Here is a 72,089-nt window from a genome sequence, read left to right as displayed (position 1 = left end):
AGATAGATAGATAGGAGATAGATAGATAGATAAATAGATAGGAGATAGATAGATGGATAGATAGGAGATAGATAGATGGATAGATAGGAGATAGATAGATAGATAGATAGATAGGAGATGGATGGATGGATAGATAGATCGATAGATATGGGATTTTGAATATGAGATTTAAAACACACTTAGAGTACTTTTACACACATCGATTTTTTTTGACGATCAACAATTAATGATACACGAACGCTATGGTGAACAACCTGAAATCGTTTACCCAATTACATGGAATGATGATCATTACTTATTCATTACTTATGATCGTTATTGTGTTTGTCCTGTCGTCGGCACTGCGTTACCCGCTACTGCGAACGACCGAACAGCATCTTATTACATGCGAATGATTTGCGAATAGAGATGAGCGAACCTGGAGCATGCTCGAGTCGATCCGAACCCAATCGTTCAGCATTTGATTAGTGGGGGCTGATGAACTTGGATAAAGCCCTAAGGCTATGTGGAAAACATGGATATAGTCATTGGCTGCATCCATGTTTTCCAGACAACCTTAGAGCTTTATCCAAGTTCAGCACCCGGTTCGCTCATCTCTATTTGCGAACGATCAATGATAAGAATAGTTCCAAATTCTATTAAACAGCCAACGATTTCTCTTTAATTATTGTCTGCTATTACACTAAACGATCATTGTGCAAATCCGAACGATTTAATGATTTTTCGAACGATAATCGTTCTGTGTAATACCACCCTTAGCAAAAATTATGGCAAATAGACATGTCAAAGCAAGTGCCAAAACAAGACAAAACAAAATCAGGGGCAAATGGGAAGGGGGAAAGGGAGGGAGGGAAGCAACAGGATAAAGTACACCTCAGTCAAAGAGGGGGCATTCAGGGAAATTATTAACAACCCCCTACAACAGAGTGCAACCAGAAGAATACCAGATGTGAAGCACCACACGTTGACACCTTCTCTGTTATAGGAAAGACGGACCAATAGAAGCAGTTGTTGGATCCATCTTGCGGATCCACAGCAATCATGGGGAAAGTGAAAACTGGGATGAAGGAGAGGTAATACACGGAGACAAGACCCGAGAAGGGGAAGGGGAGGAAGAAGAGGGGAACTCCAGATGGATGGGAGGACTTCGCTTGCACTCAGCTGAGTCTTTGAAATCCAGCCAAGGCTGTGAACAGCAAGAGTATCTATTTCCAACATGGTGGGAATCTGAAAGGAGTTCCTCCATGCGTTGAATGTAATTGATTTCCCTAAGCCATTCTGCTAGCGTGGGGGAAGAACTGGATTTCCACTTCCTTGGGAATACAGTGCATGCAGATAACAATAGAAAGCATGTTAAGGAGGGTTTGACCGTCTCGAGGAGCCCAGGAATCGCTCATAAAAGGGTGACGGGTATAGAGTGCTTTCTCCTTTTATATTTCTTATTATAATTTTCCATGCTGGGTGTTTATGGTGCACGTTGGAACTTAGCATTTATATTGGTGTCTTTTTAATCTGTCGGACCATGAATAAGGGTGAATTAGCCTGAAACGCGTCGGATTTACTTATAATATGATAAAGAAATCATTGCTTATCGTCAGGAGAGATTCTGAAGTCTGAGACATAACTCGTATCCGGGATTCAACACTGTATAACACTGACAGCTTCTTAGGTGGTAAAAGGACTTTTAGGCCCCCTCAGGCACTAAAGAACAGGAATGTTCCCTCTGGACATATCCATTGCTGTAGGCCTCTATTTTGCTCTGTGTATCTTGCTCCAGCAGGTACAGTTATATTTACAACGCGTTTCACGCCATTGTGTATCTGATGGCTGATCTTACCCTCTGGATCTCTTCCATGTCTCTCTGACGGTGCGCAGTGTAGACCATCTCTTTCCTTCGCTGATCATTTCCTTCTCTAGATTCCATCTTCATTTACCAGGTCTTATATTATAAGATGGTGAAACCCTTACTCTGAACATGTTTAATTACCTGGAAATCTATTTCCAAAGAGTAAAATCATTACTTGCCTTCTATGCATACTATAATTTACTGGGATCCGCCACACCTAATAATTACTGCGCGGTGCAACATTGCAGCGTAAGCTGATCTATTTACCAGGACTATCAGAGTGCGACGCTCGCCTCCCATGGTTCCCGCAGCACTTGATACTAAATTACAGCAATGCTTATCAATCTTATGGTACTTATGCCTGGATTATCCTTCACATTACACTCTACAAACAAGAGCAATTGCCAAAAAGGATCAGATTATTACTCTATAATACTCTCTATACACAGTATACATATGGGTGCAATTATGATATCACATTATTGGTGGGACATTTGGTAAATCCAACATGGACTTTAAACTTTTAGGACTGAACCTATTCTGGCAACTCTTTTCTTAAAGGGAATCTGTCAGCAGGTTTAGACTGTCCTATCTAAGAGTAGCAAAAACTAGTGACAGAGAAGCTGAACAGAATGATGTATCACTTATATTGTTATGTGCAGCTGATCCAGAGATATCCTCCTAAATAACAAGGACAATAAGTAGTCCTCTCCATTATGTGCATGAGCCCAATAGTCCTGGATATTCATGAGAAGCAGAAAACTCCACCCATCAGCTGCTTATTGGCAGTTATCTATCCATGCTGTGTATAGACAGACACCTCTCAATCAGCAGCTGGAGGGCGGGGGGAGGGGTGTGGCAAGAATTCTATTCTCCTGAGTATTAGGAGAACGGCTGCACAGAATGATGTAAGTAATACACCAAACTATTCAGCATTTATGTCACTAGTTGATGCTGCCCTCATTTAAGGCGGCATAAACCTAGTACCAAATTCCCTTTAAATATCAGGATTAGGAAACTTCACATCCTTACTCCATAGTGGAGTTTCATAGCTGGATCCTCAAGCCTTCACCTACATATAATAATGACTCAGTGGTCATATCAGGTATATATCCATAGGGGATGGGGTATAATGTATGGGATTGAAAGGAACATTTTAACATGTGCACCCATGTTGCCCACAATCAAAGCAACCAGGGCCAATTCTATTCCCCCTGTAGGGTAGATGGGGGCAATTGTGACCCAATGGCCCTGTAAGAACAGTCACACTATGGAATCTTTCCTGAAAGACCCATCACACTATGTAATCTGTACTGTAAGAGCAGTTACACTATGGAGTCTATACCGTAAGAGCAGTCACACTATGGAGTCTATACTGTAAGAGCAGTCACACTATGGAGTATATACTGTAAGAGTGGTCACATTATGGAGTCTATACTGGTAAGAGCGGTCGCACTATGGAGTCTATACTGTAAGAGCGGTCACACTATGGAGTCTATACTGTAAGAGCGGTCACACTATGGTGTATATACTGTAAGAGCAGTCACACTATGGAGTCTATACTGTAAGAGCAGTCACACTATGGAGTCTATACTGTAAGAGCGGTCACACTATGGTGTATATACTGTAAGAGCAGTCACACTATGGAGTCTATACTGTAAGAGCAGTCACACTATGGAGTCTATACTGTAAGAGCGGTCACACTATGGAGTCTATACTGTAAGAGCGGTCACACTATGGTGTCTATACTGTAAGAACAGTCACACTATGGAGTCTATACCGTAAGAGCAGTCACACTATGGGGTATATACTGTAAGAGCAGTCACACTATGGAGTCTATACTGTAAGAGCGGTCACATTATGGAGTCTATACTGTAAGAGCGGTCACACTATGGAGTCTATACTGTAAGAGCGGTCACATTATGGTGTCTATACTGTAAGAACAGTCACACTATGGAGTCTTTCCTGAAAGACCCATCACACTATGTAGTCTGTAGGTATGAGTGGTCACACTATGGAGTCTATACCGTAAGAGCAGTCACACTATGGGGTATATACTGTAAGAGCAGTCACACTATGGAGTCTATACTGGTAAGAGCGGTCGCACTATGGAGTCTATACTGTAAGAACAGTCACACAATGGAGTCTTTCCTGAAAGACCCATCACACTATGTAGTCTGTACTGTATGAGTGGTCACACTATGGAGTCTATACTGTAAGAACAGTCACACTGTGGAATCTTTCCTGAAAGACCCATCACACTATGTAATCTGTACTGTAAGAGCAGTCACACTATGGAGTCTATACCGTAAGAGCAGTCACACTATGGAGTCTATACTGTAAGAGCAGTCACACTATGGAGTCTATACTGTAAGAGCGGTCACACTATGGGGTCTATACTGTAAGAGCGGTCACACTATGGAGTCTATACTGTAAGAGCGGTCACACTATGAAGTCTATACTGTAAGAGCAGTCACACTATGGAGTCTATACTGTAAGAGCGGTCACACTATGGAGTCTATACTGTAAGAACAGTCACACTGTGGAATCTTTCCTGAAAGACCCATCACACTATGTAATCTGTACTGTAAGAGCAGTCACACTATGGAGTCTATACTGTAAGAGCGGTCACACTATGGAGTCTATACTGTAAGAGCAGTCACACTATGGAGTCTATACTGTAAGAGCAGTCACACTATGGGGTCTATACTATAAGAGCGGTCACACTATGGAGTCTATACTGTAAGAGCGGTCACACTATGAAGTCTATACTGTAAGAGCAGTCACACTATGGAGTCTATACTGTAAGAGCGGTCACACTATGGAGTCTATACTGTAAGAACAGTCACACTATGGAGTCTTTCCTGAAAGTCCCATCACACTATGTAGTCTGTACTGTATGAGTGGTCACACTATGGAGTCTATACTGTAAGAACAGTCACACTATGGAATCTTTCCTGAAAGACCCATCACACTATGTAATCTGTACTGTAAGAGCAGTCACACTATGGAGTCTATATTGTAAGAGCGTTCACATTATGGAGTCTATACTGGTAAGAGCGGTCGCACTATGGAGTCTATACTGTAAGAGCGGTCGCACTATGGAGTCTATACTGTAAGAACAGTCACACTATGGAGTCTTTCCTGAAAGACCCATCACACTATGGAGTCTGTACTGTAAGAGCGGTCACACTATGGAGTCTGTACTGTAAGAGCGGTCACACTATGGAGTCTGTACTGTAAGAGGAGTCACACAATGCAGTTTGTACTATAAGAACAGTAACACTTAGGAGCTTTCTAAAGTCAGGGTGTTACAAGAAGCAGAGGTTCGCCTGCAACAAAGCAAAGAGCAGATAAAGCCAAAGTATTCCGTTGATCTTCGCTTGGCCAATCTGGGGGAACCTTGTGCGGCTAGCTACACCTACTACTACAAGCCTGGAGCTCCTCCTCCTGGTCCTCAGTGATCTTTCTGGTAGGAGGTGGTATCTTTTCTAAACCGTGAGAATGAGTATCTTCTATTAACCTACAAACCCAAGTCACCCTGACAGAGTTCTGCTTCTCTTTAGGTAAAATCCCTTGATAGCACCCTAACCTTTCAAAAGTCAAGTCTAACCAAGCCTTAACCTAACCTAAGCCCAGCTCAAGTACACAGAAACACCTATATATATATTTAAAGGAGAACTATCAGCAGGTTAGACAAATCCAACCTGCTGATAGCCCTCTATGGCACAAAAAACACCCAGAATGAAGGTATGTCTCTTACCTTCCTCCTCGACGCCATTTTGACGCAGCTAGTTATTTACTCCACAGTCCTGTAAGATCATTAGGAGAACTGGGACACCCGTTAGGAGCACTACCCGCCCCCGTAGTGCCGATCCACCCTCAGCTCCAGGCTAAGAAAGGGAGCGGGCCAGCTGAAGTCAGGCCGGATCAGCACTTTGGGAGTGGTCAATGCTCCTAACGGATGCCCCAGTGCTCCTAACGTTCTGAACAGACTGTGGAGTAAAAAAGTAACTGCACGGGAACAGTGCCGAGGAGGAAGGTGAGAGACATACCTTCCTCCTTGGCATCTCCTGTGCAATAGGGGGGTAACTTGATGATAGTTCCCCTTTAAATTCTCCATGTACTCACAAGGAGAAGGACTATTTTTGATTTATTACACTTTATTGCCAAGTATTGAAGTTCCCAGGAAACTAATCAAGTTGTTTAAGAACTGGATTCTCTAGTTACTCCATCCTCACACCTACACCTGTACACCTGTGTGTCAATATACCCAGGGTGGGCATTTTACTCCTGGCCACCATGACAAATGCCTAGTCGGTACACCCAACACCTAGCCCACCGCTAATTCCAACACCTAGCAATCCCAGGTTACAGCACTTTACCTAAAAAATGGTCATGGTCAATTCATTAAAAAAGTCTAAAAGGGTCCCAGGTGCCTCTTGTGAGTATAATAATATTACAATGTATGCTTTCTTGTTTTTTGGAAATGGTTTGTTGATCATTGGATTTATTCTGATTGCTAAGTTTAGAGCCATGTAGGAATTGTTTCCCCTAAGAAGAGAGTGATTTTATTTTTTTATATATTTTTTTGGAGTTGGCTTATATGATTGATATAGTTATTTAGCTGTTGTTTTTATTATATATTTTTTATTTTTTTATATCTTATTCAGAAAAGTGTTTTCCAGTGCGATGTAATATTTCTGCTTGTTTCTGTGTATTCTCCATCACAAAATCTGAGGAAATATTCCCCTGCAGAGAATCAGTGGGCTGTGACTTCAGCACCCAGCCGATGGACAGCTCTAATGTATGAATAATAGGTGGCGACAGCTGCACTCTTTGTTACACCATGGAACTGTTTGACAGCTGTAATTGTAAAGTATTCTTGCATGGAATATTTGTTAAACACTTAACACACACGCTTCACTTAACCTTGGCCTATTATTAGATTAAACATGATACCAGGCTCCCGGGGATAACAATACAGGAGGGGGAAATACCTGCACTGGCTTGGTGGGGTCAGACACTAACACCAAAGCTGATAAAAGTATATAGAAATGAGTCCATAGTCTACAGCAATGTTTGGCTACCTGGGGCTCTCCAACTGGTGCAAAACTGGAGTGATATTTTCACAACCTCTTGAGAGCCATATGTTGGGGAACATTAGTTTGCAACCTGTTTTGCCATCTTAAAGGGTTGCTCCAAAGAGAAAAAAATATTGTTAACATGAAGTTATGTAGATGTATAATTTACTTCTATTTAAAAATCTCCAGTCTTCCAGTACTTATCAGCTGTTGTATGTCCTGCGAGAAGTGGTGTATTCTTTCCAGTCTGACACTGCGCTCTCTGCTGCCACCTCTGTCCATGTCAGGAACTGTCTATAGCAGTAGTTAATCCCAATAGAACTTTTTCTGCTCACTAACTGATTTGGAGTAGTCCTTTAACATTCTTGGTGCAAAAAACATATGTGGCAGACTTAAAGGGCCTATATATTTAAATAATTTGGCCACAATTATCTCACCCAGCTTTCTTGTACATATTAAGGGAAACTAATAGCAGGTTGGGTGCATCAAACCTGCTGTTATGTCCATATAGCTCACAGGGTATTAAGGATGAAGATAATTTTTCTATTCCCTATGGTGTACTTGGTGGCTTGGTGTACAGGGGGTGGAGCTTCCTGAGTGTGTGAGGGGTGGAGCTACCTTGGTGGCTTGGTTCTGCGGGGGTGGAGCTGCCACTCTGAGTGCGCCGATCTGCCCGGGCTGGCCCACCCTTCTAATGAATATTTACAATGTCAGTGACATTATACTGACTGAATTGTTACATAACAAAGAGTTTTGTGTCCTGGTAAGCTATATAGTTGCTAATATAATTAGTAAAAGTTAATAATATAATTAGCCTAAGGTAAACGTCCTCAGCTATTATACAACCTGCATGATGAACAGGTGTCTTTCCTTGTATAAGCGCACAAAGAACTAGAACTTGCTATGTTTGGTCTGGTATATTGCAAAACTGCTTACGATCACAACCCCTGTTGATTTCCTTAAAAAAAACTATACTTGACCAGTACACTTTAACCCCTGCAAGGAGATATGAATCATAGTCACATAGGGAATATGTCATTTCCTCCAGAGTAGTCTCCATTAGGTTCTTTAATGAATTGGAGTCTAAGATGAGATACCAGGCAGAAGGTGAAAAGCTGAAGTAAGAGCAGGCAAATTTATGGTAAGCCAAGAACCAGCGTGTGAAGCATTACTGTAATTTTTAGTAACTATTGACATGTCCTTAGACATAACCAATGGAAAAGGCCCAACAACACAGGAATAGGATCCATATCACAAAGTACTGTGTGAATGCATACTGGATGGCTGAAAATACCAGGTGAAGACCAAATAACATAAAGATCTCCAGGATCCATAACATTTATTAGGCATCCAAACACGTCAGCTATGTATCAACCACACAAGTGACTTTATTAAGCATTAATAAAGACGCTTTCTGGGTCAAAACATATCTTACATGTCACGGCTGTGGATCCCCTTCTCCCCACTGTGCTCTGACAGCGGACACCAGTGGCCATGTGCAGGGATCCGGCACTACTGCCTCTTCGGCTCCACAGAGCGTCAGACCGCTCTACGCTCATGCTGTTCCGGCTGGCGTGCATGTCCCCACCTCCTAGGATGCATGTGGGACGACTGTCATGTATTTAAAGTGACTATGCATCCCTAATCACCAATTAGACACCTGTACTGACCTTTTCTGTTGAAGCCTTTGCTTGAGTCCCTGTCATGAATGGAACTTTGGCGCAGTCCTCGGTGCGTAAGGTACGACCGAGACTGCGATTTTGGCCATAATCTTCCATTTATTCTGTGTTTTGTTTGCCTTGTTTTTGCCCTGTCTGAACTGTGTCTTATTTCTTCTGGTCTGCTAATTGTTTTCCCTGCCCCAACCGTGTCTGTGCTGCTAGTTTCCTCTGGTCATGTAACAGTTAACCTGCCTTGCCTCAGTGATTGACAGCTGGTCCCTCCTATCATCTTCTGTATTTGGTTCCTGGTCTCCTATTTAAGTTAGCTGTTTCTGCCTGTGCCTTGCCGGTTATTGACTTAGTCTCTGCCTGCTTGTGTGTTCTGTTTTCTGGTTTCTCCTGATTCCTGCTTTGTATCTCTGACCTCGCTTGCTTGCTGCCTGCCCCTGATCATATTGCCTGTTTTCTGACTACTCTTTTGGATCCTGATTTTGTACCTTTGCTGCCAGACCGTTGTGACCCTGATTGTTGACTATTCTTATTGTGTTTGTTCATTTTGTCTTGTCTATTGTATCACGTATCCACGCCAGGGATCGCCGCCAAGTTGTCCGCTGCCATTTTAGGGCAGATTGCGGCAATTAGGTAGGGACAGTGGGAGGGGCTGAGCTCAGGGCTCACTGTCTCTTTGTGTTTGGTGTGACTGGTCCTGACAGTCCCATATTGTTTGTTTCCAGCTTTCCGTGATTCTTGCCCATGATTCCTGCCTGTGACTCCTACAGTCTGGGGTTTCAGCCATGAGTCCTGCTGTGTCCCAGTTGCCTGTGGTTCCTGACGTGAGTCCTGTGTACCTTCCTACCTACGTGTCTCCTGCTGCACCTTGCCCACCACAGTTAGCAAGCCTAGCCAGGAGTAGGGGGTTGTCTGGTGCAGCAAGTCCGTTCCGCCTTGCGGTGGGCACTGGTGAAATCCAGCGGCCCTTTGCTCCCTGGTGGTACAGCGGATCCACGACTCCAGTCATTACATTACATATGTTTGGATGTCTAATAAATAAATTTGCACTTTCCAGGATGCTTTTGGAATTTTCCATTTGTGATGTCATCAGCCATGTGATTTACTGATCTTACCACTAGTGTTGAGTGGAGAGAGCACAAACTCTTCGGGTTTGGCAATGTTCCCCAAACCAGGCCAGCTTAAGAGGTTGGATGCCGCCCTAGTCATAGGTTGTTTCCATGTTTTCTAGGACTCCCTAGGGCTGCAACAAACTTTTGCAGCCATGAGGGGTCAAATGGTAAACACTTGGGTTTGAAGAACGTTGCAGAACCTGAATAGTTCGGCCTCTCTTCTCAACATACTCTCTGGGTATCACTCTTGAGACCCTCTGAGATCCCGAAATACAACCAGGGTGAATGAGTGGCACTTTGTGTCCCTTCCCAGCTCTTAATCAAATCTGACTCCTTCGCTTCATTACGCTCTATGAGCCAACGTTCAAACCATGACAACATAGACCGTCTATAGAAAACGACAATAAAAACCCTCTTCCCATTATGAATCCAGACATGATCGCGGAGAATCGGCTCAAAATATATTAATTACATTCTAACGCTTTATGGCAACAATAATTCATCAGAACCCATCGTATTCATTGATCCGTTTTACTGATCTTCATGAACATAAATAAGTAGTTTTTAAATGCGCGGCAGCTGCCAAGAGCGGCTCAGCGCCAGAGTTCAATCTGTCCCTGCTCCCTCAAACAGATGTTAATCTCAAAGTGGATTTGGTGAGTCCTGAAATTCATTGTAACTACTTTTTAATGAAATCCAGTCATTTTACGCTTTGTTAAGTGTCATTTTATTTAAGACATATAAGAAATGTGTAAAAAAAAGAAGAAAAAAAAAGCTTTTATAGTAAATCGGGTAGGACATGACTAAGCAAAGGCAACATCCTGATCCTTGATCCCTTTAACAACAAAGACCTAGAAAGATGAAAGAGAGCTGCGATGTCAAAGAACTTATTCTGTTTTGGGTTAATTGAGTTTCCATATACCCGACCCCAAAAGTTCAAATATTATAATTATCAGTTTGTATTGTAAATTTAAAATAAAATTTTAAAAAAGGAGAGAAAATCTAAATTTAAAGTGATTTTGACAATAATCATTTACAGTGACAGACTGACTGAGACAAGAGTGACAGCCCATTCAGCCAGTCACTGGCCATAAGGAATATGAAATATAAAATTGAATTAACAAAACAATAAAATATTTAAAGGGGTAAAAACACTTCTACCCTTTTTAAAGTGCTTTCACACTTTAAGTATTTTTATATTTTGATAATAACATTTTATATTCCAGATTATCCGGCCCTACTCACCTGTGTTTGGAACGAGTGGATTGGAGGTGTGGGTGCTGTTTTTCCCCATCATAGGGTTCACAGGGGGGCTGCAGTCCTATAGTCCCACATACTGTCCGAGAGATATGCCTCAAATCTGCACAACCCCACCGGGTGAGGGAGTCCACCATTACTTCTGTATGTATTCCTCCACTTTGATACATTGAACATTGTCTTTGCTTATTCCTGTAGTGTCCTCTCTGTTGTCTCAGGCAGTCAATGATTGTCTGAAAAGACTGTAACTGTCATCTTGAGCATGGCAGGTGGCTTAGCCAATCACTGTCCATGGTGCTGTTCCATCTCAGCCAGTGATTGGCTAAGCAGACTGGAGGCAGCTGTGATCTGCGGGGAACGCCAGAAAACAGGTAAGGATACCTTTTTTTTTTTTTGTCTGTTTGTTTTCTATGTGTATTAAATTGTGCGGCTGTCATCTTGGACTGGGTTTATTATGAACTTTAAAAAGGGTTTCTTACCGAACCGGGTTCATTACTGAACCAAACTTTTTGTAAAGTTTGTAACTTATCTCGGTTCATGAAGTTCTATTAGCTCATCTCTACTAACGACATTTATTAAGAAGTAAAGATGCAGAACTCATGAAGTCCAATTCTAAAAAATGTATTCCATCAACTCATTTGCGGGATGGAGACTCGAAAGTGTCAGAGCGTTTTGCCCACCAAAACACATGTGCTTCCTTTTGGAACTGAGCTTGAGTTGATTAATTTTTTGGGGAATTGGTGTCGGTGAATGTCGCATCTTTACTTGTGTTGAGTGAACAATGTTCGGCAACGTTCTCCAAACCCAAAAACTCCGCATTTCACTCCCGGTAGCCAGAGAAATTAGATGCGAGAGAGTCCTGGAAAACATGGATACAGTCAGAGGCCATAGGCTGCATCAATGTTTTCCTGGCAGCTCTAGGGAGTAAAATGCAGAGCGTCGTCGAACCCAAATAGTTTGACAAGTTTGTTTCACACTACTCTTTGCTATATGGGGTTTGCCAACCTGATATGCTGAGCACCACTGGGGTGGAATAGATGGAACTGCGATTGAGCAGCCAGAGCTCCCTGCTGTTTGACAGACGGGATAGAGTTTGCATTGTGCCATAAGTGAGTAGTGTCAAGGTTGTTGCGGGAAGCAAGTGTTTCATTTCTCTGCAGTGCCCCCACAGGAGAAATTTAGCATGACATGGTTCCTATTGAAATCAATGGACCATTTTTGGAATTTACATAGATGCTATGTGTTTATAGCTACCTTCTGATTCCCAAATTGGATAAAGTATATAGTGAGTTTAGGGTTCATTACATCACTATATATTACAAATAAAAAAAAATCTCCATATCCTGGTGGGTTGTGTTGGACACGTCTTTAGAACTTCTGTTCGGAGGTGGCTTGAGGTTAACTTTCTGCGCTCAATAAAACAGGTTTATATGCTTTAATTTTACACTCCATTCTTCCAATATACCACTGACCAAACTCATAAAACTCTTTGTAAATTGAATCAATGGGAACTTATAGGCAATATTTTATGCTTTTTGTGTTTCAAATTTTTATGACTTTATTTGACAAGATCTATTACAGGATGAACTTTCCACAATTTTAAGACCCTTAAAGGCTGGTGAGATCCTGAGTAGGAAGAAAATGCCAAGAAAATGCCATCTAGGATATAGCTATAGGGTTTTTGCTGTATTATTCCTAATTCAATGTCTAACATTTTTATAGGGATAGTACTGGGATTGGCATATTTTTGGAAAGGTTTGTAATTGTTACTTATTATACATGGTAAATTATATAAAGTAATCACAGTCTATGGATCATTTTTTATTTTTGGCTCTATTTAAACTTCGGTTCCATTCTCTCAGGTTTCAAAAGTCTTAAAGGGGTACACATTAAATATTTTTCCCCAAATCAACTGGTGTCAATTCTTTCCAGTCATGGTGCTCACTGCTGCCACCTCTGCCCATGTCAGGAACTGTTCAGAGTGGTAGAAAATCCCCATAGAAAACCTCTCCTGCTCTGGACAGTTCCTGACATGGACAGAGGTGGCAGCAGAGAGCACTGTGTAAGACTGGAGAGAATACACCACATCCTGCAGGACATACAGCAGCTGATAAGTACTGGACGATTGAAGGGTTTTTAAATAGAAATAAATGACAAATCTGTATAAATTTCTTACACCAATTGATTTGAAAATTTTATTTATTTATTCATTTATTTTGCTGGAGTATGTCATTTCCACGTTAAGGTAATGTTCACACTGAGGAACAAAGGTGAATTGTGAAGGAATAAGTAGAATTGTCTTAGTTGGAATCTGGTTGGTTGCTAGGGGTAACTAAGACAATTCTTTACACTGGTTTGATAGATCTCCCCCATAGAGTTATAGTACATAGTAAAATTTCTGACTTCTTGCTGCCACCACTAGGGGGAGTGTATGAGCTTAATGCATACTGTGTTATTATTGAGTCCAATGCATAAACAGTATGATCCTAAGCTTCCCCTAGAAGTGGCCGTAGGAGAACAGAATCAGATGTTATTACGTTTGGTAACTGTATGTCTATTCCGGGCATCAGGACCTCTGTACTGGAGCTGAAGATCAACAAAGACTGAAATAACAAAAATTGGTCTGATAATAGTCATTGACTGTACAGTTATCATTTGTAATTTCCTATCTTGTAAATCTACATTGGAGAGGACTGCACATAGAAGAATTACTACTAAACACAGTATAAATCCAGTTCTGACATATAAAAGTATAAAACCGTAATTCTCGGCTCTAGTTTTCGCTTTAAATGAGGCTGAGTTCTGTCATTGGATTGTGCAAAGGACACATTGTGCTGGACTCTAATGCGGACGCACAATCTTTATAGGCAATTTTCGTTTCAGTGATGTTCACGTCAAGTTTTCAATCTCAAATCTCCCAGATTTCAACTTGTCAAATTGATCTCTATAAACTTAGCAGAGCAAATTGTAGGTCAAATCTGTCACCGCAGCAGAAAATGTTATACCGAAAAAAGAGTCATTTTGTGGAAAACAGAAGGGGATGGTATAAAATGTTTTTTGTGTTTAAAGTGGATTGATGTCCTTATAAAAATGTTTATTGGGAGCCAACAAGATAAAGTTTTCCATTTATCTATTTTATTTATTTTTTTATATTTAAAATTACATTATTTATCCTGTGCTGATCCTGAGTTACATCCTGTATTATACTCCAGAGCTGCACTCACTATTCTGCTGGTGGGGTCACTGTGTACATACATTACATTACTGATCCTGTACTGGTCCTGAGTTACATCCTGTATTATACCCCAGAGCTGCACTCACTATTCTGCTGGTGGGGTCACTGTGTACATACATTACATTACTTATCCTGAGTTACATCCTGTATTATAGTCCAGAGCTGTACTCACTATTCTGCTGATGGGGTCACTGTGTACATACATTACTTATCCTATACTGATCCTGAGTTACATCCTGTATTATACCCCAGAGCTGCACTCACTATTCTGCTGGTGGGGTCACTGTGTATATACATACATTGCTTATCCTATACTGATCCTGAGTTGCATCCTGTATTATACTCCAGAGCTGTACTCACTATTCTGCTGGTGAGGTCACTGTGTACATACATTACATTACTTACCCTGTACTGATTCTGAATTGCATCCTGTATTATACTCCAGAGCTGTACTCACTATTCTGCTGGGGGGTCACTGTTAACATGTTTCAGTGTTTTGACCTTTTGGGATGTGGTTTCCTTTCTCTCTCTCTCTCTCTCTCTCTCTCTCTCTTTTTTTTTTTTTTTTTTTTTACTTCAGTATTTGTAACTAAATATTGATGACATATAGAAAATATTTTTATTCTAAACTAGTAAATATTAAAAAGTCATAATAATAATTACAATTAACATAACTACTTCTCTCCTCCTCTTCTATTCTACCTGCCCTATTTGTTGTCAATCACTTTCCCTAAACACCAAAGACCATGAAGCCTTCCTGTTATACTGTAATCCCCTGCACTCATATTGTTACATAGGCAACTTGGTCAAAAAAATTGGTAACATTTTTGGAAATTGTGATGTTGAACCAGATATTAAAAGTTTACTTGTATTGTTTCTATTGATGCATTGTGCAATGATAATCCCAACTTCTTAAGTTCATCTACGGTCTTATATAATCTTTTGGAGGAATGACTAAGCATGTTCCACTTCAGACAAAAATAATAAAAAACACAACTCAAACAGGAAGAGGAGGGGGGGGGGGAGCTGAAAGCAACAATTATATTAATTCAGAAAGACACAATAAGAAGAAAGAACGGCTATAGTGCTTGGCATTAGCCACCCACCAGCTTGTACAACTAACTGCTTGTGACGTTCCTTATGGTTTATTGTCAGCATTGTCACAGTATATCAGAATGGATCCTGACAACTCCAACCAGTGAGAGATAGAGACTGAGGCAGCCTCACAATTACTTCTGAGAACTAAAGAAGAAGAAATTCCTGACAGCTTTACAGTCCAGGCGTTTGCTTAGATGCTTCTTTACTCCGACAAAACAAAAGTCTCTGATTTAGGAACAACCTATAGAGAACTCAATAGAATTTAGAGCTATGACCATGATTTACTGGCTTGTAAATATCTATTGTATAACATGGAAATTCAGCCAGGAAGTTTAGGGCGTCTTTCAGAGACAATCTACAACCGAATGCATGGCAGTAAACTAAGCCGCCATTAAAGGGGTGGGTACCATTGTGCCCAAAGTCTTCTCATAAAACTGCAAAAGGGCCATGTAGCCAATATACTTTTCCAAGTGAACTATTTAAAGGGAACCTGTCACCATAAAAATGCTACCTAAGCTATCAGCATCATGTTATAGAGCAGAAGGAGCTGAGCGGATTGATATATATCTTTATGGGCAAAGATTTAGTATAACTTGTAATTTATTGATTGAAATCACTGATGTTTCCAGGCTAAAGAGTCCAGTCTATTGGGTGACACGCCCACTGGACTCCTTAACCCAGAATGATCAGGGATTTCAATCAATATGTTACAAGTTATACTGAATCTTTCCCCATAAAGTTATATATCAATCTGCTCAGTTTTTTCTGTTCTATAACTTGAGGACAATACAGTAGATTAGATAGCATTGTCGTTGTGACAGGTTCCCTTTAAGGACCCTTTAGTCTAACCTTTAGGGGTAAATAAGTGGGAAACGACTGCTAACCTACCAGTATTAAAGGAGTTGTCCCAGTCAAATTGATAATTAGAAATCCTGCCGTGACGTGATGGATACTTACCTATCCGCTCAGCTGCAGCTGCAGGTTCCCAGGCCGTTCACTCTACGCCACTGTCAGTGTATCAGCAACTTCTGATATTGTGCCACTCCCACTGGAAATGACCCCTCAGCATCAATTCTATAATGTCTGTGCTATGCAGCAATTTCCAGTGGGATTGAAGTAATTGGATGTGGCTGAAATGCTGGTGGACCGGGAGAGGTAAGTATACATCACTGTAATGTCTGCAGTAGCCCTAGTTGGATCACTGATTATCATTTTTTGGGGACAACCCCTTTAAGGCATCTTCAATTTACCTCAAGTAATCTTTAAGGGGGAAGGATTAAAAGGTTATTGCAAATTGTATTTGTCCAAACGTTGGGTGATCTCCAGAATGGGACTGCAGGTCTTTGTTAAAAATAGAGTTGCAAGTCATGTCAAGTCACCACTATTCATTATCTATGGAGCTGCCAAAGATAGATGAGTACCCCATTTGGCCAAATTCATCAGCTATAATACAGATTTAGTGGTATCATACAGATTTCATGGACTGGAGGCAGGAATCCACAACTGGCTGCTCTATTCATTTAAAAAGACCAGTTCTCATTCTGTAGATACCAGGTTGAACCCTTTATGATCTTATTTCCTATTCTGTTGATAGCTGATAAGTAATTTTAACTTGGACTAACCCTTGAGAAAACATGGCTGATCCAAGAGCCAAGGTCTTTTTCTGGTATTAGAACTCAATTTTGTTGAAGTTCCAACTCCATCCAAGGGCCAATATCCTCCAAGTGCCAACACCATCCATGTGCCAAATCCATTAAAGTGCTAATTCCATCCAAGTGCCAACTCCATTAAACAGGGCTTAGCTATAGATATATTGCATGGACAGAAGAAAACGGCCATGTCTTTATATCAAATGCTTAGTGCGCCAATGAGTCTCTTCTCCTCCACCCTGGTGAGATCGAGCTGGATGAGTATAAAGGTAGAGCCAGGAAACATGGTTACAATCTCGCAGGAAGTGATGTCACTGGCCTTGTAGTGGTGACATCACTGGCATAAATAAAGAAAAGTTTCAGTTCTCGGCAAGAATTTTTGAAATCTTTTTCTTCTACTATGTTCCCTTTATCGCTGTTCAATCAGGCTCTACACTAAAGCAAAGTGAAATGAAGTCAAGTCTGTGTATTTCCCTCGTGTGCAGCAATAAATTCCAGGGACAGACTCGAAACTTTACATAAATGGAAGGATTGTGATGGTGTCTATGTTTTAGGAAGATAATGTTTTTTTTTAATATTCCTGGCTAACCCGGTGAGGCTCTCTAGGACGTTACAGTAATAATATTTCCTTTGGATGGGTCATAAATAGGTCGTAAAAGGATCAATGTTAAAGCCTCAGGACATTTTTGAGTCTCTTGTAGAGATGAGCAAACCTCGAGCAATGTGGGTGCGGCATTTTTTTTATCATTGGACGAAGAAGTTGGATAGCCCTAAGGCTGCCTGGAAAACATGGATACAGCCATAGGCCATGGGCTATATCAATGTTTTCCAGGACTCCCTAGGGCGGCATCTAACTTGATACACCGGTAATCATATGCCACACACGCGGTGCTCGAGGTTCGCGAGGTTCGCTCATCCCTCATTGGCGCTAAGATGATTTTGAGAGTGGATGACAATTCAGGGAGTAGATGCTAGATAACAGAAGAAGGGAGCATATTTTGTCTGATAAGATATATTACAATTGTCCTTACATTCACTTGCACTAAGAATCTAAGCAAAGTTTGCTTAAACAACAGTGTCTATAAGAAGCACCAGCATAAGAATTCAGTTTATTCAGCAATGCCACTGTCGGTATAGTGTACTATCCCTAGAGGTTCCTAAGTCAGAGATGCAAGGACCTTCTTCCTGTCTTCCTCCAACCAGTGATACTGCCAACAGCTTTTATTTTGAAATGTGCCACTACTTTGAAGGTAGCTCTGGGGGGTGGGGTGGGGGGATAGAACAGTGGACTGCAGAGCCTTACTACTTTATTGGGTAAAAGATCAGATGATGTAACTGTCAATACAAGAACATATGGTAACCTTATATGAAGTTTATACACAGTGACATCATCAGAGCCGCCCCAGGGTTTCCCTTATGGGAGCAAGCAATATATTCAATTGTAATATACCTTCCTATACAGTGGAACACTGTACTCTGCAGTCTTCTATAGAAGGTACAATATAAACCAGAGTAAATACAGCCTTAGGTAATCATATACAATGTCTTCAGGTATCTTACTGGGTTCCTTTTAGGTCACAGAGCTTACAGATTTTACCAGATGTCTCATTAACCATCTCCGAACCCCATTGACCATAACAAGACCACAATTCTCTCCAGCATTTTACAACCCAAGGCAGCTAAGGCTAATACACTATGCTAATTTCGGCAGCACAGCAAGCTGAAGCCCAGCCACATCATGTATAAATTATTGGCGGCAGCTCGGGCTTTTAACCTTCAATATACAACTGGCTGGTTTTGCTGCTAATATGCCATAAATATTTGATGTTTTCACACTGGTAGTAAACAATGGCGAGTGTTCTGTGTTTGTTTCATTTGGTAGAACAACTAAAATGATCTGGTTAAGCCATTCAGCGATAACAACTCAATTAGGATTGCGGGAGTCTCCCGGAGGCTGGAGGAGGAGGCCGGATTAGAAGATATTTTTCAAGGACTTTGGTTTACTATCCTTCCTTTCTGGTTGATAACTGCTAAGGCTAGGTTCACACTACGCTTTTGCAATCCGTTTTTTTTTTAATCTGTTTTCTTGCCAAAAAAGGATGAAAAATGGATAGAAAAAGCGGATGCATGTGTGTGCATCCGTTTTGATCTTTGATTATAATATTTAAAAAAAAAAAACGATCAAAACGGATCCTTTTTTAACATACACAAAAACGTAGTCGACTTAATTTTTGTCTGTTAAAAAACAGATCCATTTTTTTATATATATAATGGAGTTCAATGGAAAAACGGATCAAAATGGATGCATCCGTTTTTTCCATCAATTTTTCATCCGTTTTTTTTTTTTTTTTGCAAAAAACGGATTGCAAACTGTGAACCTAGCCTTACAGAAACTTACATATATACCAACCTAGGCCTAGACATTAGCCAATCAGGGAGCTTTAAAAAAAAGTCATATTGATACTAAAAGGAAAGGCAGGCCAAACCTTCTATGCCATGAGAAGCATCTGTTCTATCCCAAACCACCATTAAGAGTCTGGCTTAAAATATTTGACAGCATAATTGCCCCAAGCCTTCTGTATGGCAGGGAAGACACATCCAGACTGGTCAAAGTGGTCCAATAAAAATATTGTATCCACCTAAAATTCTGAAAACACCTTCTCCGTGTCCAACAGAACACTGGGCAAATTCCATCTGTACTTTTGTGTCCAGTAGAGGGCACTATCATTCAAGGAACGTCTAGCTCCTACTACCACAAAGCCTTGCTGCAATAAGGAAGCCCCAAGAAAAGAAGCCCCGAAACAAGTCACCCAAACTCATTCCGACCTAGCCATCAACGAGTACAATATGGCAAAAGACCAAATCCAGAAGGCGATAGACACATCTGGAGCAATGATGTAAGGGCATTACAGAAATTTGTGATACAGTATATCACAGTCTGCAGAGGGATGCAGCCCTAGGGAGTCTGGGAAAACAGCCATAGGCCATTAGGTTGTATTCATGTTTTTCAGGACTCTCTAGGGCTGTATCCAACTTCTTCAGCCACTTCTATCCAAATGCTGAACGACCAAACTCAAGCATGCTCGAATTGCACTCATCTCTACTACCTAGCCCCAGGTACCAACACACACTTTGAGAAATGTTTCCAATACCCCTTTCTATAGTGTGTTGGTGGAGGACAAAATAACAAGGAGTTTAGGGATAACTGCAAAATAATAAACTTTACTTTTAAAGGTGCAATATAGAATACAGTCACAGTTCACAAAATACATAGCTTGGGAGTAGGTTTGGCAGTCAATTTCCCTTTAAGATACCCTAAACTTCTTTATTAGCAGGTTTACTGAGGTTTTGATAGGCTTAGACTTAGGACAGTCTTTTGACAAGGTCCTGACTATTTTGTCTAAGTTGCATAGAGGGAGAGAAGCATTATTTTTGGTACTAAGAATCTGACCTCGCTGTGATGAGTATATGTGGAGTGGAACATCCTGGAGTACTTGGCACCAGCGTGTTAGCTGATAGGAGCTGTTCTTTGACATTTGCCAGAGGGGCACTTCGGCAAGATGCAGCATGTCCAACCTCTGACCTGACTCAGAACACTGCAGAATGCAGAACTTTACTGTAGACTGGGAACTGATGACCCTCTCAGTGTGAACAAGCTGGATTCCCCTGGTTGTAGTCCCATCTCTGATGCTTTAGCAATTCATGCAGAAACACAGGAAACTGGAACAGACAGCAACACAGCCCTCCAATACATGCTGGATCTACTGCACCAAACTCCGCACTAGACCAGACTGGGCCCTCTCCACCCCTACATATAATCTTCCCTATTGGTGGAGAGAAGCCTAAGAGAGGGGAGGGACACACAGACCAACTCCTCAAGCAGCTGATAGACAAGTTATATGCACATAGTCAAAAACACACTTAGTAAACCTACAGCATATGCTTGCTGTCAGTGAATGGAACATACAGTGAAAACACAGAAAAATGCTGGTTAGCCATACATTAGATAGAGGATAGATAATATGCTGTCGTAATTGTAATGATATTCTGATTACACTCAATGTGATAGAACATACTCCCCCTGTGGCTGCACACAGAACGGTGTCTCGATAATTACAGAATCGCCGTTATAATTAGGGGAGGTGTAAAATGATTCGGAGGAGACACTAATCACGTCATCATTCACTACCTGATGTCCTGACACAGAAAAACCCCTATTGGTGGATATTTTTCTCGGTTTCATAGTCTTCCCGCTCTGGAAATTGTTGATGTAAAAAAAAGGAAACATTTTAGATTTGCAAATTGGCTGAAGACGATCGTGAGAGTCTAAATCCTGAAGTCAATTGGAGTCATTTACTGTAAACAAGTAGCTTAATCTGGTTACTCTGATGACTCCCGATCTGCTTCCCCGAGTTATTGAAGCGAACGCCCATCTACTAACTCTGCATAGAGCAACATATTATCGGATTTATATATATATATATATATATATATATATATTTTTTTTTTTTTTTTTTTTTTTTTTTTTTTTTTGGTGGGACGGGAGTCATGTCCCTCACCTGTACAGGAGTTCATCACTCACCCTGACATCTCCTTGCCTTGAAACCTCCTTATTCCCTCACCAAAAATGTCTAGAGGAATGTTTTCTCATTCATTCCTAAAGGAATCGCAGTAACTCATGAATTGAGGATTTTGTTAATGTTGCGCAGGTGATTTCATTTCACTAAGTCAATAATTACCACATGTTTTCTCTATGGAAAATCCCAAAAGGGATCATTAGAGGAGTGAATTACAAGACTGAGAGATACAGGAAAGGTAGAAGCTTTGTTGCTCTATTGTGCAGTTAAGGAAAAATCACAACATGACCGTGATGTGTGATTAAAGCCTAAATTGTAGGCAAGGAGGAGGGGGAAGAGGGGGGTGCAGCTGCAGCTTCTCACTCTTGTTAGAATTAGAAGGAGTAGAAGGGGTGCAACAGAAGCTTCTCTATTTCTTTAACAAAGAAGAGGGGATAGGAGGGGAGTGAAACTGCAACATCTCTCTTTCTCTCTCCCCCTCTCTCTACTTGTATTTCCCTGATGTGGTGGAGGTGATAGAAGGGGGAATAACTGTAGCTTCTCTTCCTTATTCTTTTTTTTAGGGAGAAGAGGGTTGGAGAGGGGTGGAGCTGTAGGATTTCTTCCTATTTCTTTGAAAGGGAGGAGCAGGTAGGAGGAGTACAGCTGTAGCTTCTTTATTTCTTAAACAGGGAAACAGAGATAGGAGGGGCATGCAGCTGTAGGATTTCTTCCTATTTATTTTTCAGGGAGAAGGGGGTAGGAGGGGGATGCAGCTGTAGTGCCATGGCCTGGGTTGCTGGAACAGATGTTGGACCTGCTGGTGGGTTCTGGTGTTTTGTGGCCAGGAGTGGTAACACCAACTCCCAGACTTTGGTTAGGACTAAGGTGAGGTGCGAGGTGTGGGTGCAAGTGTGATGGTAGAGAGTAGAGAGTCCCACTTTAGACAACTTTCAAACTCTACTAAGAAAAGGGAGTAGTTTGTAATGTCCTTCCTACAAAGCTGAGCGTCTTGTCAGTAAAGAGTGGCTTTCTGGCACTGTGCTCTGCTGCAGGTCCAGTCTTAAAGCTTATCTGTCCCTTTTCTCTAAGGTATCCTGTTTTAGCTGTATGTCCTCGGCATAGGAAAGGGTGAAGACTCCCTTGTCTTCAGTTTCCCTAGGGGTCTTGTCTAGCAACCCATAGTGGTTGGATAACTAGTGTGAAAAATAGGTCTGCTCTCTTCTCTCTCAAAAATCAGAATGACTACCTCAAGGAAGTGAAAACTAAAGAGACCAGAGAGTATGTGTAGCTAAAACCTAGTGTTAGCCGCAACTGTGCTTTGTGAGCATGACATCTAGTGGTTGGAGTAAGGAACAGCAGCCTTCTGCCCTAACCTGTCACACTAGACTAGAGTGATGCATTACAGCAGTTTCTTTTTCAGGGAGAAGGGGGGTAGGAGGTGTATGTAGCCATATTATCTCTTCCTATTCATTTTTCAACAAAAAGGGAGAAGATAGGGAAGGCAGCTGTGGCTTCTTTTCTCATTTCCTTTCTAGGCAGGTAGGAGGGGATGCAGCTGTAGATTTTCTCCCAATTTCCTTTTCAGGTAGGAGGGGGATGTAGCTGCAGCTTTACCGTCTCTCTTTCTCTCCATTATTTCTTTGACAGGGTGCAAGGGGTAGGAGGGGGGTGTAGCTGCAGCTCCTCTCTATTACTTTTTTTATGACAATACCATCTGTATAGGATTAGACCCCTAAGGGATGTGTAAAGGCAAACATAACACCATTGTCCCTTTACATTTTATGCAAAGAAAAGTAACACATTGCAATCCAAAGTTCCCGGCTATATCGCCTCTTCTATACCCCCTACCTAGTGTATAGCATGGACAGTATACACTGCGGGATAACACATTGTTGTTGCCGCAGATTGTCCAGTCAGCATTGTTTATTGAAACGAATGAGCAGCGAAAACTCTGCTGTAAATTCCAGCGGTGACATAATGGAGGAGGCGAGAAATCACTGACACCCAGCGTCGCAGCCGCTCTATTTCTCCATTATGGATAATCTTATCGCACTCTAGTTCTTCCACTATTCATCTTAGCTGAGGATTTGTGCTTTTAGGAACAGTAAAAGTTCTCATTCTGCATTTTTCATTGATCCTTATTCAATTGTTACTCTGCGGGAACACGCGGTAAATAAGTCTGCTTGCAATTTTACAGCCGACGGTTCCTTTCCGTAGATGGTATTTACTGTCATTTTGATGTTGACCGGTCATTCGATGGCGCCTTTTTCTCCCCTCGCGTCTCATTTCCCATTGTAAAAATATATTTCATGGAACAACTGCAATATTATACAATTAATGTAATGGGGAGAATACGATACAATGTGCATAAAGGAGAAGTACACGTGTTGTTGTGTGAATGTAAAATTTCTTCTGTGAGCAGATTCAGAATGTTTGACCTAAAATGGTTTCCCAGAATTATATACTTGCCCCCTAATTTACCATAGATATGAGCACAGCTTCCTATGCATATATGGTTATGGGTATGTGCACACTATGGAATCCAAGCAAATCATAAGCCGCGGATTCCGCAGCTCTCCCCCGCTCGTGGACGCTGGTGGACGAGCACATCTCCACTGGTCCCATAGACTTCATTCAATGGTTTGCCAGATTCCGCTGTCCATCTGAAGAATGAGCAGGTCCATTCTTCTGGGGGATGGTGGGATCTGGCAAACCATACAATGAAGCCTATGCGACCAGCATACGTGATCGGGGGCGATCTGCGGAATCCGTGATATGCACAAATTCCGTAGTGTACACATACCCTAACTGATAGTAAGCTAAAGATGTATAAAACGACTATAGATTACTGACCTAGAGAATTCATGCTGCATCAGGGACAGTAGGCTAGAGACGCTTTATGTGTCTTTAGCTTACTGTCAGTAAGACTGTCCAGAGAACGTTGCGGGACTCCTGGTATTAATTCTGCAGCAACATCATGACTTGGATGATGGATTCTAAAAAGCCAATCAGTGACTGGGGTAAGACACCACTCCAGTCACTGTTTTGCTGAGCAGGCAATGCATCATCTGGGCTGGGTATTTTCCCTCTGAGTCACGACACAATAACACCTTGTGGGAAAATGAGTTCCTGCTGTGGTGAAGCTGCGCTGCACAGGCACTGGGAGAGGTAAGTAGTGCTTATTTATTATGTTCATTTTTGTTGGAGTTTTTATTTTAGATGTGTTGGGGTAATACAATATACTTGTAAATAATAATAATAATAATAATAATAATAATAATAATAATAATAATAATAATAATAATAATATGCCACAATGTTACATACTGTATTCAACCTTACAAACTTTTGAATATCTGCATAAGATTCTAGAATACATGATGAAATAATAACTCAATCCCTCAGTTCTTTACGGAGTCATTTCTTAACCCCGGAGCATTGAATAAATGTCAAACCTCTGACTAGATATTGGCCAGGTTCCCATCACTCTGTGTCTGGTAATGGGTCAAACTTCTGATTCAGGAGCAAGTCAAGCTAGAAATAGCTGAAAAAGCAGATTTATCAGTGACAGGGCAGAGGAGCATTAGTCAAAAATTGAATACATAAGGATAACAGAATAAAACATTCTCACCTCCTTCCAGATCAGTCTATGGACTTTTCTGAGATTTAACATTTATGTCATCAGTGAGATCAGTCTACCTTGACCTCTAGCCAAGGTCAAAGGGTTTAGGGAGCTCAGAGAAGACTTCATATGGAGGAATACACAGTTGCTTTCTGCTGAATATATTGAAGTATTCCCTCCTAGAACCAACTATGAGACTCCATGCTCATCCTGGGGCTGTTTGTGTCTTCCGGCATCTTCTCACTCCTTTTGCTGCAATGAAACCTCTGGCCACTAGGGTGCACAGGCAGCCAACTGCTCTGGAGTTATCTTATTTTTACCTTCTACTGCCAATCCAGAGTCATCTGTGCATATTTAAACCAGCTACTTCTACCCCTTCCTGCCTGAGTGTTATTGCATTTTAGCACACCTTGCAAAGGTGTCTGTCTTTTTGCTGAATTATTGTGTATCCTGACCTGTGCTTGTTCTTCACATTATACTTTCTGTCTGACCCCTGTCTGCACTGTGTTCCTCTTCTTTTGCTGACTGCCTCTGAAGCTGCTTGCCCCGATCCTTAGCCTTACTATGATACCCAAACCATCCCTGGTACTGTGCTTACTCTCCTGCTGATGACCTGGTCATGTATATTTGAACTGTTTACCTTGCAACAACTCTGTTTGAAACTTGGGAAGCAGCTGCTGCTAACACCAGGACCACGCTTGTAGAGTTCTTACCAGTAAACCCAGTTATCCTGGTTAAACTATTGGACTCTTTTGGTCTATTTTGTTGCACCTGCACCTATTCACTCAACCTGTTTGTCCAGGGATGGGTTCCAATACCACTCCTGGCCACCATGACAAGTGCCAAAGTGACCCTACAACAACGCAGCAGCCACAACACCGCATAGCTACCCCGGAATATGGCAAAAGTAAGAAAGATGCTCCCCCTATAGATCATATGTTACACATTGCCCTTCACTCTTTGTAACCTTATGTAGTGTGGATGCTATGCTTGAGTCTCAGGTTGTCTACATTGCTGTCACTTGGGCTGTGCCTGAATATCCTGCTGAAACCTGGACACTGCATCGAAATCTTACTGACAATTGGGTACAGTCTGGTTGTCTCACTGTCACTTACACAAGTTCTGGTTGTCTCGCTGTCACTTAGACATGTTCTGGTTGTCTCACAGTCACCTACGCATGTTCTGTTTGTCTAGCTGTCACTTTGACATGTAATGGTTGTCTTGCTGTCACTTAGAAACTGCCTAGATGTTCCTGTTACTTAGGCACCACCTAAGGCACAACCGCGGCAACGCTCCTGGCCAATAACCGTCCCGTGTCAAAGAACCTTTAGGCACTGCCTGAACGTCCTGCTGTCACTTAGGTATTACCTTGATGTCACTGCTGATCTGTGAATACTCTTATTACTTCAAGGCTTCACAGATGCAGCAGAGCCAACACAGTTTTTATCTTGTAGTTACAACACTATGGTTGGAGGAATGTACCACCTTCACAGTTTTTTCTGCTGGTGTCAGTGATTACACTATGTGCATATTCTTGCTTTCCTTGCACAATTTTTTTTTTCTAAACAGCTTGACTAACAGAGCACATTAGACTAACAGAGGTATTGTTGCACTTTTTTTGCGCAAAAAAAAAAAAATCACATAAATATTGTTTCTTATCTGAAACTACGCCTTCTCCTCCTGAGAAAAGGCAAACGTGGTGTAAATTGGGGAAATGTAGCTAATTTGCCCTGATAAATCATTCACACATTTAAAAAAAACTGTGCACAAAAACTCTGTATTAGCCAATTATGAGTAAATAATTTGCTATAGTAACATTGAAGCTGGCAAGACCGAGTCTGCCCCCCAGACGAATCCGGACATATCTGTACTATAGATGAGTAAGGAGTACTCGATGGAGTGGCTATTCAATCGAGTACTACCCTATCTGAAATACTCGTTTTCGATCGAACATACGACCAAATACACAGTAAAATTTGATGCTCCTCCCACCTCCCCTGATGCTTTTTTTGGACCAATAACTGTGCAGGGGGAGTGTTAGAGGCCCCAGGAGCACGCCGGCATTGCGAGATTCATTGGCTGGCTTACTCACGTGACCTCTAGAGATGAGCGAATCGGGTTTGGGTTGGAGTCGATCCGAACCTGAACTTTCGGCATGTGATTAGCAGGGCTGCTGAACTTGGATAAAGCTCTAAGGTTGTCTGGAAAACATGGATACAGCCAATGACTATATCCATGTTTTCCACATAGCCTTAGGGCTTTATCCAACTTCAGCAGCCACCGCTAATCAAATGCCGAAAGTTCAGGTTTGGATGGACTCGAGCATGCTCCAGGTTCACTCATCTCTAGTGACCTCCAGAGAAGAGAAACTTGGGATTTCCTGCTCATCGCCGGATGCCATGTTGGACCTAGTCAGCGAGAAATGCTGCTGTAGGGAAAGGGAGGTTTTACCAGATTGTAGGCAGGAAAGACTACAAAAACCCTTGTTAGGGCTACTAGAAGATACGGCATAGTATATTCTGTTCATATATACAGAGAATTGGCCGGCTACCTGAACAGCAGCTGCTTTATTCAGACAAACAGGCAGCTGGTGTGTATTCTGAACATGTTGCACTGGGTTTAGTTGCTTCTACAGTCTAACTGTTGCAGGACAATCTCAGGGATAGTTTGAAGTTTACTGATTGTAGGCAGGCAAGACCCCCCCAAGCCCTTTTCAGGGGTACTACAATACACAGCATAGCGTATACACCTGTATAGACATTGAATAGGCAGGCTACCTGTACAACATATATCATATACAGTGCACAGACTATCAGCTACTTAGACAGGCAGGCATTGTCTAATTTTCCTGTATACACCTGTGTTGGCCTATTACGTGTAACATCCAAATTGTTGCAGTGAAAAGTTAAAAAAAAAAAAAAAAAAAAAGGCTACGTATCTGCTGGCGTCATAGGTCCATTTTTCTACCTTTACTGTAAAACAAAAAATAAAGGAAAAAAAAGGCTGTGTATCTGCTGGCGTCATATGTCCGTTTTTCTAAACTGGCTTTCTGTCCATGCTAATGTAGAGGAAAGAAGGTTTCCTGGTGTTTTTTCCACTTTACATAGAGGTTATAATGTGTTTGGAGTCAATTGTTGAGAGGCTGTGGTAGTTGTGTAAGGCTATGTTCACACTAAGTAATTTTTCGTAAAACTACGGCCGTTGTTCCACAGTGCAAAAAAAATATAGTACTTTGCCGTCTATGGGATCCCGGCTGGAGCGTATACACAGGGTATATGCTCCGGCCGGGATCCCTAGCGGCGCCGCAAACGACTGACATGTCAGTTTTCTGTGGCCGCTATTCATTCAATTGCGGCCGCAGAAAACCGTGTCAGTGCTCACTATGGAGCGAGTGGCTCGGGCCGCACGATCCATAGTGTGCAGTGGGGAGTTCTGATGCGGGTGCGCACGGATGCACCCGCATCAGAACTCCGCGCCCGAAAGATCATACTGCAATACCGGATGGAATGATCTTTTCAGAGACCGCCTGGTGTCGTACTATGTATGAACATAGCCTTATACTGTGACTTTGGATGCATCCAGGCATGCTTCCCCTGGCAGACTTGGGAACCTAAATATGACCACTTGGAGATCACCAAGTCACAAGCATTTTTCTCCCATAGACTTTAATGGGATTCGATATTCAATCGAATAGTTGAACTTTGCGTTCTGCTCAAATGGAATTTCAAACTTTCAAATATTTCACTACTCCCTTTTTTTAATCTTCTAGACTTCCTTTTAATGGTATGTGCGCACTGAGGAATTCAGACGGAACCTCCGTCACGGAATTCCCAGCTCGCGCCCGCTCGCGTCTCCGCCCGTGTCATAGACTCCATTCTATGCACGGGTGGATCCCTTCCTCCGTCCAAAGAATCAACTTGATCATTCTTTGGATGGAGGGCGGAATCCGCCTGTGCATAGAATGGAGTCAATGACACGGGCGGAGACGTGCGCGCCAGCTGCACTTCGCGAGTGGGCACGAGGGACGGATTACGCAACAGACTTTCGGTCTAAATTACTCAATGTGCACATACCCTAACTTGGTATCTTAATAATTCAGGACATCATATTGGCATGAAGGCTAGGTCTCTACAGAGAAGTATATATGTATACAGTATGTCATGTATAAGGAACACCCAGAATTTGTGGCCACCAGTGATCTTATTTCTATTGTCCAGAAAAAAAAAAAAAAAAAAAAATACTGGGAATTTTTATTGCCGATATGCCCCATATGTTTCCTGCTATAAGTGTTGTTCCCATTTGAAAAAGTCAGAGAAAAATGTAAAAAAAAAAAAAAAAAAAAAAAAAAAAAAAAAAAAATATATATATATATATATATATATATATATATAATAATAATAATGTAAACAAATCCTGCATAATATAGGGCAGTAGATGATACTGGAAGTCCTGTCTGGTGACATCTGTATACGTCTCGTGTGATCATGGTCCATAGGTCTCACAGATTGCGGTCTGTTCAGCGGATGCAGCGGTGCATGATCGCGCAGCGTAGTGGAGATCAGTGGCACGTTGAGGCTGAAGCAGACCTGACATCTGGATGGGATGCTACTGGCAATGTTTTAAATATACATCTTTTTCCTGTGCAAGCACTGGATGCTTACAAGCCATGAAGGACTGCGAGCCAGTGAACATTACCATAAGCAGCTCCAATGGAATATACAGAGAGGAGTAAAGGAAACAAGAGCTCAGGCATGTTCTGGCGTATCCAGCATTATTATAAATGCTTGTCCTGGATGGGGTAAGCAATGCCTGCTTTGTCCTTGAAACAGCTCCCCCTTTACCCACAGGCTGTGCCTGGCATTGCAGCCTGGTATATGCAACTTAGCAGAAAAAAAAAAAAGTTCTTTCTATTCAACTGGTGTCAGAAAGTTATAAAGATTTGTCATTTACTTCTATTTGAAAACATCCAGTCTTCCAGTACTTATCAGCTGCTGTATGTCCTGCAGGAAGTGGTGTATTCTTTCCAGTCTTACACAGTGCTTTCTGCTGCCTCCTCTGTCCATGTCAGGAACTGTCCAGAGAAGCAGCAAATCCACATAGAAAACCTCTCCTGCTCTGGACAGTTCCTGACATGGACAGAGGTGGCAGAAGAGAGCAATGTGGCAGAGTGGAAAGAATATACTACTTCCTGCAGGACATACAGCAGCTGGTAAGTACTGGAAGACTGGGGATTTAAATTACAAGTCTATATAACTTTTCTGACATCAGTTGCTTTGAAATAATAATAATAATAATAATAATAGGAACAAATCAATAAGAGCTGAAAAGAGGACATTGGGGGAGCGCAGTGATATAGTAATATCATCTATATTTACTTCTGTCAAACTGAAGCATTATACTGCATCAAAGTTTCCATACACTTGAGCATTGTCTTTAGTCTTGCATAAGGCGCTGTCAGGGTTAATGCACAGGTGTATGTGAATAAGTGGGTGGATCTTCCCATATAAAGAGGCCTGTGCATTTCCCACATTGTAATGAAGACTAAGGGTGTGTGGTCTCAGACACTGGTGGATTTGTGCACTGTTTATATACCATAATGGATCTTTTTTTATATAGGATAAAGGATTTTATTCAAAGTCACACTTGGTATTTTTCTGATATCGTTGTGGTCACATGTTATAGAGATGAATGAGGTCTTTGATTATATGGAGAAAATAGCATAAAATAGGTACAGATACATAGGCTACAGTAAGACCTTTCTGGTAGCTGCAGACAACCACTGACCTCACTGAGGTCTCAGCAGTCATGTGCATGTACGGGTAACAGAAACAAAGAGACTTAAGGGTACATTTACACAGAAAGATTATCTGCCAAGGATTTGAAGCCAAAGCCAGAAACAGAATATAAACAGAGATCAGGTCATAAAGGACAGACATGAAGATTATAGAGCCCAGAACCCCCAACACTATAGGAGACCAGGCTGCGAGGTCGGTGCAGCTGTTCTGGAAGTACTGATAGGTTCCCTTTAAAATGGGTATTAAAGAAAATAAAAAATCTTATTTCATTTTTTACATACCATTAGAAATATAACTTTATTAAAGAAAAAGTTTTTTTTTTTTGTTCTTTTTTCACATTTATAAATTGAATAGCATCAGTATATACAAGAATATAACTACTATAAAACCCTAATTGATCAAGAAATAAAAAGTTGTAGCCACAATTGTATGACCAAAAATTGATATTCCTTTATTAATTCATAAATCCCCAAATCATCCCATAAAAACAACATATACACTAAGGACACTTAGAAACAAGGTGCAGGGGACCATGACATAATACAAACAAAATCACATATCATTACTGACTAGGGATAGTCCGAACCGAGTTCGGTTCGGGTTTGTACGAGCCCGAACTCTCGGTAATGATTCCCGCTGTCTGTCCGCTCGGTGCAGTGGGCGGATCCAGCGGGAGGACTACTATAATACTGCCCCCATATACAGGAATATAACTACTATAATGTATAAAATAGAAAATAAGTCCAAGCACTCACCGGATGAAGGGATCTCTTTGTGCGTTTATTCAGACATCACAGGGAGGGAGCGGTGGCAAGGGTGCGGGAGCGTGTAGCAGACAACTGTTTTGGAAACAGTTGTCTGCTACACGCTCCCGCACCCTTGCCACCGCTCCCTCCCTGTGATGTCTGAATAAACGCACAAAGAGATCCCTTCATCCGGTGAGTGCTTGGACTTATTTTCTATTTTATACACCGTACTGCCCTTGTCTCTGTTCGAGCACCGCGGCTACTTACCAGTGCAGTTTATTAGCCCTTAATCCGACTCCAGCGCACAGCTACTGATTGAGCAGTATTCAGACAGTGCCGGCACCTGTATCTTCCTGAAGCATAACTACTATAATACTGCCCCCTATATACAAGAATATAACTACTATAGTACTGCTACTATACACAAGAATATAACTACTATAATGCTTCAGGAAGATACAGGTGCCGGCACTGTCTGAATACTGCTCAATCAGTAGCTGTGCGCTGGAGTCGGATTAAGGGCTAATAAACTGCACTGGTAAGTAGCCGCGGTGCTCGAACAGAGACAAGGGCAGTACGGTGTATAAAATAGAAAATAAGTCCAAGCACTCACCGGATGAAGTGATCTCTTTGTGCGTTTATTCAGACATCACAGGGAGGGAGCGGTGGCAAGGGTGCGGGAGCGTGTAGCAGACAACTGTTTTGGAAACAGTTGTCTGCTACACACTCCCGCACCCTTGCCACCGCTCCCTCCCTGTGATGTCTGAATAAACACACAAAGAGATCACTTCATCCGGTGAGTGCTTGGACTTATTTTCTATTTTATACACATAACTACTATAATACTGCTCCTATATACAAGAATATAACAACTATAATACTGCCCCCTATATACAAGAATATAACTACTATAATACTGCTCCTATATACAAGAATATAACTACTATAATACTGCCTCCTATATACAAGAATATAACTACTATAATACTGCTCCTATATACAAGAATATAACAACTATAATACTGCCCCCCATATACAAGAATAAAACTACTATTATACTGCCCCCTATATACAAGAATATAATTACTATAATACTTTTCCTATACACAAGAATATAACTACTATAATACTGCTCCTATATACAAGAATATAACTACTATAATACTGCTCCTATATACAAGAATATAACTACTATAATACTGCTCCTATATACAGAAATATAACTAATCTAATACTGCTCCTATATACAGGAATATAACTGCTATAATACTGCTCCTATATACAAGAATATAACTACTCTAATACTGCTCCTATATACAGGAATATAACTACTATAATACTGCTCCTATGTGCAAGAATATAACTACTATAATACTGCTCCTATATACAAGAATATAACTACTATAATACTGATCCTATATGCAAGAATATAACTACTATAATACTGCTCCTATATACAAGAATATAACTACTATAATACTGATCCTATATAAAAGAATATAACTACTATAATACTGCCCCCTATATACAAGAATATGTGACGGGGCGATTATCAGAGAACACACGGGGATGGAGCAACTTATAGAAAAGGAGGAGAATTTATTGAATCCAACTGTATGAAGCAGGTAATCCAATGCCAATAGAGTCCACCCATACGGATTTAGCAAGAGTCCACACCGTCTATCAGTCCTCAGGTCCCCATGGAGTTCTTCCTCTTCATCCCACCGGGTGCTGTGCTCACATCAGCTCCTCTTCTCTCCTCATAAATCTTCTGAGTTCTTGGGGCCCCAGGATCTGGCCACAGCTGCAGCTCCTGGCTTCTTCACTATCTCACAATCAACTCCCTTCTGTCTTCGAAGTTCTTTTTCTTCTGCCCAGTCTGTTGGGGGTGGGGGTCTGCATAACCTACAGCCCCCTGCTCCACACCTAGTGTCCTCTATAAATTCCCCAGTAGAAGGTGATAAGACTCCATGCTGCCCTGCCCCCTTCCTTCTCCTCCAGACTCCTTGTCTCTGGTTAGGAGTCCACAGCCAGGCACACTGTCACAACCTCTCCCCCCCCTTAAAATGTGTACGACCAAGTGACCTCCACAGGTCGCTTGTTGAGTACACAGGCAGATTAATAATTCTGTGGATGGGAGTAGTGTATGGCTGTGGGCCAGACTCTCGACAGAGGCCCGGGCTGCCCACATCTGTAATATCTGTCCTCTATTACTCTTCCTCTGTATCTGGGGATGGGGTCAAGGGCAGCTGGAAGTGCAGGGCGTGGCCCCCTCCGACTAGTTGGGCAACTGGCCTGCAGATGCCCCATCTGCCCACATCCATAGCATCTGCGCTTTATCATGTTACCTCCACATCTCCTTCTGGGATAGGGCTTATGGGTAGCCGTCTGCCTCTGGGCTGGACTCTGGGTCACTGCACCCAAGAAATGGCATTGTAGATTTCCCATATCATTTCCTAGGAGAACATCTGCGGGCAGACCACCCATCACCCCAATCGTGCATTGCTTGGCCCCAAAGCCATAGTCCAGCTCCACACGTGCCTTTGGTATAGTCCTTCTGATGCCTCCAGCCAGTTCAATATTTATCCCTGGTCCCGGCTGTATCGCCTCTGGTCGAACTACATGGGGTTCAGCTAGGGTGAGGAATGCTCCTGAGTCCCAAAAGCCAATGACTTCTTGACCATCCAGCGTAACCTTCTGTAGATGCCTGCTCTGGAGGTCAGAGGGATGTAAGGTGGTGGGCCAAACTCCATAGACCCCAATGGATGGGACAGTCCAGTCTGGTTCATTGGGACAGTCAAGTTGTGCGGGTGAGAGCCCTTCCTCCATTGAAGGGGCTTTCAAATAGTTTATCGTTTGAGTTGGTGTAGAGCGACCCCCTCTACGAAGAGTTGGGCAGCTTGATTGTAGATGCCCCGGCTGCCCACACTCATAACACTTGCGTTCAAATACTTTTCCTCCGTGACGCATTTGGGGAATGTTCAGGTTGGCTGGAGAACGGTACCCACCTGTGGGTAAGTGAAGCGAGGTTTGGTTTTGGAGTCCAGCAGTGGAGACTTTTGGATAGCATACGTGTGGTTGAGGGGAGCCCTGCTGACCCCCTCCCAATAGCTTCTTCCACTGGGGCTTTATGCTAAGAACCTCGTCAGCCAAAGCCGCTGCTTCTGTTAGAGTTGCTGGGTTCCTTTCTCGCACCCATTCTCGGATCTCGGCAGGGCATTTGGCAAAGAATTGTTCCTTTAGGATAGCTTGCAGTATTGTGTCCACAGTGTAGGCCCCCTCTCCCTCCAGCCACCGCCGGCATGCTTGGGTAATTTTATGAGCATACATTTTGAGGGAACTCTCCCCATTGCAGGACAAGGAACGAAACTGTACCCTGTAGTTCTCGGGGGTTACTGCATAATGCTCGAATATGGTTTGTTTAATCGTTTCATAGTCTCGGTTATATTGAGGGTCCATGGCTCGGTACGCCGCTGCAGCTCCCCCTTCCAGAAGCCCCACAAGATGACGGACCCACTCTGCGTCTGGGACTTCCATTAATTTACATTGGTGTTCAAAGTCCTGGAAGAATCCCTCAATGTCCTCCTCGCGGAATGGCTTAAAGTCTTTGCGGGACACTTGTGGGGATTCCCTCCTAGAGAATGTTGTGCTTATGGATTGCTCACGCTGCAGAGTTACCATGTCCCTTTCATGGGCTCTTCTAATGGCCGCCCTCTTATCATCTGCTGTCACATCTGCCCCAAGCAGGGCCAGTTCCTCCTCCACCCACACAAGCCTCCGATCTTTTGGGGTATTTACCTCTAGGGAGATCTCCTCTGTTCCTTCTCGAAGGCTCAGCTGCTCCAGGGCTTCAATCAGCTCCTGTTTGGAGAGTCCCTTGTAGCTGAGGCCCATCTCCCGAGCCTTGCCTTGGAGAGTCATCATAGTCCAGTTGTGGTATCCTGAGGCTGTGGCCCCACTTGTTGCTTGGTGGTTCTCCATCCCCTGGGCTCTTATCCCAGCGCTGCCAACCAGTTTGTGACGGGGCGATTATCAGAGAACACACGGGGATGGAGCAACTTATAGAAAAGGAGGAGAATTTATTGAATCCAACTGTATGAAGCAGGTAATCCAATGCCAATAGAGTCCACCCATACGGATTTAGCAAGAGTCCACACCGTCTATCAGTCCTCAGGTCCCCATGGAGTTCTTCCTCTTCATCCCACCGGGTGCTGTGCTCACATCAGCTCCTCTTCTCTCCTCATAAATCTTCTGAGTTCTTGGGGCCCCAGGATCTGGCCACAGCTGCAGCTCCTGGCTTCTTCACTATCTCACAATCAACTCCCTTCTGTCTTCGAAGTTCTTTTTCTTCTGCCCAGTCTGTTGGGGGTGGGGGTCTGCATAACCTACAGCCCCCTGCTCCACACCTAGTGTCCTCTATAAATTCCCCAGTAGAAGGTGATAAGACTCCATGCTGCCCTGCCCCCTTCCTTCTCCTCCAGACTCCTTGTCTCTGGTTAGGAGTCCACAGCCAGGCACACTGTCACAGAATATAACTGCTATAATCTCTAAAACAGATTGTGGTCGGCACCACTAAAGCTGTGATAGCAGGGTGGTATGCAGTGACACAGTGATTCCAACAGGGTGCTCCGTACAATGGAAGAATGTATCATGTAAACAATGAAGACAGAGGTCCGGACACTTACCGTTCTTCTGGAATCTTTTTTCAGGCACAGTATACATCAGGAAAGGGAGGACAGGTGGAGGTGCGGGCGTACGCTACCCCAGGACAGCTGTTTTACAGCTGATTGCCGCTTCCTCAAACTAGGGTATCACGTGAGACCCTAGCTTGAGGAAGCGGCAATCAGCCGTAATACAGCTGATAATACTGCCCCCTATATACAAGAATATAACTATGATAATACTGCTCCTATATACAAGAATATAACGATGATAATACTGCTCCTATATACAGGAATATAACTACTATAATACTGCTCCTATATACAAGAATATAACTACTATAATACTGCTCCTATAAACAAGAATATAATTACTATAATACTGCCCCCTATATACAAGAATATAACTACTATAATACTGCCCCTATTTACAAGAATATAACTACTATAGTGCAGCCGTTCCAATCTCTCCAGTTCGTGTTTCACAGTTCTCCCTCTCTGAACAGCTAGCACTCCTTTATAAGACCCACATGACCAAAATTAGGAGGATATGTCTGTGCTCACATGTCTGGACCTTATGTCTTCCCCATTCTGTGAGAGCAGCAATGGTAAGTGTAATACCATATCCATACTTGTGTCGTTTGGGGGCAGCCTTCCCCACCGGTGGTGCTGGCTGGGTTTTGGTGGGGCTTTTTGGGTCTGGTCCTGTGACATTGGGGTTGTAGGGCCGTTCCAAGGCCTCCCTTCTCTGCATGTGCACGCTTTGCGGGGTTGGCGGTCGCTGACCGACACGGTGTGGAGTTAGCGTAGGGACCCGTGTGGACCAGAGGACCTGCGCGGTGGTACACGGGGCAATATGGCTTGATCAATTCATATACAGACACTCTGGTGTTGATTTTTAATATAGGCCTAGCGGCATTAGTATTAGCCATAGATGGGATGTGCAGCCGTTCCATTCTCTCCAGTTCGTGTATAACTACTATGATACTGCTCCTATATACAATAATATAACTACTATAATACTGCTCCTATATACAAGAATATAACTACTATAATACTGCTCCTATATACAGGAATATAACTACTATAATACTGCTCCTTTATACAAGAATATAACTACTATAATACTGCTCCTATATACAATAATATAACTACTATAATACTGCTCCTATATACAGGAATATAACTACTATAATACTGCTCCTATATACAAGAATATAACTACTATAATACTGCTCCTATATACAAGAATATAACTACTATAATACTGCTCCTATATACAGGAATATAACTACTATAATACTGCTCCTATATACAAGAATATAACTACTATAATACTGCTCCTATATACAAGAATATAACTACTATAATACTGCTCCTATATACAAGAATATAACTACTATAATACTGCTCCCTACAGTATATACAAGAATATAACTACTATAATACTGCTCCTATATACAGGAATATAACTACTATAATACTGCTCCTATATACAAGAATTTATTAGCAGAGCTTTCGCCATACACAGTCTGTACCATCCACCATTGCAGACTGTAAAGCAAGTAAAGAGGAGTTTCCCAGAATCCTGACAATCCGCTGCTCTTCTGCCATCAGGCTCTATCAGAAATACGGCACAATTATTTTCAGAGCCGCACAATGAACAGTGAGGAGTAATATGGCCACAATTCCTGTTGCAGGATAATATTCCAAAGGGAAAGAGAGAAAATTCCGGAGATTGCGCTGACTGCTCGGACCCCCACTACGCACTATGCAATGTGATAGAGATTTACGGTGACTTACTCTTATATTTATTCCTCCGTTGCATCCGTGCTATCAGTAAGTTTCCAAACAAGGCAAAATGTTAAGAATTTAATGAGTGTTTGTTTGGCCCGGAATCCTCCCGCACTGGCTCTGCTGTGGCATTTATAAAGAGGAGATTTTTCTAATTGTATTTTTTTAGAGGCCAATTGTTCTCCCATTTCATCCAAATTTCTAAGCCTTTCATTAACTGAGAGGGATTGCTTGCCAAATTCATATGGTGTGAAGAAGCGCGAGGATCTCTAATGTGATGATGACATTTTCTGCAGCTGCAGCTCCGAATATAAAAAAAAAACACACAATACAAATTGCATCATGCTGATATTTTTTTCTGACTAAAGGCAAACTGGGAATATCAAATAAAAGAAGCAAAGATACCGAGTACCCTGATGACAAATGAACACAATGATTATGTGGATGACCTCTATGTCTTCATAAATTTAGCAGCAATGCTGGCAACACCCTAAGAAACATTAGAAAGACTTGATTTATTTTGTAAGATACAGTTCTTCCCATAATGGCATGATGTGAGATATAGATTTCAAATGAATTATATAATACTGTTTCCTTTATATAAGAATATATCTTCTATAACACTGCTCCTATTTACAAGAATATAACTACTATAATACTGCTCCTATATACAAAACTATAACTACTATAATACTGCCCCTATATACAAGAATATAACTACTATAATACTGCTCCTATATACAAGAATATAACTACTATAATACTGCTCCTATATACAAGAATAACTACTATAATACTGCCCCTATGTACAAAAATATAACTACTATAATACGGTTCAGAGAATAAAAAGAGTGCTGCACCTCACACCTATGGCTGATACTAGTGCCTCTCAGCTGCATAAAAAACATCAGAATTTTGTGTATGAATTGATCAAGCCACACTGCCCCATGTACCTCATGCCGGTATCTGATACACATGGGTCCCTACACTAAGTCCACACTATGTTGGTCAGTGGCCACCACCCCCGCAGGCGTGCATGAGCAGGGAAGGGGGGCTATGGAATGGCCCTGCAACCCCCATGACACAGGATCAGACCCAAAAATGCCCCCCCAAAAAACTCCAAGCCAACACCTGTGTAAACTTAGTGTAGGGACCCATGCGTATCAGATACCTGCACGCGGTACATGGGGCAGTGTGGCTTGATCAATTCATACACAAAATTCTGATGTTTTTTATGCAGCCGAGAGGCACTAGTGTCAGCCATAGGTGTGAGGTGCAGCGCTCTTTTTCTTCCCTGAACCATAACTACTATAATACTGCCCCTATATACAAGCATATAACTACTATAATACTGCCCCTATATACAAGCATATAACTACTATAATACTGCCCCTATATACAAGCATATAACTACTATAATACTGCTCCTATATACAGGAATATAACTACTATAATACTGCTCCTATATACAGGAATATAACTACTATAATACTGCTCCTATATACAAGCATATAACTACTATAATACTGCTTATATATACAAGAATATAACTACTATAATACTGCTCCTATATACAAGAATATAACTACTATAATATATAGTATGGCTTGATCAATTCATACACAAAATTCTGATGTGTTTTTTATTTAGCCTAGGGGCACTAGTATCAGCCATAGGTGTGAGGTGCAGCACTCTGTTTCTTCCCTGAACCGCATTTTGTTTCTCTTTTCTCAGTGTATTGCACTCCTCCTGGTGAGACCCACATGACCGCAATCAGCAGGAGACACCTGAGTGCACATGGTTTTAATCCCTCCTGTTTTTTCCCATTCTGTTTGCTGCAGCTATGGTGAGTGTAATTCCTTATCCAGACTTGTGCTGCTTGGGGGCGACCTTCTCCGCCGGCGGTGCTGGCCGGGTTCTGGTGTGGTGTTTTTGGGTCTGGTCCCGTGGCATGGGGGTCGCAGGGCCGTCCCATGGCCCCCGTTCCCTGACTGTGCACGCCTGCGGGGTTGGTGGCCACTGACTGGCACGGTGTGGACTTAGTGTAGGGACCCATGTGTATCAGATACCGGCACAATGGTACATGGGGCAATATGGCTTGATCAATTCATACACAAAATTCTGATGTGTTTTTTATTTAGCCTAGGGGCACTAGTATCAGCCATAGGTGTGAGGTGCAGCACTCTTTTTCTTCCCTGAACCGCATAACTACTATAATACTGCCCCTATATACAGGGATATAACTACTATAATACTTCTCCTATACACAAGAATATACCTACTATAATACTGCTCCTATATACAAGAATATAACTACTATAATACTTCTCCCTATATACAAGAATATAACTACTATACTACTGCTCCTATATACAGGAATATAACTACTATAATACTGCCCCCTATAAAAAGACTATAACTACTATAATACTGCCCCTATATTCAAGAATATAACTACTATAATACTGCTCATATATACAAGAATATAACTATTATAATACTGCTCCTATAAACAAGAATAAATACTATAATACTGCCCCTATGTACAAGAATATAACTACTATAATATATGCACAAGCCAAAAAGACAGAAATGGCTGCACATCGCAACCATTGTTGACACGAAAGCTTATTCAGCTATATTTAAAACCAACATCAGAAGTTAGTATATAATTTGGCCAAACCATATTGCCTCATGTACCACTGTGCCAGTCAGCGACCACAATCCCCGCAAAACGTGCGCAAGCAGAGAAGGGGGGCCACGGAATGGCCCTGCAACCCCAATGTCACAGGACCAGACCCTAAAGGGACCCCCCGGACCCCGCAGGCGCCACCGGCGGAAAAAGTGGATGCCAAGCAACACAAGTGTGAACAAGCTCTTACCTTTCTCTCCATTCCTCTGCAGGTAGAATGGGAGAATACTAGGAGAGCCTCCCCTTATGTACACAGGTGCTTCCTGCTAATTTGGATCACATGGGTCTTACAAAGCACGAGTGCTAGCCACAATGAAAAAAGGGACAGAATACAGAAAATATGCACAAGCCAAAAAGACAGAAATGGCTGCACATCGCACCCATGGCTGACACGAAAGCTTATTCAGCTATATCTAAAACCAACATCAGAAGTTAATATATAATTTGGCCAAACCATATTGCCTCATGTACCATGTGATCCAAATTAGCAGGAAGAACCTGTGTACATAAGGGGAGGATCTCCTAGTATTCTCCCATTCTACCTGCAGAGAAATAGAGAGAGGTAAGAGCTTGTTCAAACTTGTGTTGCTTGGCGTCCACTTTTTTCGCCGGTGGCGCCTGCGGGGTCCGGGGGGACCCTTTAGGGTCTGGTCCTGTGACAACGGGGTTGCAGGGCTATTCCGTGGCCCCCCTTCTCTGCTTGCGCACGTTTTGCGGGGATTGTGGTCGCTGACCGGCACAGTGATGTTTTTTGGTTAGGGACTCATGTGTATCAGAAGACCTGCACGTGGTACATGAGGCAATATGGTTTGGCCAAATTATATACTAACTTCTGATGTTGGTTTTAAATGTAGCTGATTAAGCTTCCGTGTCAGCCATGGGTGCGATGTGCAGCCATTTCTGTCTTTTTGGCTTGTGCATATAACTACTATAATACTGCTCTCTATGTACAAGAATATAACTACTATAAAACTGCCTCCTATATACAAGAATACAACTACTATAAAACTGCTCCGTATATACAAGAATATAACTACTATAATACTGCCCCCTATATACAAGAATATAACTACTATAATACTGCCTCCTATATACAAGAATATAACTACTATAATACTGCCCCCTATATACAAGAATATAACTACTATAATACTGCCTCCTATATACAAGAATATAACTACTATAATACTGCCCCCTATATACAAGAATATAACTATTATAATACTGCTCCTATATACAAGAATATAATTACTATATTCTGTGTGTAGAGTAGATGAAGACAGCACTCACCCGGTATCAGACAGCTCACTTTATTCCATAAATCGCTGGTGGCAGGGAGGGAGAGATGAGGACGCGCACTTGGACGGCCGTTTCGGGGACACGCCCCCTTTGTCGACCAGGTTACCTGGTCGACAAAGGGGGCGTGTCCCCGAAACGGCCGTCCCAGTGCGCGTCCTCATCTCTCCCTCCCTGCCACCAGCGATTTATGGAATAAAGTGAGCTGTCTGATACCGGGTGAGTGCTGTCTTCATCTACTCTACACACAGCGTATTCCTACTTCATCGTCTTGCACCCCCAGTTGCCTAGCCGTGTACATCGCGGTGTATCCTGCGTACTCACGTCCGTGGGTCCATAGACACTGGAGTATTGTTTGGTGGTGCGGGTCAGCTGTTTCTCCTCTTCATAATTACTATATTACTGCTCCTATATACAAGAATATAACTACTATAATACTGCTCCTATGTTCAAGAATATAACTACTATAATACTACTCCTATATACAAGAATATAACTACTATAATACTGCTCCTATATACAGGAATATAACTACTATAATACTGCTCCTATATACAGGAATATAACTACTATAATACTGCTCCTATATACAAGAATATATCTACTGTAATACTGCTCCCCATATACAAGAATATAATTACTATAATACTGCTCCTATATACAAGAATATAACTACTATAATACTGCCCCTATATACAAGAATATAACTACTATAATACTGGTCCTATATACAGGAATATAACTACTATAATACTGCCCCTATATACAAGAATATAACTACTATAATACTGCCCCCTATATACAGGAATATAACTACTATAATACTGCTCCTATATACAAGAATATAACTACTATAATACTGCTCCTATATACAGGAATATAACTACTATAATACTGCTCCTATATACAGGAATATAACTACTATAATACTGCTCCTATATACAGGAATATAACTACTATAATACTGCTCCTATATACAAGAATATAACTACTATAATACTGCTCCTATATACAGGAATATAACTACTATAATACTTCTCCTATATACAAGAATATAACTACTATAATACTGTTCCCTATATACAAGCATATAACCTCTATAATACTATGCTTACCAGGAGACACTATATTTCCTATCACTGTATGCAGGTATTGTTCTGTGTATGGTTTTTTCTATTTAGTGATAGTATGGTAATAATATGTGGTCATAGAGTTACCCCCTCCTTCTCCTGAGACAGCCCTGCTAATGTCCCTGCATGTATTATAATATTGTTAGTTGCTCTCTACAATGGTTGTGAATTTGTTCCGTATACTTTCTTGTATGTAATATGAAGTGTTATGGATTTCTGTGAGATATTATGCAGTGTTGTCTCCTGGGGTTTGTTCACATAGCAATGACTAGGTGAGAAGAAGTACAATATAAAATAACGTCAATACATGAATCCCATACACAGATGGGAAAGCTCCTGGGACCGCGGCCCGTGCCAATATCTATAGACAAAATGTTCTCGCACACTATTAGCTGGGCAGCAGAGATCCTATATAGTGTATACAGAGAGATAACACCTGAATTATTTATCATTCACTCTTTGCTATCTGACGTTTCTTTTTTGAGAATTTTCCAGCTAAAGGTCTTTTATTCCCTTTAAATATATATGACGCAAATTGCACTGGTTATTTAATCAAAAAGTTGTATTCTTTATTTCTTTTAGTTTGGTATTTGTTCTATCTATCTATCTATCTATCTATCTATCTATCTATCTATCTCCTATCTATCTATCTATCTATCTATCTCCTATCTATCTATCTCCTATCTATCTATCTATCTATCTATCTATCGGTCTATCTATTTATCTCCTATCTATCTATCTATCTATCTATCTATCTATCTATTTATCTCCTATCTATCTATCTATCTATCTATCTCCTTCCTATCTATCTATCTATCTATCTATCTATCTATCTATCTATCTATCTATCTATCCATCTATCTGTCTCCTATCTATCGATCTATCTATCTATCTCCTATCTATCTATCTATCTATCTATCTATCTGTCTGTCTGTCTGTCTGTCTGTCTGTCTATCTATCTATCTATCTATCTATCTATCTATCTCCTATCTGTCTATCTTGTGTACAAAACGTGTATTGTCTTCAGCTTCCTGGGTTCTCTGCCTCTGATGTCACAAGACTTGGCTGAATTTTATAACTGAATTCTAGCCCCGACCCCTGGTTGATGTCACATCTATGACCAGCCCTTTCAGCCTCCATCACCATCCCCCTGTCATATACATATATATATATATATATCTATATATCTTTATTTAGACATTTAGGGAGAGTGAGGTGTGTAAACACTATGCAGACTTGTGATGAATGACGCTACAGAAAGAGCAGACAGGGAGTGAATACAGCCGATGCTGCAACCTCACTGATTGCTCATTAGTCTTCAGTGAAATATGTTCTGCAATAGCTTTAGGCAGGGATCTGACAGAAGTGCTGGAGGAAGGGAGTTGGCGAGAAGAGTACTTTAATGGTAAGCTCACCTTAAAGGAAACCAATCAAGCCAAAAAATGGCAAGAAAGCTAAGGAAACGTGCTGGTACATCACCCAGCACACTTCCCAAGCATACCCCTGTACCCTGTGTTCCTTGCTTAATTCATCCGGAATATTAAATTTATAAAGTCCCTTTTTATATGCTAATTCTGTCCAAGTAGTCATCTGGGCTGTGGCTCCTCCCTGTAGTCACGGTCCTGGACGGGTTGTAGCGCTGTAATCACACCCGTCTGGGCGTGATGGAAAGCGTTGTACACTGACATCACCAGGGGGCGGCATTGCACGTGAGCAGCGTGCTGACGTCTCTATATGCTGTGCATGCGCCGTACAGCAGGAGAAGCCACTGCTGTACTACGCCACGCAGGTGCAGTAAAGTAGTATCTTCACCCACTGTACTGTGCATGCGCGACATATTAAAGACGGCTCCCGGGTGACGTCACAGTGTACAGCGCTTTCCATCACACCCAGAGGGACGTGATTACAGCGCTGCAACCTGCCCAGGACCGTGACTACATGGAGGAACCACAGCCCAGATGACTATTTGGACAGAATTAGCATACAGCGTGGCACTTTATAAATGTAAGACCCTGTCTCTGCCACTGACTGGCTGAACGGACTTGAAACATCACGTCTCAAGCCCGCGTCAGAGACCAGGAAGCGGACCAGAGCGCCGTGATACGGGACACGTCGCTAAAACCATGGAGGTAAGGGAACGTCATTGCCCTCATCCACCTCCTCCCCAGCCATAGACAAAAAGCCCCCCAGCCCGGAGTACCCCTTTAAGCAGGGGACACAGGGTACACGGGTATCACCCAGCACGTTTTCTTTGCTTTATTGCCGTTTTTGGCTTGATTGGTTCCCTTTAAGCAGTGCATTATGGGAAATGTAGTCCTGAGCCAAAACCTTGAGTTTCAGAACAAATAGATTTTTGGTGATTCTTTCCTTCCTTCTTTGCATTATGAAATTCTTGGTTTTACCTACTATAAATACTTTGTGTTCCTCAACCTATTAGGTTGGTTGGTTTCTAGTCTTATCCAGACATGACGGGTTCCTTACTACGGTGAAGTTCCTCATTAATTTAAAATTGCACAATGAAAAAATTGTTCTTACCAAAAATTTTTAAGATTTTCAAAAATTATTTTCCTGGCGGTTTTATTGTATTGTATTGTAGTGTTTTTTTTTTATTGGAAAAAGACCGGAAAAGAAAGATTAAATCAGTTTCAAAAACTTCTAGAAAGCTATAGGCAGCAGACGAGGGGAATTCAGGCCACCGTATTCCTGTCACATTCACACGCGGATACATCCAGCTTAAAGATTTATAGCGGCGCGGAGATTAATATACTCACTATCATTCTCAGCCAGACAAACTTGGGTCCAGATCAACAAACTAACAATTGGACTGTACAATCCAATATCAGCTAGTGCTGACACCAAAATCGTTATTTCTGTATTTTTTATTTCTATAAACCCTGTTTTTATGTATTAAAAATCACATAAAATCAAAATAATTAAAGTGGAACTCAAGAAAAATGATTTTCTTTCAAATCAACTGGTGTCAGGAAGTTAGATAGACTTGTAATTTACTTCTATTTAAAAATTTCCAGTCTTCCAGTACTTATCTGTTGCTGCGTGTCCTGAAGGAAGTGGTGTATTCTTTCCAGTCTGACACAGTGCTCTCTGCTGCCACCTCTGCCCATGTCAGGAACTGTCAAGAGCAGGAGAAAACCTCTCCTGCTCTAGACCAGGGAGTACACTCTGCAAGGTTGAGGGGGTACGTGGGAGGAGAGTCTGTCTTACTAGCTTTCTGCACTGATGAACCCAGGAGACACACATCGGAGTCTCTCAACTTGCCAGCAGTCTCAGAATGGAAGTCAGAGGTTATCAGTGCAGGAGCTGATAAGGGACAGACGTCTTGTGTTCTGGTCTTTAACCCCATCATCAAGTTGCAGGACTCCGGAGTGCATATCCAAGGCTCGTCACTGTAGGAAGCTAATAAGACATCCCCCCTCGCGCCTCATACACAGTGTCGGACTGGCTCACCAGAGGACCGGAGGATCCTCTGGGGGGCCCCCAGCTTTAGAACCTACACAGACACTGTTGTATCTCAATGGTTCTTCATTGGTGGGCCCTAAGGATCATTTCCTCTGGTGGGCCCCACATACCCCAGTCTGACACTGCTCATACATACACATGCCACACCATTGCTCCTGTTGTATTGTTGCTCCTGATCTGTGTCCTGCCCCTCTCTTTCATTTCTTTTGCCCTGGGGCAGGATGACTCCATAAAGTGGGGATAATTACACATCTATGCGGCACTTTGAAGCATACTCGGGACAATATACCCTGCTAATCCAAAAAGTTGGGTCTCCATGGATACATTTTAGGCTGACTCTTACCGCTCATCTGGAAGAGCCCATTGCCATAGATACACTTTAAACCGCAAGGTAGGGAGAGGAAGAAAGTATACTTACCGCTCCGGTCTTCTATCTGTCTTCACTTTTGCGGCTCAGCCAATCAGCGGCCGAGGGAGGTGAAGCTTCTGATTGGTTGAATGGATTCCACTCAGTCAACCAACATTGCAACGGTGTCCCATATAAGCCGCTGATTGACTGAGTATCGATAGTGAAGACAAATAGAAGACGGGAGTGGTATAGAAGAATAATTCCCCCGCTTACGTCCCACCCCCCACAACAAAAGAGCACAGTCTGTCCCCCCATGGGTTTAACCCCCTGGGGGCCAGACTGTTACTTTCATATTAACCAGATACCCTTCACTCTGCTGAACGGGGGACACTTGGTTAAATACTTAAAGAGGATGTTCCATCAGGTACACTCTCTTTAAAATTACACATGAACCGCGGCCCGGTTCCCGCGTACGGCGCCATTCTATTCATGATTACTGGGCCGGGAGTGAAGCACTGGAGGCGGGCCGGCTCATCCCCAGTGGGAGAAAACCCCTGACCATGTCGCTGCTCCATTAGAATCAGTAGAGCTGCATCATGGAGGGGCAGGGGTTTCCTACCATCGGAGGCGGTCCAGCCCGCCTCCAGTGCTTCACTCCTGGCCTGGTAACTATGAATAGAATGGTGCCATACATGTCCCCATGCTGGCGACGTTCTATTCATGTAAAATTTTGAAGAGAGTGTGTACATCCTATTTAACCCCTTGCCTCTAAAGCCTGTTTTGGCCTTAATGACCAGGCTCATTTTTCAAAATCTGACCTGTCCCACTTTATGCGCTTATAGCTCAGTGATGCTTTAACGTATGCTAGCGATTCTGAGATTGTTTTTTCGTCACATATGACACTTTATATTAGTAGCAAAACTTGGTCACTACTTTGTGTATTTTTTGTGAAAAACATCAAAATATCATGAAAAATTTGAAAATTTAGCATTTTATGAACTTTTTAATCTGGCATAATTTGGGAAAGATATTTTACTTTTTTAGGGTGTTACGGGGCTTAGAAATTTATTAGCAAATTATCACATTTTGTGAAAATTTCCAAAACTGATTTTTTTTTAGGGACCAGTTCTTTTTTTAAATGGATTTAGAAGGCTTGTATACTGGAAACCCCCATAAGTGACCCCATTTTGGAAACTAGACACCTTAAAGAATTAATCTAGGGGTATGATGAGCATTTTAACCCTACAGGGGCTGGAGGAAAGTATTCAAAATTAGGCCGTAAAAAAAAAAAATTGAAAAATTTAATTTTCAAATAATATATACGTTTAGATTAAAGTTTCTCATTTTCAAAAGGAACATGAGAAAAAAAGCATGCCAATATTTGTAACGCAGGTTCTCCTGAATACAACGGTACCCCATATGTGGGCGATAACCACTGTATGGGCACACAGCAGGGCTCAGAAGGGAAGGAGCGCCAATTAGCTTTTTTAATGCAGATTTTGCTGAAGAAGTTTCTGAGCGCCAGGTGCGTTTCAAGAGCCCCTGTACTGTCCGCAGAATAGAATCCCCCCAAAAGTCACCCCATTTTCGAAAGTACACCCCTCAAAGAATTCATCTTTGGGTAGGATGAACATGTTGACCCCACATGCATTAGAGGAAAGTATTCAAAATTAGACAGTAAAAATGAAAAACACAAATTTTTCCAATAATATGTTTGTTTAGTTTGAAATTTCTCAATTTCACGAGGAACAAGAGAAAAAAAGTACCCCAAAATTTGTAACGCAGGTTCTCCTGAATACAACGGTACCCCATATGTGGGCATAAACCACTGTATGGGCACACAGCAGGGCTCAGAAGAAAAGGAGCGCCAATTAGCTTTTTCAATGCAGATTTTGATGAAGAAGTTTCTGAGCGCCAGGTGGGTTTGCAGAGCCCCTGTAGTGTCCGCTGAAGAGAAACCCCCCAAATGTCACCCCATTTTGGAAAGTACACCCCTCAAAGAATTCATCTTGGGGTGTGGTGACCATTTTGACTCCACAAGTATTAGAGGAAAGTATTTAAAATTAGACAGTAAAAATGAAAAACTTGAATTTTTCCAATAATATGTTTGTTTAGTATAAAATTTCTCAATTTCACAAGGAACATGAGAGAATCCGCACCCCAAAATCTGTAACGCAGGTTCTTCCGAGTAGAAAGGTACCCCATATGTGGGCATAAACCACTGTATTGCCCCACAGGAGGGCTCAGAAGGAAGGGAGCGCCAATTATCATTTTCAGTTCAGATTTTGCTGAAGTAGTTTCTGAGCGCCAGGTGCGTTTGTAGTGCCCCTGTAGTGTCCGCAGAAGAGAACCCCCCCAAAAGTCACCCCATTTTGGAAAGAAATGTATGGGCACACAGCAGGGCTCAGAAGGAAGGGAGCGCCAATTTGCTGGAGCAAAACCGCAGCTATTAATAGTTATTAGAATAGCGCAGTTACTAAAATACAAAAAAAATGAGATTACAGGTAATGTGGTGTGGTCACGGGCAACCTGGAGTGGTTATGGGCAACCTGCGGTGGTTACAGACAATCTGGGGTGGTTACAGGCAACGTGGGGTGGTAACGGGCAATGTGGGGTGGTTACGGATAAACTGAAGTGCTTATAGGTAATCTGGGATGGGTACCTGTAATTTGGGGTCGTTACAGGCAATCTGGCGTGGTTACGGGCAATCTGGAGAGGGTCACTGGCAATTTGGGGTGGTTAGAGGCAACGTGCGGTGGTCAGAGGCAACGTGCGGTGGTTACGTGCAATCTGGGGGGTTACGGGCAATTGGGGCTGATTACGCACCATCTGGAGGGGGTCACTGGCAATTCGGGGTGGTTACGGTCAACATGTGGTGGTTACAGGCAACGTGCAGTGGTTAGAGGCAACGTGCGGTGGTTAGAGGCAACGTGCGGTGGTTAGAGGCAACGTGCGGTGGTTATGGGCAACCGCGCGGTGGTTAGGGGCAACGTGCGGTGGTTAGGGGCAACGTGCGGTGGTTAGGGGCAACGTGCGGTGGTTAGGGGCAACGTGCGGTGGTTAGGGGCAACGTGGGGTGATTACGGGCAACCTGGGGCGGTTACGGGTAATCTGGGGGGGGGGAGGTAGGGGTAATTTGGGAGTAAACTGCAATTATTACTATAATGAAAAGTGTGTGTTTTATTTTTTTGTATGTTTGTCACTTTTTGTACTTTATACATTCATTTTCACTGTATTACTATGATTACTGTGATATTTTCTATCACAGTAATCATAGTTCAGTGACAGAGACCAAATTGGTCTCTGTCACTTTAAATTTTCAGAGCTGGCTGGTTGTGGAGCGCATGCGCACTTCATAACCAGCCAGGACACCGAGGAGGAAGGAGCTCCAGGATCAGGTAACGTATATGGGGAAGGGGGGGTGACTGGGGGACAGGGGTGACAGGGGGGGTGGGGGGCGACTTGGGGGGCGACACTGTATCACTTTTTATCCCCTGTCACCAATGATTTATGGTGACAGGGGCTAAAAAGTGCCGGCAGCACTGGGAACAGGTGATCAGCGGTATATAGTATATACCACCGATCGCCTGCTCCGGGACCCCACGGGGGGGTCCCCAATCACTGCCCCATGCTCTCCGCTACCTCTGGTGGCGGAGAGCATGGGGTTTTGATCATTTATTCATTTCCATCCCTGCGAACAAACATCGTTTGTTCGCAGGGATGGGGGCGGCCATCTTGGATCTGATGGCCGCCCGGGGAGGGGAGAGGGTTAGTGATCGGCTACTAGGGGGGCTGATCTGGGGTCTGGGGGATACATTTTCATCTCCCCCCACCGTGGATTCACAGTGGGGGAAGATGAAAGCTGTTGGTGGCGCCGGTAATGCCCGGTACCAGCGGATCCGCGCAATAACGGTAATATCGGTGATCCGCCGATATCGGGGGACGAGGGGGGTGGGCGGGGGACACATCAGATGTGGCGGCAACGTTCTGCAGCCTCCTCCCGCCGCCCGATCGGCGGGAGGACACAAATCTCTCCATAGACGCTGCGGTCGCATTGACCGCAGCGTTTATGGGGTTAACTGCCCGCGGGGAGCGCAGCTCCACTCACGGCAGAGGCAGCGGGCGGATGCTGTGTGACATAGCCTCCTCCCGCTGCCCGATCACCGTCAGGGACAGCGGGGGGAGGCAGGGAAAGCATGACGTTTGGGGAACGTCATGTTGCGGGAACTACTTGTTTTACATGATGTTCCCCAAACGTCATTTTGCGGCAAGGGGTTAAGCCTCCCATTGATTTCAATGGGGCTCATTACTCTAGTCAAGCACTCAAGCATTTAAAAAAAAAAATTTGGAAAATTAGCAATCAAGTACTTTGGTTATCGCCCATCTCTATAAGTAACAAAGAACATTTACAAATTTACATTGTCATGCTATCTAATTTTGTCTACCAAGGTCCATGTCTTCGAAAGTTTCCTTTTTTGCTACTGTGCTACCTGTACAGTCCCCAAATGCCTAGTAAACCATAGATATACAAAGAAACATTGTAACCTTCCTGATTCTAATCTTATGATAATAGAACTCCCTCTCTCGTGCTTTTATTTCTCACTAGAAATCATACTCTCGAATTGTGTTCGTGACCCAGGAAACTTACAATAAAAAGAGCGATGGAAGGTTTGTTGTGACTATCGTCAGGCAAAGTAACTTCTATCTATGGCTCCTGGAATAGATATTTAATTGAAGACAACAAAAAAAAAAGAAAAAAAAAAAAAAAAGCTAAAAAGCCAACCACAAGTCATAATTACTGTGAAGAATTTGACCCCGAAAAGCAAAGGTTTCCCACAAGGTCAGAAGTCTCCTGTAACTCCCGTTCCCATTGCAATTATTTTTGATAAATTGAAAAACTGAACAAATATATCTAAAAGCGAAGACATAAAAAATAAATCGTTAAACAAGTTGAGAGATGATCACAGATTCAGCCGGAAACAAGAAAGATGTTTTTGCCTGTTTTTGTATGAATGTGCAAATAATCTGTAAAACAGGAAATGTAATGTCGGTAACTGAAGAATGAAACATTATTCATGCCATATCGTGTATTTAGATGGTTGAGTGGTTGCTCATTTATTTTTACCTGTTTTGAGTAATTTTAAACCTTTTTTTTTCCTTTTAAGATGGATAACTCCTTTAACCAATTAATGGGGTGCTCTGCTCAAACATAACTTTTGCTGCCCATGCTGAGACTAACAATTCCTTCCATACTTGTTATTATCTATTCAGTCTCCTTCCCCCAGTTTTGAGCTGCTGCTTTCTGCTGAAAACACAAAAAACTGTGTGTGAGCTTTTCTTTCCATCTCCCCCTCCTCCCCCCTCCCTTTCAAGACGGCTATCTGCAACTTTTTAATGCTAGGAGGGTTAATCACAGTGAGTTCATCAGCAATTTGATCTCAGAAAAACCCTCCCAGGCTTACAAAGAAACTACAAAGTTACAGATACAGCCTGCCAGGGAGTTGTTTACATCAACCGTCTCAGAAGGGAGGGGGAGAAGGGGGAGATGGAGAGAAAAGCTCACACAGAGATTTTTGTGTCTGACTGAATTGCTAGTCTATATGGGCAGCAACATATGAAAAGTTATGTTTGAGTTCAATACCCCTTTAATGACCAGGCCAATTTTTGTTTTAGGGGTCCCCATGTTTAAAAGGCGTTTTTTCACCTACAAACCGACATGCACCCTTATTTTTTGCGACACCAATTGTACTGTGCAATGACAGACTTATGCATATTCCATAAAACATTTTCTTTCACTCCGGTTGGAAAGATTTTGCCTTTATGTTGTTTGTCCTGTGGTAAAATTGATAAAATTACAGCAAAAGGCAATTGATATAACTTTTTTTTTTATTTGACTATTTTAAAAAAGAAAAGAGACTAAAGATGTCTAAAATTGCTCTATTACCATCCTTATAACGCTATGAGCTTTTTTTGCACATACTGTTTACCATACGAGATCCGGATTGTGATAATTTAATAGTTTGGCCGATTTTGTACACTGCAATAGCAATTTTTTTTTAATGCAATAGAAAAAAGGGGTACAATTTAAACTTTTAATAGGGGAAGGGATTTTTTTTATAAAAAAAAAAAACATTTTAACAGCGATTTGTTGATTGCTCATTTCTATCAATGCAGTACATATGTACTTCATTAATCTATTTATCCAACGCCCGACTAATAAGGACGGCTGAAGCCACTAGTAATTGATCGCCAAGCCAGGATGAGGCCCAGTCAGATAAGTAAAACAGAACGGGTTCTCACGATTACGTCAGGAGAACCCGATCTGCCACGGGGATAGTTTTTTTTTAATGGCATTTAAATGCAACCGTCACTTTTGACAACAGCATTTCAATGGCTAATAGTTGCAGAGCCCCTTAGGAACGCCATGATGTACAGGTATGTTGATGTGACACTTATCCAGCCTATGGCCATTTCAGGCTCCATGAATGTTCTCAAGGCCTATTGGGAGACTGGAGAGGTCCACTGCCTCAAATAAAAACAATACAAACAAACCACGACTAATAGAAGCCTACAGATTTGAAGACATGTATACAGTGTTGCAAAAACAGTGCTAATATAAAGAAACATCCTTCAATCATTTTTCCTATTCAGTCCCAGTACATGCCCAGAAAATTTTAATATGTTTAGATTAGACTCATGAACATACATGGCTGATAAGCTTAGGGCATCATTTCATTACTTTCACTATGGAAAGCATATAGTACGTTCCTTAATGCACACATACAAATGACGCAGTCTTCTTACATAACATGGCCCTCATGGACACATTAATACATACACCACAATTGCTGAACTCACGGATCATGTATTGTTGACCCCTATATTTAAACATGCAGCCGCATCAGTTGGGAATAGATAGTACAGTTACTGCATTATGATTACCTTGCTGTACCGCACGTCGCAACCAATTACGTAGATCTAGATTTTCCTTAGGGAGCTATCCATGTACTATTGTAGCTAGAAGACCATTGACGTGGCTAGCTATTACTCATCTATTAGACATGATGACGCTATTAATGTGCTTTGGAAGATTCTGGCAAGAACACAAAAAGATGAGATCTAATTAGAATTTTTACTAAAACACAACCCATTCCATAGATAGTATGAGAAGACAACTGGCATGGCTATGGGCATGCTGCTAGCTCCCACACTGGCTAATTTATTACTGGCCCTTTAGGAGCTGCTTTCGGGATGACCCTAGAGGATGCTGCTATTTTGGATCTTGAGTAGAGATGAATAAACCAAACTTCATGAACTGAGCTTCGTAACAAACCCGAACCAAGATGGTGGCCTCATAATTTAATTGAAAACACATTGAAAACAAAATAAGGATATGCTGATCTGTCCTTGCTCCCCCAATCACTGGATGAGATGGGACAGCGCTGCGGCCAGTGACTGGTTGAGCGTGATGTCACTCCTGAGATGAGAGTGACAGCCAATCACTGACTGACTAACGAGACAACACTACAGCCAGGGATGGGCTGAGCAGACACCCACTTCCAAGACGTGAGTGAAAGCCCACTCAACCAATCCCAGACTGACAGTCCTGGCAGCCCATTCATAGAACCAGTTGCCCCGGTGCTAGCCACTGATTAGAACAAATGCTATAGTTGGTCTTGCTGCCTACAGTTGGGTAAATCTGCCTTCCAGTGAAGGTTCTAGCTTGATATATAATCCCTAATCAAGTTTTTAGGCTCCTATAGGGTTGACTATTGATTTGAAGGGGGGCTACCAACAGTAGGTGACACTGGTTCTAATTTCTTTTCATAGCCGCCCATAAGAAGAGGGTATAGTCAATATCAACCACAGAGCCGCCAAAAGTCAGTCTTTATGGGGAACAGCCCCTTCATGTTTAGATCTCTTATAATATAATGGTATGAAATAAATACTCTTACTATAGTTGTAAGAAAACAAATCCAAGTCTCTATCCGCTTACAATGTCTATCTTTGGCTTATTCCTCCAATACAGAATCCTCTAAATATTTGATTAACCCGTCTCCAAAGTGAAATTTCAGATCTTCTGGTTGTGATCAGAGAGCCATCTATTGTCTATCAGTGCCATACCTATGACGCAGGACGCAGCTGGCTACCAGTCTCTGGATACAGATCATTTACTATAACTGTGACATCTATATTCAGCCGCGAGATCAGAGACATTTCCCAGGATTCATAGCCCCTTCCAAAGCAAGTTTCCCAGAAATGATACAATTGGGCAGAATTATTAATAAACTCTACTTCTTAGGCTAGGTTCTCACCATGATTCTGGCGTCCAATGCACAAATAGGTCTTCATTGCGTCAGAAGCAGGTCCTGACACAGACTGGCATGACCAATTTACCTCTATGGAACAAATGTAGTCAACTAGTAATGATGTTCGGGTTATTTCCCACACTAATATGAGTGCACTCATATGCATGCCGGAAATAAACCAAATGTAGTCAATAGCTAACTATGTTCGGGCCATAGGAATAAATTGTCCTTCAACTCTTCCCGAACCAAAACTGAGCTAGAGTCAGGGCATGCTGGGAGTTGTACTTGTAGCAATGTGGCCAGTCCAACAAGTATTCACTAGGCAGGGGAGATACACCATTTGTCTCCTACTCAGTAACGAATTTCCATGTCATTCTTTCATAGGCCACAATGGAATTTAGATTTTGAACAGGTGACTCTGGTCATTTTGCCAAGTGTCCCTGCTCTTGCACAATAGGCAGCAACAATAGGCACTGCTTACTGTATGACCCTCAGATGTAAGTCGTGAAACTCTTGCCCAATTTAGATAAATTTAATGCCCGATTCCAGTAGAACCTCCACCAAAAAAATCTATGGAGAGAGTCGCTCATCTTATTGTCTATAGACGAGAATAGTCTTCTTCTTTAAGGTTTTAAATCACTTGCAGACATGGTAAAAGTGTAGAACCTTTAGGATCCCTGTACTTGGATTACTTTTGCCGGCGACATTCCCTGGCTTTAGGGGAACATAAGACATTGATATAAAGCCATGTTCTCCAACTCCAGTCCTAAGTGACCACCAACAGGTCGTGATGTGAGGAGATCCCATATGAAGAACACCTGTGGTGATAACTAATGCACTGTTTATAAAAAAAATAACCTGTGAGATCCTAAGGAAAACCTCAAAACATGGCGTGTTGCTGGTCCCTGAGGACTGAAATTGGGGAACAGTATACAAGATTAGTGATGAGCGTACTCGAAGGTGTGTGACGCTTGGACGAGCATCTTGCATACTCGAGAAAATGGCATCATCCTTTTCCTGCAAGTTTGGGTGCAATTTCTCAGCCAATAAACATGCAGGAGATACTTTGGTACATTGTGCGATGACGTGGGACCCATACACGTCAATAGCAGTGATTGGCTGGCCAGATCAGATGACCCGGGCACATAAGAATCTGGGCCGGCGGTGCTCGCTTCACATGCATGCTGGAAGAGATTAGGGACAGAGATGCTGATTGTCAGGGAGAGCTTTAGGGAGGGAATTAGCGGAGATAGGCAGGGATACTAGACAAAGAACCCAACAGCCCTTGTAAGGGCTTAAAATTAACTTAAACTTAACTTCAGTTATTAAGGGGGGAGGAGGGGAGCAGTCAGCTTGTCAGGCACTGGCAGGGGAGCACTCTCCAAGGCCTTTGACCTTCAAAGTGACCTTCAGGCCTTTGACCCTGGTTGCATGTGCCTTGCCCATCTCGGTCTGGGTCAGCACTATTGTCTTGAGGTTGACCATCAGGCTGTTACCCAGAATTTGGCATAATGGTGCGATTAGGCAGCCTCAGAGGCATCCATGCATTCTGCCCCTACTGTTTCCTGTCCATTTCCGTGGTGTTTCCATCATTTTCTGAGGTTGACAGGTTTTCCTGCAACCTTCCCTGGGCCGAGCTTGGGTCCCCTGCAAAAATGCTTGAGTTTCCCATTGACTTTAATGGGGTTCGTTACTCGAAATGAGCACCCGAGCATCAGGAAATATTCATCTCGAGTACCGAGCAACCAAGCATTTTAGCACTCGCTCATCACTATACAAGATGTGTAAAAGCCACAGATTAGATGTCACGAGCCGGCAGGGAAACTTTCTGACATTTTATCTCTGATGTAGAAATGACTTATAGTGATTGTGATTTTATTTGGCTAATGCATTTTATGCAGTGACGCCTATCTGTGCAGGAGCACCTATTTATACAGTGACACCTATCTGAAATGGATGGGTGTGCCACAACAAACGCCATTCTTATGAAAATCCCTTGTAATCATAAGATAGAGTCTTGAGTTAAGGATAGATTGCTCAGATACCTTGGCAGCTTGTCGAATCTTACTGAAGGCTGGTATCGGATACAAATTTACAGCTATAAAAAAAAAAGAAACAAACTGAAACGGTCACATATATATGGCATATGGTAGAAAGCGCGACTTCTGTTCACGTCATTAACTGACACCTCGCTATTGATAACACCTAGAGGTGTAGCTGAGGGTAAGTGTAAACCGTCTGCCATGTGTTATTCACACTAATATATTTTATCTCGCTGATGGTCATTCATGCCTCCCAAACCCCAGTTGCCTGAGTGTGTCTGCCGCTTCAGTACCCCTTACACCTACACCCACACCTACATGCGATGCCCTGGCCCCTGGGGGCCACTTCCGCAGTGCTGGTGTTATGAGCGGGCAATGACCGGGGCAGCTGCAGGGGTTATACTTGTCACGGTATAGGCCTGAGGGCGGCACAGCTGTAGGGCCGGTCTGTGGAATCTGCGGGTGATGATGGGCATGCGATTCTTCGCTGCACCTAGTCAGGGCACCAGTTAGTGGACACCAATCCCGGGGTTCAGTAACAGCGGTTTTATTATAGATGAGGTAACTAGTAGCAACAGTGTCTCCGGATGCAACCGGGTATATAGCAGGCTTTGACCAATAAAGCAGGAGTGGTGCTGCATAGGCTGTGAGAATACGTGCCGGATGATGGGAGTAGGAGTATGAGAGAAATAGCGTTGCTGGGTGGATTAGCTTGAGAATAATACTTGCTGTGAATCCTTGTAGCAATGAGGAGAGATAACGGAATGACACACAGATGAGAGAGAAGACTCCGGACACTTGAGCAGGCAGATACAGCCGAAGACTTGAATATAGCAGAGCACCTGATCCACACTTCTAGTGGTGAAGTGGGAGCTGCATAGAAGAAGCCCAACTCCTCTGAGGCAGGAGAGGGACGACACACATCCTCCTTGTTGGAAGCAGGGGGAAGACTCACTTGTTAGGAGGAAGTGGGAGGTCACATGGTTGTTCCTGGCCAGAGCTAGTCGGCCATTGGAGGAACCATGGTTACAGGTCACGTGATCAACAGCCTTGCATACCACTGTACAATGCAATAATATACAGGAATACATGAGAATACACATGAGAATGCACATTACCAGAGAATACTAGGGGAAAACCAGCAGCAGTTGCAGTGCAAACACTTACCAGAACAGGCATTGACACAGCAATAGAAATGGGCATAATAGGAGTAGTAGTCTGCATGTTCTGGGACACTACATACCTCCCTAGCAAATTTGAGCCGACCTCGGCGAATCTAGAAGGCAGCAAACATGAATAGACTGGACAATCAAACAACAGGAATGAATGATGAGAGTGAGTGTGATGAGGTGTGTGTTTCCCACGCCCAAGGCACAGGTGAGAAGAGAGAGAGAATGAGAAACCCTAGTGGCAGGACTTCACCTAGGGGTGCCTAACGTACTCTGGCGACCAGGTAGCTAGTGCGTGAACCATCTGACGTGTAAGCCAGGACAACTTAACTGCTGGCGGGTGACCCTCCATATTCCAGCCAGTTAGACAGTAGGTTTTCTGTTAAATGTGTTACCCTACTGGAGGAGAACGTGAAGACCTGTGTACTACCTTGGCGTGTCTGAGTAGTGTCTTGGATACCTGGAAGAGAAAAGAACAAAATAATAAAAGCAAACATACATGGGGAGCTCCCTCTCATACCACTCAATCACACACACAAGCACTCCACAGGCCAAACACACGAAAAGGTATCCAAGGTGCAATATGTATGGACAAGTGTGAAGGTTAGGTATGACTATGTGTGATTACTACTGTGTTGGGACAAGACAGAGGCGAACAAATACTGGAAACAAAAGGAAGGGAAACACAACAGACAAGAAATACTGGGAGGTCTTGAGGAGAACTGGCTCACATGAAACCTGAGAGAAATCTGAATGAAAATCTGAGAAAAATCTGCATATGAACTGGCTCAACTAAATCTTTCCAGCTATAGATATGATAATAATACACAATAATGAGACTGGATGAGAAAATACACTCCTACATAAACTGGACTTTCTCTGAGGTATATGTAAACTGACTTCTCTTACTCAGAGGAGGAGCTATCTGACTCAGACACTGGAAAATATACTGTTTTACAAAAGAGGCACTCTACTCTGAGGCAATCTAGGTAACCTTGTGCTTACTCAGAGGAGGAAATACAAAGACTTCAATAACACTGAAATGCAATAGTACAATAAGTGCAATAATGAAATAAGTGCAATAATACCCTGTGTGGAACACACAATCACAGGAAAGTGCATTAGGAAGGAATGGATTAAGTGTCTCTGTTAGGTAGAGTCTCTTTTAGGCAATTGAAACCATCGTCCATGTAAAAGGCTCCGGGGCAGGCACTAGAGAACCTTTTGTTATTGTAAGTGTCCATCAGCTCATGGCTGGTTAGTACAGGGAACTTAGGCAGGAGGACCAGGCACGAACCTTGAACGTTGCATAGCAGGAACCTGAAACAATTAAACAGTCATATGAACAGTTTAAGGGCTCTGGTCTCTGTAGCGGATACTTAGCAGAAATGTCCTGGAGGACCCTGAGTAGGCTTCTTCTTTTTCTTCTTCCACGGATAGCGATAGCATGAAGGGCCTGGAGCAGAAGCATCACTGGATGCCGTAGTGACTACAATGCTGGGCGTCACCGTGGTGATAGGAGAGATGATGGGGGCCACATGATAGGTGACGGTCGTGGTAGAAGAGGCAGCCTTAGCCACAGCAGTGGGGGCAGTAAAGGGGACTGCGGTAGTAGACGGGCCCGCTGTAGTGGAAGCTGCAGGAGTAGCGCTAGGCATAGCGGTGGCAGCTGTAGTGGCAGGCGACAGGGCAGCGAGGGCCTGCTGAATGTCCTCGATCAGCTGCATAATCTTAGGCCCCAGCCCGAGCATCCATTGCGGCAGGGGCGGCGAATCACGCCCTGGAGGTTGCCACAGACCCGGGGATATGAAGGCCTTAGCAGAGTTCTCCCCTTTAGGGCAAGGGACTGAGGACAACAGAGTCGGTCCACTTACAATCTGTTCGCTGTCCGGTGATGAGGACCCTCCGGTACAAGAAGCGAGGTCAGCGGTGCTGGAGTGACCGGGTCCCGGAGAAATGCTGGTCTCAGGTATGGGCTCCTCATTCTGATCAGCAGAGGCCGGGATGAAGGCCCGGCGAAGACTTCCGTCATCCGACGGGGCAGCGGCCCAGCTGGTGTCGCTGTAGGATGGGAGCGGTGCTAGCAGGCAGGCAGGATTGCTCTCCGGCAGCTCCGGCATCACTGGTGCTGCGGCTGCAGGCAAACGTTTCTCGGGGGCTGCCATCTTGTCACGCTCTGGCCGGAACTTGTAGCAGGACGGGGAGGAGCGCCAGGCTGGAGGATAAGGTTCCAGAATCTGCCCAGCAACAGTGACGTCATCTGGCCTAGGCAGCCAATCAGGAGCAGTCAATGAAAAGTCTATGGCGCCGGACGATTCCCGCGCTTTGGCAGCATGGCTGTTAACCCCCTCCTCTCCGGGGTATGGCGCAGCCAGAAATTGAAGAAGACGGCGGCCATCTTGTGTACAGTTTAGGGCCCGAAACACTTCAATCAACCCCATAGCAATCAGCAAAGTCTCTAGGGGGTTTCAGTACAGTTCTGGGGGCACTGACAGTTGGCACAACACAGTCTGTATCCTGTTCGTGACGCCAAAAATGCGATGCCCTGGCCCCTGGGGGCCACTTACGCAGTGCTGGTGTTATGAGCGGGCAATGACCGGGGCAGCTGCAGGGGTTATACTTGTCACGGTATAGGCCTGAGGGCGGCACAGCTGTAGGGCCGGTCTGTGGAATCTGCGGGTGATGATGGGCATGCGATTCTTCGCTGCACCTAGTCAGGGCACCAGTTAGTGGACACCAATGCCAGGGTTCAGTAACAGCGGTTTTATTATAGATGAGGTAACTAGTAGCAACAGTCTCTCCGGATGCAACCGGGTATATAGCAGGCTTTGACAAATAAGGCAGGAGTGGTGCTGCATAGGCTGTGAGAATACGTGCCGGATGATGGGAGTAGGAGTATGAGAGAAATAGCGTTGCTGGGTGGATTAGCTTGAAAGTAATACTTGCTGTGAATCCTTGTAGCAATGAGGAGAGATAACGGAATGACACCCAGATGAGAGAGAAGGAACTCCGGACACTTGAGCAGGCAGGTACAGCCGAAGACTTGAATATAGCAGAGCACCTGATCCACACTTCTAGTGGTGAAGTGGGAGCTGCAGAGAAGAAGCCCAACTCCTCTGAGGCAGGAGAGGGATGACACACATCCTCCTTGCTTGGAAGCAGGGGGAAGACTCACTTGTTAGGAGGAAGTGGGAGGTCACATGGTTGTTCCTGGCCAGAGCTAGTCGGCCATTGGAGGAACCATGGTTACAGGTCACGTGATCAACAGCCTTGCATACCACTGTACAATGCAATAATATACAGGAATACATGAGAATACACATGAGAATGCACATTACCAGAGAATACTAGGGGAAAACCAGCAGCAGTTGCAGTGCAAACACTTACCAGAACAGGCATTGACACAGCAAGAGAAATGGCCATAATAGGAGTAGTAGTCTGTATGTTCTGGGACACTGCATACATCTACACCCACACTTATGCAGTGTCCCAGAGTGGGTGTCCCTGATGTTGTGTCAGCATGTATAGGTCAGTACCGTGTGTTATAGACTCTGAGACTGAAGTCTGTGTAATGCTGCTTCCACCACCAGATGTCACTGTATTCTTTGCATGGCTGAAGGTCAAAAGTATGTAAGGGTTAAACTGTATTGTATTTCCTATGTGTATTTCTTATGATTTTTGGTAAGTCAATCCTTGAGCCAGCTACCTCAGAGGCGACCGCCCTATCACAGAGGATTATTCTGTCTTTTACCCAATCAGATTCCCCCTGAAGGCCAAGGTTATACTGTGTATAGTGGGGTTTGGACTGAGTCAGTCAGTTGTTAGTTGGTTTGTAGTCTATGTATGAGAAGCAATGCTGCAGAGAACCTGCTTAGAGTATCCTTCTTTTTTGTATATCCTAATACGCTAGCCAAGTCCGGCTAGAGCATCACGAGATATGGGCTGTGGAACTTCGGGAATGAATCCTTTCCAAGCTGGGCTGATGTCTTCTTCCTCTACTTCTGAATGCAAAGCACAAGTAATTGAGGTACTCTACAAGTAACTAGTCAAGCTAAGTGCATATGCTGAGTCTCTACTGCAAACATGCTAGGATTCCTAAGGAGCACTCCCAGTGGCTAGTTCTACCCATAAGGTGGGGCCTACATCACTGGATCTGTGTCACTCTGTGCCTATAGACAGCATAAGGCGGAAGTTCATACCTGTGGGTGTAGGTAATTCTACTCTAGAGACCCCCAGCTGAACCTTAGTAGTTTAGATAGGGATCCCACGTTCACCCCCACAGACCCTAAGTCGCTTCAGCTCCAGTCCCCAGTCTACCAATATCTCAGCTGTGTCTAAGAAATGCATAGAAGTCTATTGTTTTCTAAAGATGCCTATACTTTGAGTGAGACTATTTATCACTGTATGTAAACACCTGCAAAGTTGTATTTGTAAATAACGGTATACCACTGTCTCACACTAAAAGGTTCTTCAGTAAAAGCTTTGACTGTTTAAGTGCTTGAAATCACACAGCTCCCTACAACTACAACTCCTAGTAGTCCTGCAGTGCTGAGTCAGTGTGTTCAGGGGTGGCCACAGCTGGTCCCACTCCTGGCTACTGTGACAAGTGCCTGTTAGGTGCTTCCAACATTTCTGCTCAAAATTTCCTCTTCTTCAGCTCTGGCAGAATAGGGGCAGAATTTGAGTGGAATTCAAGCGGAATCCGGGCGGAGAGCAGAAGTTCAAAGTCCAAATGACTTCGATGGGATTTATCTAGCCAAAAAAAGAATCTGGCCAAAGAATTGACATGTTGGATGGTGGAACATTTTACGGGTAGAATTTCAAGCGGAATACACGTAAAGCGGATTCCGCTTAAAATTGCTGACCTATTCCTTAGTGTGAACATATCCCTTTTCCCCCTGGTTCGCTGTGCTTGGTCGCTCTACTTACACCTACACCCATACTTATACCAACTACTACAATTTTCTGCCATGTGGTCTGTACTGATTATAGTGTACGTCTCCAACATGTTTCACCTATACCCCTACACACACAGGCAGTGTTACTGGTTAGACAGTAAACAGACATTACTGCTCTGTTTGTAGACAGATACTTAGCAGTTATTTTACTTCTTTGTCACTTTATTACTCTACAGCTGTCTATTTACTTCACCTCTGCTCTGATGTCGTCACCTCTGTCACCATGTCACCGGCAGAGCGGATGTAATTTGTTACCGATAGAACCAATTAGAGCGGATGATACAAGACCGGCTTGTTTACTGTCACCCTGCTCTTAGGTTAGGCACTGGGATCTGCTAAGGATCCATTACAAGGCTTCACTCAACCCTTACATGCAAAATAATATTTTGTATTTATTTAAATACAAATGCGTAAAAATAATAAAGTGACATCGGGGAGTGAAAAATTATTGTAAAAAGGCAACCTAATCTAGAAGGGGAACTCTAAGACTAATTTCCATCTATGAAATTATAACTTAGCAACCACGTCACATTGTTTTCCCTGAAATTATATTGACTTTAAAAAGGAATAAATCAATTAGTGCCAGATCTCCAGTCTTCCAGTACTTATCAGCTGCTGTATGTCCTGCAGGAAGTGGTGTAGTGTTTGCAATTTGACACAATGCTCTCTGCTGACACCTCTGTCTATGTCAGGAACTTTCCATAGAAAACCTCTCCTGCTCTGGACAGTTCCTGACATGGACAGAGGTGGCAGCAGAGAGCACTGTGTCAGCCTGGACTAATGGACTCACTGAACACGAAGTCACTCATGAACTGGTGTATGGCAGATTACGGGGGTGTGAACTTACCCATACACCCCATACCTAAGGTAGCTCCCGCCCTCCACCGAAAACAGACACGGATACCCATTAAATTGGAAAATTGGCCACAGCAGCCTCTTTATTAAATATACAAATGTCCAACCAGAACAATTAACAATGAAAATCAAACTTTATATGTATAACATATATATAACTCTAACCATACCCTGGGAGGTAGAGGATGGCACTTCTGGCAGTATGAAAAACAAGTTCCCATGTCGCAACGCGCCGACTCAGGGAGGGGCAAATGTGCCACAATACTGCCAACCCCGTTCCAAGGACCATGTGATAACCACTGCCTGAGCAGTAACCAGTAGCAACCCCTCCCCGCTTCCACGCCCTGTAACCAACAAGGGGTTGCTACTCCTCCAAGTTACATCCAAACTCCTCCTTAATCTGCGCCATCCCCGACCTCCCCTCCGCAAGCTGCCGCGACAATCACTCCAGCCACCACCCACCGGCCAAAAAGCAAAGGGCGGGCGGGCCGTTCGCTGGTCCGGATAAGGAGCAAGTGAGTAACTCCTCCCCTCCCCTCCTTTTACATCCCATCCAAAAACCCTCCCCCTGTCTCCTCTAATTGGCTACCCCCATCTAACCACCCGACTAAAAACACCCCCCCTATCCCAACTGACATACAGCCACGTGCCCCTGCCCTGGCCATTAACCCCTTAACCTCCAGCTGCCACGTGCCCCTGCCCTGGCCATTAACCCCTTAACCTCCAGCTGCCTCTATCACCCCCTACTGCCCTCACAGTCATGTCCGGGCTGCCACTAGGCTGCGCCCGTTCGCGCCCTCCCTTGAACTGGTGTATGGCAGATTACGGGGGTGTGAACTTACCCATACACCCCATACCTAAGGTAGCTCCCGCCCTCCACCGAAAACAGACACGGATACCCATTAAATTGGAAAATTGGCCACAGCAGCCTCTTTATTAAATATACAAATGTCCAACCAGAACAATTAACAATGAAAATCAAACTTTATATGTATAACATATATATAACTCTAACCATACCCTGGGAGGTAGAGGATGGCACTTCTGGCAGTATGAAAAACAAGTTCCCATGTCGCAACGCGCCGACTCAGGGAGGGGCAAATGTGCCACAATACTGCCAACCCCGTTCCAAGGACCATGTGATAACCACTGCCTGAGCAGTAACCAGTAGCAACCCCTCCCCGCTTCCACGCCCTGTAACCAACAAGGGGTTGCTACTCCTCCAAGTTACATCCAAACTCCTCCTTAATCTGCGCCATCCCCGACCTCCCCTCCGCCACAGCGAGCAAGCCCGACACCTTGAGCTTGCGAGTCCCGCCACACCTTGACTCCTTTCTCGATCCCATCCTGCAGATCGGAAGTCCATAAATCAAAACCCACCTCGTTCAGGTGAACGCCATCACCGTCCATGAAACCCCAGCCCGGCACTTCGAGTTCCCTGTGCCGCACCACAATGCCCCCATTGCGTGCAACAAACCGAGACACCTCCCGGTTCACTCTCCCCCGAGCTCTATTCAGTCTGTCCACAGACCGAGCGTGCCTCCATACAAATCGAGCCACCATCTCCGACCATACTACTATCAGGCCCGGGAACATCGACCATAGACGGAGCATGTCATATTTAATATCCCTGATCAGGTCCCGTGAGGAGCGCACACCGAGGTCATTACCCCCCACGTGCAACACCAACACGTCAGGCGACCTGTCCAATCGGGAGTAAAAATGAATTTCTGGCAAAACGCCGCTCCATAACAAGCCCCCGATTCCCATCCATCGGACACTCACGTCCCCCCGAGGGAAACCCAACTGCCTGCCTTCGGGCCTAACCTCCGCTCTGGCTGCCCCCCGACGGACGTAGGAATGGCCCAGGATCCACACCAAGCAGGCATCTTAAAAACAAAAAAGGAAGGCAAAACACATAACAATGACCCACCACCCAGGCAACACAGAAACTCACAACAACTCCAAACGCACATAAGATCTGAACCTCTCAGACTCCCACCTCCCAATCTGACGCACCATCTGCTCCCCCAACCCCCACCGTACCGCCTCAGTTGCTGCGCCAATGCGAAAAGAGTGAGAGGCAAACTCTCTCGCAGGGAACCCCAGCCTGTCCAGTCCGCCGCGGAAAACGGCAATAAATTGAAAGCGCGACAACGAGCGCCCATCACGATGTATCAAAAAGGAACCGTCCGGCAAGTCGGGACGAACTGCCAAAAAACGTTGGACGCAGCGAACCGGACAGGCCACCGACCCCGGCACCGCATACAACATAATACGCTTCCCCCTCCCCGCCTGATCGGTCTTCGACCGCCGCAAAAAACAAGACACACAATCAATCCCCAACACAACATCCCCAAACTGCAGGCCCCCACTCGCAGCACAAGAGTGGCTGACCAGCTCCCCCACCCGGAACGCCCCAAAAAACGCCAACGCAAACGCCGCACCAAAAAGCACCGCCTCATACTCACTGCTACACATATCACCCAACACCCCAAATAATTTAACCAACAAGTCAAAGGACACAGGCCTCCTGCCATCTCGCGCTACCCTGGACTTCCTATACCCTATCACTGCTTGCCTTACCACAAAATCCTTGGTAGCATCCCCGACCCCAAACCACTTGAACCAATAAGCCAAACCCGCCAGCTTCTTAACCAACCCCGCCGCTGACACGCCCTCTTCAAACGCTATCCCCACAAAGCACAACAAAGCCGGCACTAAATCCCCATGGAGACCATCCACACCCAAACCGCTGCAAAAATTCCGCCACTCGCGCCACACCGCCTCACGTCCCCTCCAAGTCCCCTCCGTCACTGAACGCTCCATTAAGGAAAAAGCCGTCCGGAGACCACTTCCCACAGCAGGGCGGGAACTGGCTTCCCCTGCCGCTCCGCCTCCGGGGCCAACCGTCGAAAACGCTCCCACTGAAAACGAGAAAGGGAGTCTGCAATCGAATTACTCACTCCTGGCACATGCCGTGCAGACACCCACGCGTTCAGTTCTAAACCCTTCCAAACCAAACAGCGCAACAGATTCACCACTGGGGGGGAAGAAGCCGACAAACTGTTCACCGCTTGCACCACAGCCATATTGTCACAGCAAAAACTAACACGCTTGTTCCGGAACCGTTCACCCCAAACATACAAGGCCGCCACAATCGGAAACAACTCCAACAGGGCCAAGTTCCGCACCAAACCCGCTGCCACCCAGGCCTCCGGCCACTGCCCTGCGAACCATTCACCACCAAAGTACGCCCCATATCCCAAGGCCCCCGATGCATCCGTAAACAATTCCAGGTCCGCATTCTCGACCCAGTCCTCCATCCACACAGACCGCCCATTGTAGTGATCCAAAAAACGCGCCTACACCAGCAAATCCGCCCGATGAGCCGCTGACAACCGAACAAAATGCAACGGCGACCGCACCCCCGCCGTCGCCTGCGCCATCCGCCGGCAAAAAATTCTGCCCATGGGCATTATGCGGCATGCAAAATTGAGCTTACCCAAAAGCGACTGCAACTGCCGCAGGCGCACCTTCCGCAGGCCCAGAAACCCACGTACCAACCCCCTGAGCTCCTCCAGTTTGTCCCCTGGCAGCCGGCATTCCATTGCCACCGAATCCAACTCAATGCCGAGAAATCGCATCACAGTAGCCGGGCCCTCCGTCTTATCCGGAGCCAATGGAATGCCAAACCTGCCCGCAATTTGCTCAACCGAGTGTAACAAAACTGAACAGACCGAAGAACCAGCCGGACCGATGCACAAAAAGTCATCGAGGTAGTGCAAAATGGACTGCAGACCCGTCTCCCTGCGAACTACCCACTCCACGAAAGTGCTAAATGTCTCAAAATAAGAGCACGAAATTGAGCACCCCATGGGCAGGCAGCAATCCACATAAAAACCGTCTCCCCACCTGCAACCCAACAGATGAAAACAATCGGGATGTACGGGCAGCAGTCGAAAAGCCGCCTCGATGTCGGTCTTAGCCATCAAAGCGCCCGGTCCGCAACGCCGCAACCAATCCACCGCCCTGTCGAATGATACGTATGAGACCGAGCAAAGCTCTTGCTCGATCCCGTCGTTTACTGACCCCCCCGCCGGATAGGATAAGTGGTGTATCAAACGAAACTTATTAGGTTCCTTCTTAGGAACCAAACCCAAAGGAGAGACCCGCAGGTGAGGCCACGGCGGTTCCGCAAACGGCCCCGCCATACGCCCCAGAGCCACCTCCTTATTCAATTTTTCGCCCACCACATCAGGCCGCAACCGCGCGGATTTTAGATTAGCCGGGCGAAAAACGGGGGCCTCAGGCAAATATGGGATGCGGAAACCCCACCTAAACCCGTCCCCCAAGAGCCGTGCTGCCTCCTGAACCGGGTACTCATTTAGAAAAGGAAGCATCGCCTCTAGGTTCACCGGCGTCCGCCCCTTTACTTCCAGACTCAGCGGCACGCCCCCCTTTGTGTTTTTTAAAGCACTTGGACTGCGGATGACTCCCGCCGCAAGTTCCGCATTCGTGCTTGAACTTGCAGGTGGACCCAAACCGGCAATGCCCCTCATTAAACTGCCAGCAACACCCCGGGCGCTGGCTGGCCGAAGTCCCGGCAGTAGCTGCTGAGCCCCCGGCCCCCCCGCGAAACGGCTGCGACGGCGCCCGCGGGGCCGACATGAGCCGCATCCACAAGGCAATATCCTTGTGGTCCCAGCGCAACGATGGTCTAACCGCCTTACGCTGTCTAAACTGTTCGTCGTACCGTAACCATGCCGTGCCACCGTAGACCCGATAAGCCTCGCTTACCGAATCCAGGTAGCAGAACAAGGCCGAACAGTTCTGCGGAGCCCTCTCCCCCACTACACTCGCCAGGATGGAAAACGCCTGGAGCCAGTTGGAGAATGTCCGCGGGATCAGCCGATACCGCCGCTTCTCCTCCTCCTCCTTCTTGCTCTCGTCTGGCTTACCCTTGTCCAAGTTAAACTTTTCCAAGGGTAAGAGAGAAAAGATCTCCACATACTCGTCCCGCCATATCTTTTCCCGTACATCCTGCTTCAGGTGGGCCCCCAAGGGCCCCTCAAAGCACACATACACTTCGCCTCTCGCCCTATCGTCCAAATGCAACGCCGCCCCCCCACTCGTCGCGCCAGCGCTACCGCTCGCCGCCACAGTCACCGTTCCCCCCGCCGACGATGAGGGCCCCCCCGCAGAGCCACCCACCGCCCCCGGTGGCCCTAAAGCTAAAGCCGCGACTGGCGCAGCGCCACTACCCAACCACGCCGCCACTGGCGACCCCTGGCTCGCTTGCGCCACAGCACCTTGCCCAACCAGCTCACTCACCCCACTCAGGAACCGCATCACCAGCTCACCCATACCTCCAAACGGACTTCCCCCCGACTCGCACCGTCCCCCAGCCCCTGGCACGACCCCACCACTCACACCAGACAAAACAGGGGACAAGACAGCAGGCACCACAGACATAGAGAGTAACTCACCGGGCTGACTCATGGCGGGTGCCCGAACAGCCGCGACGGCGGATCCACGAACTGCTGCAGACCGGGCGCTGATCTCTCCCTCCTCAATCTCCTCCATCTCAGCCTCAGACGAAGAGGCCCCCACCTCACCGGATGCAACTACAGCTCCAGGGCCCCCCCTGCCACCCTGAGCAGCCTTCCGAGCAGGGCCGGCGACGACAGGGGAGCTGGCCGCAGATAGCTTGTGTGCAGGACTGCCCCGGGCCCGGGACAGTCTGGCCTCCCCCCGCTGGACTCTCGACGTGGCCCCTGCGGCCCCCGCAGTGGGGGACCGCGCTCCAGGCCCGCGGCGGGCCCCGCACTCTCTCCCCCGATCTTCCATCCTTCTTAGGGGCCTAACCCCGGGCCTCACGCGCCGGGCCGCCCCCCGCTGCTGCCGGGATGAGGGGCCGGCCGCGTCACTTCCGGTTCCGGCCGCCGGGCAGGAGGAGGAGGAAGCTGCAGTTGGGGCCTCCCCTCCCGCTCCGGACCCACGCCGCGCTGCGGGATTCCTCCCAGCCGACCCCCTAGGCCGAGGAGGTGAGGACCGGCCGGGAGACGCTGGAGGGTCCTGGGAAGGGCTCCCTACACGGCGGGAGCGGCGGGGCATATCGGGGCTGAGCCGCTCCGGCGGGCGCCGGCGGCGTGCGGGCGGGCGAGCCTGAGAGGGGCCTGCCTCCCCCCCCGCTTCCCCTATTGCTGTACCTAGCTGCTCCTGCAGCCAAGCCGCCCCATGTTGCGCCGCTGCCTCCCTGAAGAAGGCCAACACCTGATCTCGCTCCATCCCGTCAGGAGAAGATTGCAGCAGCCTGACGTCCGTTCGCTGGTCCGGATAAGGAGCAAGTGAGTAACTCCTCCCCTCCCCTCCTTTTACATCCCATCCAAAAACCCTCCCCCTGTCTCCTCTAATTGGCTACCCCCATCTAACCACCCGACTAAAAACACCCCCCCTATCCCAACTGACATACAGCCACGTGCCCCTGCCCTGGCCATTAACCCCTTAACCTCCAGCTGCCACGTGCCCCTGCCCTGGCCATTAACCCCTTAACCTCCAGCTGCCTCTATCACCCCCTACTGCCCTCACAGTCATGTCCGGGCTGCCACTAGGCTGCGCCCGTTCGCGCCCTCCCTGTCTAGTCACTTGAAAGATCAGCAGATCATTGTTCTCCTTGGAATGAATTAGAAGGAGGGTGCAGATAAACCATTCTGTGTAATCCCGGATCCGAGCAGGACTGATGCATAGACTAACTTTATATTGGTATATTACTATTGTATATTATGCAGGAAACTAATGGCCACAGAATAACGTAATGTTTCATTGCACTTAACATGGCCAATAGTCACTCTAAGCAAGCACTTCTCAAACTGTTAGGTGACTGCCTGTGCCCGGCATCGCAAGCAGCAGGAACTCCAAAGCAAAGATTAAGGACCTCAATGGGGTCAAGACCAAGATCTCCCAGGTCCTAAACTAGGGAGCAGTATAAGAGAAGAACAGACGGAGTGCAGGGGAGCTGCTGAAAAACCTCTAGAGTTATGTATATGGTGTGTGTGTGTGTGTGTGTGTGTGTGTGTGTGTGTGTGTGTGCGCGCGCGCAAATGGGGTGGGTGGGTGTGAGGTAGTTGCCACAGATAGAGGAGTAGGTACAGAAGGTAGCCACTGCTGTGTATATTTGTATGTGTGTCTGTCTGTGTCTGCCTTTGTGTATCTCTGCCTGTCTGTGTGTATTGGGCTATACAAGTGGAGCAGTAGTCATTGGAGTAAGCAGTATGTATTAGTAAAATGTGGTGTTGGGTTTTACAGGTGGAGCAGTATGTATTCAAGCAGTATGGTGTTAGACAGCCCCGTAATGACCTGCAAGGATAATGGAGGGAGCCCATGACAAGGGGAGAATGCAGGAGTGTAGGGCACATGGAGGTGGGGGGCGGAGTGAAGTTAACGCTCTATATAAAAAGGGAGGGGGGATTGCGCGCTCAGTCAGTCACAGCGGGTAGCAGAAGAGGCCCGCCCGCCCTGTTTTTTGTTGGTCTATGTTGTTTTTGCAGTTTGCTGTTGGTCCTTTTTCTTTTTTCTGTTTTGCAGGTGCTGGAGGCGGTTTCAAGTCTGTCGCAGTGGCCGAAGTGGGAGGGGCTTTTGGAGGCTTTGGCAATTCAGCACTTTGGTGAATTGGGGAGGAGGT

This window comes from Dendropsophus ebraccatus, chromosome 13 (assembly GCF_027789765.1).
Source record: "Dendropsophus ebraccatus isolate aDenEbr1 chromosome 13, aDenEbr1.pat, whole genome shotgun sequence".
NCBI classification, from domain to species: Eukaryota; Metazoa; Chordata; class Amphibia; order Anura; family Hylidae; genus Dendropsophus; species Dendropsophus ebraccatus.
The sequence above is the reverse complement of the archived record's forward strand: the minus strand, read 5'-3'. Positions refer to the sequence as shown.